The sequence below is a fragment of the Bos javanicus genome, chromosome 8 (genome assembly GCF_032452875.1).
Source record: "Bos javanicus breed banteng chromosome 8, ARS-OSU_banteng_1.0, whole genome shotgun sequence".
In the NCBI taxonomy this organism is placed as follows: Eukaryota; Metazoa; Chordata; class Mammalia; order Artiodactyla; family Bovidae; genus Bos; species Bos javanicus.
In genome coordinates, this window is record NC_083875.1 from 43241066 (window position 1) to 43313154 (window position 72089).

Genomic DNA, 72089 nt, shown 5'->3' on the forward strand with positions numbered 1-72089 from the left:
TCAGCATTACTCATTCTGGACGTGGGCTCAGCTCTTCCCACAAGCTCTGAATCCCTTCTCTATCACCCACTGTCTTCTCTATCACCCACTGTCCCTCCTTTTAACACTTTCAGTCTCTCTCTATCAGCTCTTTCTTTCCAGTCTTTAAAAACATGCAAGTCTTGCCAACAAAATGAAATCCAAAACATGCTCCTTGGGACTTTCCTGGTGACCCAGTGGCTAAGACTCTGTACTCCCAATACAGGGGGCTCAGGTTTGGTCCCTAGTCAGGGAACTAGATCCCACATGCAGAAACTAAGAGTTTGCATGCTACAGCTACAGATTCCATGTGCTGCAACTAAGCCCCGGTGCAGACAAAAAAAGAGACATGCTTGATCAAGTATACCCTACACACCCCCACGTGGCTGAACCCTTCCTTTGGGAAGTTTTCTGAGACACATTCTCTGTCACCCAGAGACTCCCTCCCCTTCTCTCCCAGAGTCCCCCCAGGACCTTGCGCATCCTTCTATCGTAGCACTTTCACATGGTATCATCGCAGGCTGTCTTCTCTCCTCTCCCCCATGAGTGGTCCATATGTTAACTCAAGAACAGAGCTGTATCTTTCATCTTTGTATTCTTGTGCTTGTCCTTGTTTTAAGACTTAGATGATACTCAGTGTACTCAAAGTTTTGTTGCATGCTTGTTGTATTAGTCAGGATTCTTCAGAGAATGTGCTTATGAAGACCAAGAAGTTTTGAGATCTATATAGTCAGCAAGCTGGAGACTCAGAAGTGCTAACAGGATAGTTCCAGTCCAAGTCAAGGGGCCTGAGAACCAGGAGAGCAGTGGTGTAAGTTCCATTTGGAGTTTGAACCCAAAGGCAGGAGAGGTCCGGTGTCCTAGCTTGAAGACAGTTAAGCAGAGAGAATTCTCTTACTCAGTCTTTTTGTTCTATTCAGGCCTTCTAAGGATTGCATGAGGCCTGCCCACATTGGGGAGGGCAATCTGCTTTACTAAGTCTACTGATTCAAATACTGAGTCAGCAGAACCCAGCTCACAGACACACCCAGAACAGCTTAACCAGGGGGCACAGCCAAGGTGATATCACATGTGTCCAACATATTTTTCAGTTCTCAGTGCAGGTTCTATTAGTATCTTCTTTGGAAAAACATTAACATCACAGGCTTTAGAGTTTCCTCCCTTTCCCATTTTCCTTCAAAGCCTCTTATCCATACTGTATGCTGTAATACCTGATGATGGCTCTCTTCTGTTCTGTGTTTCATGAGGAAGCAGAGTTCCATATAAAGTTGTAAGCTCCTTGAGGGGAATCAATTACTATGTGACATACTTCTATGACACTCTTCATAGAGCTTGATTTGGAACTGGAACAGAGGAGGCAATCCAAAAATATTTATTCAACTATATAAAGCTGAAATGTAACATAGAGGATGAATGAGATAGTATGCATTTTTTATATTACATCTGGACTGCTGGTTATCAATCCAAAATTCATTCTCTTTCTTTAGTGAACAACAGAAATTCTACAGTTTGGGGGTGTGGCAATACGTTCTAGCCTTATCTCAGGAACTGTAAAGAGTGCAGTAAAAGGGATGTGGAAGTTATCCCAAGGTGCTTGCAATTCTAGTGAAGAACCCTGCTTGCTCCTGGAAGCAGAACAATAGAAGAAAGCTATATTTGGGTATTAGATCAGGTAGAGTAGAAGAAACATTGGAGGAGCTCAGAGAAGGGAAGGGTCTCCCTATATGCTGTGGTGGTCTTTGAAGCTACAGGTGGTCATGTGATTACATTCTGGCCATTGAGATGGAAGCAGTCCATTGTACGGAATTTCCAGGGATGCCTGTTAAAGGGAGGTGACTCAGATGGGTGCCCTATGGATTTTCCATTCTGTTTTCCTTCTTTGATTTCCAGGATCCCAGATAAGATGCCAGGCACACCAGCAGTCAGCTTGAGGATGGAAACTATGTGCTAAGAATGATAAAGCAGAGAGGGAAGAAGTCTTGAGTCCTGGTGTCTTTGCAGTGCTGTCCTCCCAGCCCTGGACTGCTCAGTTCTGGCTGCCTTTTACATGAAAGAAGAGGACTTTGTGGTTTCTGACCTCTTTTATTTTGGTTTTCTATTTTATGCAGTCTAACATAATCCTAAGTGAAAGAGATACAAATTAACACAGAAGAATGGAAGTGCTGTCTGAAATAAATTCTTTCAGTTAAAAAAAGGCATTTTTACTAATATGCAAGGCGTAAGTGAACTATTAGCATCAAATATATTTGGCATTACTAATATGAAATATTATTCTGTTTATTCTTTTCTCCCCCATCACAATGAATCCCTTACTGATGTGGGCTTTAGCCTGTCATCCATGCAAGGACGATTTTCTTGTAAATTAGAGCAAAAGGAAAAAAAGCCTTGTAAATCATCTCCCTCACTTAACTTGCCCATTGTCCTCTCTCTGCAGGAAACCCACAGGTTGCAGAAGAAAATGGCTGGTAGAAATGCCGCAGGAAGAATAACTTGGTTTTGAAATGAGGTGAAAAGAAGTGAAATTAATGTAACAGCGGTCCTTAGTTTTTTTTTTTTTTTGATCCTACTTTACAAAGTGAAAATTGGGGAAATTGATGAGAGAAGTCTCTGTTTTAAATAAGAGCAAGACAAGGACATGGCTTTCTGAGGATTACATTAAAAAAGGTGGAAAGAAAAGGGGACGTGAATGATAAATTAAAAAAACCCCATCCCTCTTCTATCTCCCCCAATAGAACACATCAGGTCAACTTAAGGGGTCATCTTCCAGTCCTACAGTGTGGTACCTTTAGAGAAAAGCACAACTCTGAAGGTCTCTGATAATTTTTTAAAAGTTGTTTGCAATATAGGTATTAAAGTAATGTGTTTCTCAAGTTCTGCAATTTTCTCTCAAGAAGGGCCAGGATTAACTAACCAAACTGAATGTTTGGTGATGAGACTAATTCTAAAGCAAAAACCAGAAGGATTTAGAAGGCAAAGAATCCAATGTTATAATAAAACAAAAAAGCTCAGACGGAAGGTGGAGCTTATTGTGAGCAACCGGGATGGAGCAAACCACAGTGTGTCTGCCTCGTCAAGAAACAGTGAGGCCATAACCTGGAGGACACACACTCAGGATTCCTCACTCATATGGCTGGCTAATTGGTGCTGGCCATTGTCTGCAAGCTCCACGGGACTCGGAGCTGGGAGCCTTCGTTCTCTCCACAGTCTGCTTGGGCTTCTTCAGAACCGGGTGGCTGGGTGCCAAGAGAACTGGGCAGAAGCGCATAGTAACTTGGTGCTCTAACCTCAGAAGTCACATAGCTCCACTTCATTATTTAAGCCAATCACAAAAAGGTTCACCCAGACTCAAGGGGAGGGGTCAGGGACCCCATCACTCCATTGGAGGAATGTCTGCTGCTGCTGCTAAGTCGCTTCAGTCGTGTCCGACTCTGTGCGACCCCATAGACGGCAGCCCACCAGGCTCCGCTGTCCCTGGGATTCTCCTGGCAAGAACACTGGAGTGGGTTGCCATTTCCTTCTCCAATGCAGGAAAGTGAAAAGTGAAAGTGAAGTCTCTCAGTTGTGTCCAACTCCTAGCGACCCCATGGACTGCAGCCTACCAGGCTCCTCTGTCCATGAGATTTCCCAGGCAAGAGTACTGGAGTGGGTTGCCATTGCCTTCTCCTGGAGGAATGTCTAGTTGTACTGTAAAAAGAGAGTGCTGGATGGGAGATGTTGTTTTCACCCCCTTGGGAAAATACAGACTGCCACAGTAGGAAATGTGAGTTCACAGTGGGAAAGGGGAGACTGTTTTAATCACCCAATCAGCCTGAGAGCAATCTACCAAGTATTAGTTTTTATAATACCTGGGGAGGCCCCAGGAAGTGAAATTCCACCCTTCAGCCCATTAGCATTATGAGCTAACCAGAAATGACTGGGTTCATAAAACTTTACGATATCAAGAGTCAAGTAGTGATTTCCAGGCACCACCACTTTCAATAAACACCCCACAGTCACTTCGCTTTTACTAAGATGAGGTGGCTTTGGGAAAATTGTTTTTTCTGGTACCCTGTTTACTGAGAGGAAGAACAATGCCAAATTCAGGCTGCATGGCAGCAGGCTTCCACGTCAATACCTTCCTGTTCATGGCTTCCCTCAGGTCTGGGGAGGCAGACAGTGCATGCCTGGAGCTTGCCTTTGGACAGATACTACTCTCCTACTGTCTGGGAGACGTGTGTTATTACTGTGGTAAACAACCAAAATCTGAGTTTTCCCAGCCTATGGGTACCAATAAGGTCACATGAATAGCAATAAATAAGATTTGGTTAATACCCTCAGTTCAGTTCATTTCAGTTGCTCAGTCGTGGAGAAGCCCATGGACAGAAGAGCCTGGTGGGTTACAGTCCATAAGGTCACAAAGAGTCGAACATGACTGAAGCAACTAGCACACACATATACACATAAAGGGAAAAAGTACATAGAATACAATGGATCCCTGACTGCCTCGCAAATACCAAATACAATGGCAATGAAACTGTTAGAATCTCATAGCATGACCCAAAAGATCCTTCAGTTCAGTTCAGTCACGCAGTCGTGTCCGACTCTTTGCGACCCCATGAACTGCAGCACACCAGGCCTCCCTGTCCATCACCATCTCCCGGAGTTCACTCAAACTCATGTCCATCGAGTTGGTGATGCCATCCAGACATCTCATCCTCTGTCGTCCCCTTCTGCTCCTGCCCCCAATCCCTCCCAGCATCAGAGTCTTTTCCAATGAGTCAACTCCTCGCATGAGGTGGCCAAAGTACTGGAGTTTCAGTTTTAGCATCATTCCTTCCAAAGAACACCCAGAACTGATCTCCTTTAGGATGGACTGGTTGGACCTCCTTGCAGTCCAATGGACTCTCAAGAGTCTTCTCCAACACCACAGTTCAAAAGCATCAATTCTTCGGCACTCAGCTCTCTTCACAGTCCAACTCTCACATCCATACATGACCACTGGAAAAACCATAGCCTTGACTAGATGGACCTTTGTTGGCAAAGTAATGTCTCTGCTTTTCAATATGCTATCTAGGTTGGTCACAACTTTCCTTCCAAGGAGTAAGCGTCCTTTAATTTCATGGCTGCAGTCACCATCTGCAGTGATTTTGGAGCCCAAAAAATAAAGTCTGCCACTGTTTCCACTGTTTCCCCTGTTTCCCCATCTATTTCCCATGAAGTGATGGGACCAGGTGCCATGATCTTAGTCTTCTGAATGTTGAGCTTTAAGCCAACTTTTTCACTCTCCTCTTTCACTTTCATCAAGAGGCTTTTGAGTTCCTCTTCACTTTCTGTCATAAGGGTGGTGTCATCTGCGTATCTGAGGTTATTGATATTTCTCCCGGCAATCTTGATTCCAGCTTGTGCTTCTTCCAGCCCAGCGTTTCTCATGATGTACTCTGCATAGAAGTTAAATAAGCAGGGTGACAACATACAGCCTTGACGTACTCCTTTTCCTATTTGGAACCAGTCTGTTGTTCCATGTCCAGTTCTAACTGTTGCCTCCTGACCTGCATATAGGTTTCTCAAGAGGCAGGTCAGGTGGTCTGGTATTCCCATCTCTTGAAGAATTTTCCACAGTTTATTGTGATCCACACAGTCAAAGGCTTTGGCATAGTCAATAAAGCAGAAATAGATGTTTTTCTGGAACTCTCTCGCTTTTCCAATGATCCAACAGATGTTGGCCATTTAATCTCTGGTTCCTCTGGCTTTTCTAAAACCAGCTTGAATATCTGGAAGTTCATGGTTCACATATTGCTTAAGCCTGGCTTGGAGAATTTTGAGCATTACTTTACTAGCGTTTGAGTTGAGTGCACCTTAATACCCTCATTTGGTGCAAATGTCAGTGAATATGTTGAAGGTGTGTGGGGGTGACCTCATCTGTGTCTACCAGTCAGTTCCCTTGTCATCTTTTGCCCCAGGCCGGCTGGTTGATGTCTCCTGTCTGTGAAACCATTCAAAAGCAGGCATCTCCTTACTGTTACTGGTGCCAGTGAGGGTCTTGGCATCCATAGTCAGGCCAAGGCAGAACTGGGGACTCAGCAGTCCTCATGGAGCAAGGATGTGCTGTGTCTTGGGCAGAGATGGACTGAGGGTTTCCTCCCCACCTTCCCACCCCTAGCTCCAGGCCTCACTCTTTTTGGGGGTGGGGAGGGGGTCGCACAGCATGTGGGATATTAGTTCCAGGTTTCAACCAGGTGTTGAACCGTGACTCCTGTACTGGAAGATGGAATCTTAACCACTAGACTGCTAGGAAAGTCCCTTTCACTTTGTTATCTGGTTACCTGGGTAGCATCGCTTGAGCCCTATGTCTCTCAGACCCCTTATGACAACAGTCTCTTCAATCTCTGCAAACAACTCCTCTCTTCACAGGGCTTAGATGGAAATTCAAGGTAACCAACTTCTTAAAAATAGATGCCAGTAGGCTGCCTGCCTTACCAAGTCACTGGACATTTCCAGACATGCCTGATTCCCAGCCAAGAAGACAAACTGCGCTCAGACTCGAAGCCCTGCTATAAGACTAACATGCACAGTGCACCACAGGGCTTCCTTCTGATTCAACTCTGCAAGGTGGGCAGGACAGACCTTAGTATGATTTCCATTTTTCATAGGAAGAAATTAATTCTTCAAGGAAATAAATAAGGAGCCTGAAATGAAATAATACTTAAGATTCGGATGGAGTCTAGGAATGGGGGTCTTGGAACAGCAGATCTGGACTCTCCTTGGAGTCCCTTCCTGGTGACAGGTCACAAAACTTGGCCTGGATGCTCGAGGCAGTTAGACGCATTTTCCTCTCTGTGCTCATAGCACTTGGTCTGTTGTTGCATTTCTCTCATTTTATGGCACGGCTTTAAATGTCATTCTTCCCCAATGAACGCCTGTCTGCCAGCAGAGTGCCTGGCATGGACTTCTCATGCACTTGATAAACATATATTGGTGGAATGAATATGGATTGCTTAGTGTTTCTGAAGTAGAGGCAGCACCCTCCCACCCCAGGGAGGGTTTGGAAGTATAGGACATTTTTGGTTGTCACAACACTGGGGAGCAAAACTCCTAGTCTTGAGTGACCAGGGCCAAGGATATGGCACATCTTGCCATCTGTCTAACAGTGCTACACAGGCAGTGCTTTGCCCCGCAAGCCATTAACTTCTCCTCTGAAAATAAAGACAAGGAGGTTCAAATGCAGGGAACATCCTGAGGCCTCTGATAGCTTCAGGCTTTGCCGAGGAACACCTTTGACCTTCTGTTTGAGCTCTAGGGTTGAACAGGGGCTGTGCGATCCACCCATCTCACCTTATGATTTACCGAGATAATACATGTGAAGGGCCTAATCGAGGGTTTGGTCTGTGGCAGGCAGACAAGTGATTTGAGCTCCTTTCCAGCATCTTTGGGTAATGAGAACACCTCCTTGTAAGTACTTCAGTGTACCAGTCTGGCCGATGGTTTGACTCACAGAAAGATTTTGCAGACAGGCCTTGTGTCCCAGAATCTGGTCTCATGACATACAGAAAACATGATAGGAAGCACATCACTGAATTATAATGGAGAGTCACTGAATTAAATATGTGACGTTTCAAAGGATCAGCGCCTGGCACTTAGTGGTGTCTTGAGAAATGGTTGACTTGACAAGCAAACAGAGGTCCAAGAAACCAGCGCTCTGGCTTAAATACTAAGGCAGCATTGATCAAATCGTACTCTCTCTTCTTAGCAAAATCAAGGGAGATTTCCTCTGTAAGTTTCTCCTCATCTCCTATTTCCTGCAAATTGAAAAGATTTCCTACAGAGGCCACACTTCCTGACTTCACTTTCCATTTCCATCTCTGCAGGTAAGGGATGCTAGGTGCAAAAACACCCATGATTCACCTGCCTCACCAAGTCCCTTTGAATTCTTCCAATTCCCACTGGTGAGTATATTTACTTTCCACCTGCTTCTTATTAGAAAAAATATGTCATAGCAACATTGCAAAAGGTGGATAAAAATAGAAAAACCATAATCCTATCCTATCACAACTCATAAAAATTGCCTTCTGATGCCTTTCTATAAGAATGCTTTTATAAAGTTGCTATTCGAATGCACATACTTTTTTGATTTCTACTATATCCAATTTGTGTTATATATTTTCCATGTGTATGTGTAAGATGCATAATTACAATGTTTAATGACAGCAAAATGTTCCATAGCTTTAGCATGCCATCCCAGCCTGTTGGATACTGAGGCTGTTCTCACTAGGCAGTGTTGCACTAAGTATTAATACTTAAAGTTTGTCAGTATTGCTAAACTATTCCATAGAATAAATTCCTGGTATTTTAGGTAGAATCAAGAGTGTAAACATTATAACTTGTTCTGCTTTTGCTTATTACATTCCAAAAACATTGTACCAATTTACAATGCCTTCAGAAGTATATAAGAATCTAATTCCATTGCAGTCTTGGATTGTATCATTTTTAAAAACTTTCGTAGGTGTAAAATGATACTACCATAATTTGATTTGCTTTATTTACTATCAAGTATGACTAATTTTCCAAACATTTTAGTTTCTCTTTATATGCCCTCTTTTGTGAATATTGATATAATCAACCTTCCCCTAAATACAGTTTCAAGTATAACAGAATAAAAAGAATACTGGTTTAGTTGTGGGACCACTAACTCCATTTTTTTTGCCTGACACATCTCATCTTTCTCTGAAGGGCGTTGGCCAATCTCTGATTCTTTTCAGCTCCAAATTTAATTGACTCTAAGCACTCAAAATGAAACACATCAACCTCAACTCCATGTAGCATCAGAAAGTACTGTACCTGTAATTCAGTCAGTTCAATCGCTCAGTCGTGTCCGACTCTTTGCGACCCCATGAATTGCAGCACACCAGGCCTCCCTGTCCATCACCAGCTCCCGGAGTTCACTCAAACTCATGTCCATCGAGTTGGTGATGCCATCCAGCCATCTCATCCTCTGTCGTCCCCTTCTCCTCCTGCCCCCAATCCCTCCCAGCATCACAGCCTTTTCCAATGAGTCAACTCTTCACATGAGGTGGCCAAAGTACTGGAGTTTCAGTTTTAGCATCATTCCTTCCAAAGAACACCCAGAACTGATCTCCTTCAGAATGGACTGGTTGGATCTCCTTGCAGTCCAAGAGACTCTCAAGAGTCTTCTCCAACACCACAGTTCAAAAGCATCAATTCTTCGGTGCTCAGCTTTCTTCACAGTCCAACTCTCACATCCATGCATGACCGCTGGAAAAACCATAGCCTTGACTAGATGGACCTTTGTTGGCAAAGTAATGTCTCTGCTTTTGAATATGCTATCTAGGTTGGTCATAACTTTCCTTCCAAGGAGTAAGTGTCTTTTAATTTCATGGCTGCAGTCACCATCTGCAGTGATTTTGGAGCCCAGAAAAATAAAGTCTGACACTCTTTCCACTGTTTCCCCATCTATTTCCCATGAAGTGATGGGACCAGATGCCATGATCTTCGTTTTCTGAATGTTGAGCTTTAAGCCAACTTTTTCACTCTCCTCTTTCACTTTCATCAAGAGGCTTTTGAGTTCCTCTTCACTTCCTGCCATAAGGGTGGTGTCATCTGCATATCTGAGGTTATTGATATTTCTCCCGGCAATCTTGATTCCAGCTTGTGCTTCTTCCAGCCCAGCGTTTCTCATGATGTACTCTGCATAGAAGTTAAATAAGCAGGGTGACAATATACAGCCTTGACATACTCCTTTTCCTATTTGGAACCAGTCTGTTGTTCCATGTCCAGTTCTAACTGTTGCCTCCTGACCTGCATATAGGTTTCTCAAGAGGCAGGTCAGGTGGTCTGGTATTCCCATCTCTTTCAGAATTTCCCACAGTTTATTGTGATCCACACAGTCAAAGGCTTTGGCATAGTCAATAAAGCAGAAACAGATGTTTTTCTGGAACTCTCTTGCTTTTTCGATGATCCAGCGGATGTTGGCAATTTGATCTCTGGTTCCTCTGTAATTAGCAATAGGTAATTACCTGGAAGGCTTCCCTGGTAGCTCAGACAGTAAAGAATCTGCCTGCCAATGCAGGAGACCTGGGTTCGATCCCTGGGTCAGGACAACATCCTGGAGAAGGAAATAGCAACCCACTCCAGTATGCTTGCCTAGAGAATCCCATGGACAGAGAAGCCTGGCAGTCTACAGTTTGTGGGGTCTCAAAGAGTTGGACATGATTAAGCATGCATGCAAATACCTGGAGTTTAACACTAGGTGTCTGGAATTCATAAAAAATTCCAGAGAATCTCCTGATTTCTGAGTAGCAAGTGAAGGTAAATAAGGAATTCTTCATTTATTTATTTTCTCATTTATTCAACAGGTATTTAGAGAGGACGTAGAATGCATTAGGCTTCATAATAGATGCTTAATGTATAAAGAGGAAGACGACACAGTCCCAGGGGAGCTATGATCAAGCAGAGAAAGGAATTCCAACAGCAGATGCAGTAAGAACTGCAGAGGGCAGTGTGGGGAGTGTCCATTTAGGACGCCTTCACAGAAGGAGGCATTTGAGCCTGGATTTGAAAGGTGAACAGGATCTTACCAAAAGAGGGATGGAGAAATTGGAGTGGAGAGGAACTATAGGCATAGAGGGGTAGGATGTAAAAGGTTTGGAGTTTGACCATGCCAACTTAATACTACTGAAAAGTTAAGCTTCTGGAATATGTGGTGTGTTGGGCAGAAACAGAGCTGGGCAGATAAATTGGGGTCAGATTTTATGCCAAGCCAAGGAGTCTGGTTTTTATCTTCTGGGAAGCTTGCATACAGAAGGGAGACAGGGGAGGTTTATAAGCAAGGGAGTAACATGACCAGAACTGTTCTCTTTAATTTTTAAGATCACTTCTAGGAAATACCCAAGTTCTGTTAATGTTTACTCATCTCAAAGCTAGGGTTAATGGTATGAATTTGGGGAGTCTATATTCTGAGGTCTTCACTATTTTGCAGTTAACACCCCATCGAACACTCTCCTTCTATTTGCCTAAGATGATGGGAAGCATGAGACAAACTTCTTTTTAGACAGTATGTTAGTTGTCTAATTAAGGACTATGCATAATATTTTCCTTCAAACTCCAGATATCTTTTTAGGTGGAGCACCTCTCCATTTAAAGCAATGGGGTTCAACTGTGAATTTGAAAAAAAAAAGCATAATTAATAGTGTCCCAACTTGGATAATAAATGACATGGCCCATTATCTAATCTGGGGAATCACAGGTCTGTGGCAGAGGGGAAGAAAGCTGGATGGTTCTTGAAGCTTTGGGGCAGATGCAGCGTGGATTACTTCTGCTCATATTTAATGAGCCAAAGCCAGCCACATGCTTGTAGAGTCCTGAGTTCAATGTGCTGCGTCCCAAGGAAGGTGCTGAACAATCACAGGGACAGCAACCGACATACAGGCTATGTCCTTATGCCATATATATGCCAGAATCGAGTTCCAGATACAGATCTCAGTTATTAAGAAAGGTCTTAATTTGTTTTTGAACAATGAAATCAGGGTCAGTCATTTTCCATTGGTTCAGGCCTATACTGCATCAACTTGCCAGCCCTGCTCTGTACTTCAGAGTGCTGATCCTTGTGAAATGCATCTTTTGGGCTTCTTGATTATATTTAGGCTTGTTCAGTAGAAGGGCCTGGCTGGAGACATGGCTGGAGGATATGAGGAGGTGAGAAGTAAGGGTATTTCTTCCTTCTTTTTCTGTGCTTCTGGTAGCATCTTTGGCCACTGCTGTGCACTCTCTGGAGCTCCAGCAGTCACCAGGCCACCCTTCCTGTGGGTCCCAGTTGCCTGAGAGCAGCCACCACTGTGGGTTCCTGTCTTTGTCTACCTAGCTGCAGGATGAGAGTGCCTTCTTAAAGTTTCCAATTTCCAGTTGCCTGTTTGCTCCTTTGTCTTTTTAAAGAGATATATATTTTTTGTCTTTTGTCATATTAAATCCCCTTTAACAAATGAACCCAGGAGTTCTACTTGCCCAATTGGACTCTATGTAATACGGGCTCCCATTGGTTCTGCAAACTAGTTATGCTATTCAAACTTATCTAATAGGTATAAACTTAATGTTAACTTTGAAAAAGTGAAAGTGTTTACTGCTCAGTTGTGTCCGACTCTTTGTGACCCCATGGACTGTAGCCTGCCAGGCTCCTCTGTTGATGGAATTCTCCTTGCAAGAAATAGTAGAGTGGGTTGCCATTTCCTTCTCCAAGGGATCTTCCCCACCCAGGGATCAAACCTGGATCTTCCACATTTCAGGCAGATGCTTTACCATCTGAGCCACCAGGGAAGACCTGTTTACTTTAAAGGTAAACCTACCAGGATTGGCTGTGGATATGGTTAAGCTCCTCTAAACCTCATATCCCAAGATTAGATCCCTCGTTTTTGTTGTTGTAGTTCTAGGCTCAACATCTATAACAACATAGGTATAAGGCACAAATGAACATCTTAATATTTAAAAAGTAAATATTTAAAAATACTTGTAGGTTATCACCCTCTTTAAAACATAGTAAGGGAGAACAAGGGCTGGGAATTCATCTGAGAGCAAATAAGTGAATGGCCCAGGTTCCATCCCTCAAAAAAAACAAGACAGGGATTTCCCTGGTGGTCCAGTGGCTAAGACTTTTCATCCCAATGTAGGGGGCCTGGGTTTGATCCCTGGTCAGGGAACTAGATCCACCAGACCGCAAATAAAGATCCCATGTCCCACGACTAAGACCTGGCACAGCCAAATAAATAAATAAATATTTTTTAAAACCCAATAAGATAGGACTTTCCATGTCAGTATATGGCAAAAACCATCACAATATTATACGGTAATCATCATCCAATTAAGATAAATTAATTTAAAAGAAAAAAGAAAAAAACCTGCTAAATACAAAAAAAAAAAAAACAACCCAATAAGATAAACCCTGTGTGTGTGTGTGTGTGTGTGTGTGTGTGCTATTAAGCTATATATCTGCTTGTAGATATTGGCACTTAATTTACCATGCAGGTATACACATATATACACATGATATTTATGAATTCATATACCTACATATATGTAGATGATTAAAATATTTTTAAATGACTATGGTCATTAGTAGTCTTTTAAGAGTTTGTTTAACTGTAAAGAGCAAAGGATGGTTCATTTAAAAACTCCTATGTTTTGTATCGAATTTCTATTGATTGTTTTGATACAATAACGGAAGCAAATTTTAAATCTGGAATGGAGTAGATAGAGACACTGAAGGGAAAAAGACTCGATGGCATCCAGACAGAAGGATTTTTTGCCAGTAAGTAGTGAGTGAATGGGCAAGTGACAGCCTTGGAGACAGTGGAGTCACATGACGCTTTCCCTGAATTAACTAAGGGATTTGGCTTCCAGGTCTCTGGGAAAAGGAGCGGGAAGGGTTGGTTTCTAGGGAACGGTTTGCTCCTTCTGCCTCAGTCTGCTACTGGTCGAAGACACCAGCAGGCACGGCTGCTGCTGGGGAGGCAGTGGTGGTTGGTGGGTGACCATCCAAGGGGTCCCCTGTGGGGCTTCTCTCCAGGGACTGTCAGCATTGGGCAGGCCAGTCATGCACGCAGCAGAGGGGCAGTCAGTAGGGCTTTCTGAGTCAAAATGATGGCAGGTTCCTCTGAGGTGACATCTGCTAAGGAGGAATCTAGTGACATCGGGTCCCTGAGGTACCTTCCTATGGGCTTCAGAGTCAGACTGGTCTGAATTCAAATCCCAGATCAGCCACTCATCAGCTGAGTGAGCTTGAACACATTATGCAATTTCTTGAACCGGCATCTCTGCCTTCATAAAAGCAGACAGCCATATGTATATTAAATGTCTGGTTCATAAGAAGCACTCACTGTTGCATTCTTTTTATTACTGATAACAATAACTGTTATTCATATTGTCATGTTTGTAAAATGCTTGCAATCACTTAGTAATATAATTATACACCCCTGCTTTTTTCTGCAAGGTTACAGGAAGTTTTTAATCCCACTTTCTCACAATGACCCACTAAGAAATGGAAGCCCAAAGAAGGCAAATAACTTGCCCTGATTTACTCCTTACTTGCTTAACTAGTGAGAAGTAGACACAGAAAGATAGCCCATTCCATGGCCTTTTATTCTAAACCAAGAAGATCAACAGATATTCCAACTGGGTGGACACACTCTCCCTGCCTTTACAGTAACTTTACCAACCTTGGTTGCAAAATCCACAGGGAAGCCATCACATCAGCCTCAAATCTTTTTCCTTTCCTTCAATAGAGTCTAGCTCCCTGCCTCTTTTCATCTCTTGTTTTCATACGAGTGTTTATTCTGTTTCTCACCCTGAATCTTACTCTCCATTCACCCTTCATTAAGTTCTCTGATGTGCTGTGCCTACTAGTTTATTTTTTAAGTCATTCAGCAAACATGTACTGAGCGTATCTGAACGTAACTGCTTAAGAAGACACCAAAGGTTTGTGAAGGAAATGAATTTATAAACAGAAATTGCAGTACCTGCGCCGGAGAGGGGAACAGACCATGGCGGGTGCCCCATAAGAACCTTCCACCAGCAGGGGGCGGTATAGCAAGGTGGTTGACGGCTTGGGCTCTGGAGTCAGATGCACTGGATTTGAACCTGAGCTCCTGCTCCATCAGTGCCCTTGGGGTAACTGTACAGACTCAGAGGAGGAAGTGTACTTTTCTCCTTTGTAAGGTAGGAATAATCATAGTACCTGCGGAATGCTGTTGTTCAGTTGCTAAGTCATGTCCAACACTTTTGCCGCACCATGGACTGTAGTCCCCCAGGCTCTTCTGTCCATGGGATTTTCCAGGCAAGAATACTGGTGTGGGTTGCCATTTCCTTCTCCAGATGGAGTGTGGGGAGTAACAAAAACTTAAGAATTAAATATTTTAAAATGTCTACAAGTTGTCTTCTCCCTTTAAATATAGAGCTGATCAGAATAAGGACAGGGAATCCATCTGAGAACACATAGTAAGCATTCAATCCAAGCAACTTCTTATTTCCTTAAGAGGGAGAGTAAACAGAGATTTGAACTGTCATTGAATAGCCAGGGTTTAGGTTATTTATGAGAAGGGATCAGGGTCTCTCCTCTTTCTTCAGCCAAAGCAAAAATTTCATAGTTCTTCTCCAAACCCAAATGAGTACCGTGATCAAGAGAGGCTGAAGAACTTGACCCTGGGGGCAGTTGCTGATTGACTCTATATGGAGGGTGGCCTGCCAGAGCTGATGGGCGAAGCTTGTGCAAATCCTGCATCTTACAACCTGTGTGGTCCAGCTGTGAGCTGAACAAAGAGCGGCATGTGTGATGTGAGAGCTCTGAATAGAGCCTTAGACTGCATGTTTCTGCGTGCGGGAAAATGGTTTACTTGGTGAATACTCCATTTCTTTCTACTCTCCTTTCCTACTAAGGAGCACAGGGCTGAAACCATGAGGATATTTCCCTGCCTTGCTGGCTCTGTTTCCTGGGCAAGATGAGCTTATCATTTTCTATTCGGCTCCTAGCTAATAGAGAAGTTCCCCAGGCAAGAGCAAAAACAGTGACCAAAAAAAAAAAAAAAAAAAAAAACCATGATAGAGAAAAACATGACTGTCCTCAGCCCTACTTCAGTGTTTGAAAAAACCAACTTTCTGTAAAAGGGACATTAGATCAATCCTTCCACAGGCTGGCACACTTTTGGGTTTCAGCTAAGGAGACTCTGTAAACTGTTAATCTGTATGTATCCTATGGTCGTGTGTGTGTGTGTGTGTGTGTGTGTGTCGGTGGGGGTGGGGGACTGGTTTGAAGGCAATCGCTATGCCTCAGACAGGGTGGGAACTCATTTTCGTTTGGAATCAAATGCATTCAGAGCTGGATAAAATGAAAAACTTTATTCAGCATTTTCTGAAAGAAGCCACACAAGGTCTCCTGGCTCAGCATCTAGGGCCACAAATGCCACTGAAGTCACACAGACTGTGTACATGCACACACAACATGTAATTTTTAATATCCCCTCCATGACCAGAATGGATTTGTTCCATTCAGTGGGAAGCCACAACATTTATTACATCTCTTTCCCAAATAAACCTCAAAGCCAGCATTTCATCTTTCCTCATGTAATCATCATAAGGTAGAAAATGAAATTTTCCAAACCTAAAAGCATGTTGCTAAGAGCTCCGGGGCACTGCATGTCACTCCTTACTTTGATGTGTTCATGGAGGGGGGTAGGGGATGACAAAAAAAATGAGAAAGGAAAGAAAGATGCCCTGCATCTTCCCAAGATTCTCAGAAAGCTTCTTCTTCTTTTTTGTTTAACTCTTTATGTAGTGACAAGATGGAGCTGATTAAAAGAAGACAAGCAAAGTCTCAGTGCCAGACCACTTCAGAGATGAAGCATTCCAGAAAGGCATGTAAGAACTCCTGTCAGAAACAGGGAGGATTTCACAGCCCCTCTTGCATATTAATGAACTACAAGGAACCTCAGTGTAGTGGTGCAGATGCAACATTTCAGGAGCCGTGCCAGGATTCCGCGATAAATACCAGCTCCAGGGGAAATACATTTCATGATAGAATTAGGGGATCAGCCATCTGAGACGTCCACAGAAACCACCCCCCGCCCCATCTTTCAAAACTCAAGGCGGGTTCGGGGGGAGCTGGTGGTGCGGTGGATGTGGGGTGGATGGGGCTATTTACTGGAGTCCAGTTCCTGTACATTCGCTCCATCTTCAACTCTTCTGATGCTGCATATGTCCTCAAGCAACAAATCCACCAGCCTAAAGGTCGAGTTCAGGTGAATTAATTTTGCTGCCTGTTTTTCTGGTGTGTGTGTGTGTGTTTTGGAAAAACTGCTGAAACCTCGAATCCTCTTGCTTTAGATGCAAAACCTCTCTTTTCATAAAGCTCATCCCCCCGTCACTGCCTATTGGGGTTTTTTTCTTTCCCAACTTTTTACAACCTGTGGTTTGCGGGCAGAAGACATGCTCCCAGCAATTCTCTCCCCCCTCCACAAGCCTTCCTCCAGAATTTGCTGGATTCTCACCCCCTTGCTCACTCGTTCCCCTTTGCCCCGTATGCAGAGTACAACCGTCACTGTCGTCTGTGCTCACCATCTGTTCCTAAAATTCCTCTGATACAGAAATCACATGACAGTTTGAGGTGCAGCCATCTCAATATTGCAAGGTTTCACTTGGCAGGGTTTGGAAGTGATGGCTGCTGTGTGGTTCCGCCTTATGAAGCTGACCAGCTAACGTGGTGTGATAGCTAGCTAGCTCTCTAGAAGGACCTTCAAAAGCTGCTGCCGACTCTCTCAGATGTTTTTGTGAGGCTGCAAATAGAGAATAAAGCCGCAGCCTTCATTTTCAGCTGAGACCCAGGCTCGACTGCAGCCAGGAAGAGGGAAAAAAAATGGATGGAGCCATGCTCTATGCTGTCACGTAAGGAAAGAGCATCGCCAGAGTGGACTCAGTAACCAGATTGATCACTCCTTGTCACCATAATGCTGCATACAAAAATACTCTGAGATTCAGCAGCTTGACACAATTGTTCTTTTTGCTCATAGGCCTAGACCAGCTAGGTATCAGCTGACTTAGGCTGGGCCTCCTCTCTGGGTTGGCCTCCAAGCTATGGATTATGTCCAGGTCTGGTCCGTATGTCTGTTTTCTTCTTGGACCTCTACCAGGTTTATGTTCATAGGTGATGGTGGAGTGCAAGAGGATAGGTCCAACTGTGCTCAGGTCATATCTGCTAACATTCCATTGGCCAAAGCAAGTCACGTGACAGAACTTGAAGTCAAGGGCAAGGAAGGTTAAGTCACATCCTTAAGCCCAGGTTCAGTGGAGACCAGAAGGTAGACTTCTCCCATGGAGAGACAGAAGGGGTGGAAATTAGTAAGTGATAACGTAAGATCTACTTCACTTACTATGGTGGACACATGATGCCCTTCCAAGTATCCATTCCTTCTTACACATGGGTGCCTGTCAAGTACCCATTCCTCCTTTCGGTAATGACTCTGATTTTCATACTGGTATATAATTTCTTAGAAGTTATACCTTTTGGTGAAACTTATGCTCCATCAGGTTCTACGTATTAGGTATGTAGATCAGGCTTATGTTACCACCCTAACCCTACCCCTGTCCACGATCATAGGTTTAACAATAAAATGTGATCTAATATGGACCAATTAGAAAGGAGGAGGATACATTTGCTAGGAGCTCCTGGAAAATAGGTTTTCTTCTTACACAGTGGGAACTACTAGGAGATATGCTTTCAGCTGTGTGGTTACAGCTGCGCCTTTTGCCACTGCTAAGGTGTGATGGTGAAGCCAGCACACAGAGGAAGATGTATGCAAGATAATTGTAGGAACATCAGTCCATCCCCTCATCAATCCTAATCAAAAGCTCACACAATTTCAGGGTTTTTAAGTCAGCTAATAGATTACCTGATTATTTATTGAGTTTTCAAATTACTTGCAATTACTTTAGTGAATTCACTTTCTGGGTGACTTTGGGATATTCGGGCGTGTATGTGTGTGTGCATGGGTATGTGTCTGGTCTGTATGGTATGGTATTTATTCCTCTGGGCCTCAGATTCCTGACCCACAATATGGGAATAACTGTAGTATATAATAATGTGATAATGCATGTCAAGGCCCTAGCACACAGCAGGTGGAGCCAGCTTGCACATTTCTGCAGGCTGTTCCCCACATGTGAGAATGAGGGGGCCCTGAAGACAGAACCAACTGAGCAAGCTGGTGCCCATGCAGCCACGTCCAGCAAGAGAAGATGTCTTTTTCTAACTTTCCCCAAATCCATGGATTAGCAGAAGCCCTGACAGAAGACATTTAATAAACTTCACCTCCTTCTTTTCCCACCTGTAGTCATTACTTCTTTTGATAGTCAGAAAATAACAACTGAATTTTCTGTTGTTCCGTAATAAGAACATTGTTTTTTACTGTTTCTGTCTTGAAACAGTCGATCTCACTCCTATTCTGTAGTCACTTCTCCCTATTCCCTTCCTGAAGCTCGCTTCTTTTCTCCCTGTATTCTTTACTTCTGGTCTTCTGCTTTCCCCCTTCTGGCCCCTTCCTGTCTGTCTTCTTCCCAGCCTCTGCCTGTTTTTTGCCTCCCTCTCTTACTCCAAGAAATGACTTCTGAGGATGTGGCCTTTTCAACCTCAGGGTCTTTTTATGCTGGAGCTGATAGGCATTCTCCAGAAGCAGAGCCTGGAGGAGATACACCTGCACTCTAGCCCTGGTTCTATCACCTTGGACATACTAAGCTCTCTGGGCCTCTCTTTTCTCCTCTGTAGAAATGATCTAATTCAGGGCCTGTGCGGAGGACTCAATGAAATAATGTGTGTCAAGCATCCGAGCCTACAGGATCAATCAAGAACTGTAGCTTCTTCTCCTTCTAGCTTTGCCAGTTCAGGTCATAGCTGTGCATGCTAAGCCTGGAGTAGGCACCAAACACTTGGCGTACAGCATCCGCCTCTGACTTAAACAGAACAGCCGCTGACACTATCATTTTCTTGTCTTAGCCGTCTTCCCCATAAACAAGTCTTCACCTAATTGTTTGAAGAGTTGAAACATCTCTTGTCTAAACAAGGACAGAGAACACAGGGGTGAGCACTCCAGTGCAGGGCTACTGAGAGAATTCTGGGAATGCTTCCCACATGCCCTCAGGCAGATGGTCGGCTCACATATATTTCAACAACACAAATTAATGTAAAACATATTCATGTATGTATTAATTAATGCTAATGTATTCACAAGAGATTTAGATAATGGGCAGTCCATTCTGACACTTCCCTCCTAATCCATTCACCCTAAAAAGACTAAATCTTGCTCAATTTTAGGTTCAAACAAGTAGATCTCCTCTGATTTGGGGCTCTCCTTTTTTTCCCCATACTCCCTATGGCGACTTGCTGGCTATCTAAGAATTCCTCTCACTAGGAAAAATAAAAAAAGCCTTCTATACTGTAATTAGAGGAGGGGAGATACAGGATCTGTGCAAATACTAGAGTAAATTAATACTTGAGTATGAAAGAGTATCTGTCTTAGAGAAATACGATAAAAAACAGATATATGAGTAAGTAGCAGTATTTGAAGAAGAGGCTGAAAATAAAGGAGTAGTCACCTGGGGTGGGAGGAACACCCAGAAAGAGAAGGGGGATCCAAAGGTGAAAAGGGCAAACATGAAGGTGTTAGAAAATTGTCCCTCCTTTGAATCCTGAAGAAAGGCTCTGCTCTGAGGAATTTTTTCATGGAGCAGCACGACACAATTTAGGCAAGGTTGAGTTTTAAGGTTGACTTTGTAATTTCTTTTTTTAAAATGGAGTTGCCTTCAGTAGAGGAGGATTTTCTTTAGAAAATTATTTAATGGTGAATCTTGAATATAAGGATTTCTAAGTGGCACAGTGGTAAAGTATCTGCCTGCCAGTGCAGAGACACAGGGGACTGGCGTTCAATCCCTGAGATGGGAAGACCCACTGGAGTAGGAAATGGCTACCCATGTCAGTATTCTTGCCTGGACAATCCCAACAACCAGGAGCCTGGCAAGCTACAGTCCACAGGGCTGCAAAGAGTCAGACACGATTGAGCACTCACACACACATAGGCTGAATATAGGGGGCTTCCCAGGTGGCTCAGTGATAAAGACTCCATCTGCCAATCAGGAGACACAGGTTTGATCCCTGGGACAGGAAGATCCTCTGGAGAAGGACATGGCAACCCACTCCTGGATTCTTGCCTGGGAAGTCCCATGAGCAGAGAAACCTGGTGGGCTACTGTCCAAGGAGTCACAAAAGAGTCGGACATGACTTCACAACTAAACAACAACAACTTGAATACAGAGTTTAGAGACTAATCAAGTCTCTGCCTTCAAAAAGTTTACAATCAAACTTGGATAAATATGAAATAAGACAAATATCAAAGGCAAATGTATCTAACGTCCTGCTCTTCTTTGATCTTCCCCTTCTGCTGGCCCCATCTGTATGGGATACCCAGATCTTTGAAACTGGGCAGTCAGAGTTTCTGGTACTGGGAGGTATAAAGTTAAATAGAAAGCCCGTCCTGAACTTGGACGAGTTAACACTGGGTGTTCTTCCTCCCTACTGTCACTTCTCTGTTCAAACTGGAGGATTTTCACTCTAGGAAAAAAAAAAAAAAAGTACATAACCCACAATGAAAAACAAATCATTAATACAGCAGATGAAGAAGAATACAGGACAAATCTGGAGTGGCTACCCATTAGAAAAGCAAAATAAGCCCTTCCATTGTCCTGTGCTAGACACTTTTCAAAGCCTTTTCAGAAGCATCATCACAGCCACCCTGCAGAGGCCTCAAGGTGAGTGGTAGCGTCCAGACCGACATCCAGATGGGTTTCTGCTTCTATAAAATAAGGAGCTTGGAGACAGTGGCTACTGTAACAGCATCTCCTTGACGGTCTCCTTATCTCCTGCTTCCCAGTATTCATCCCCTTGGGTAACTTCTCCCCATGTGGGCTAGACTGAGTGACTCTTAAAGACTAGATCATGGCAGAAGTGATGGGATATAACTGTTGAGATGAGGTTATAGCAAGACTGTGGCTTCTGTCTTAGGAACGCTCTGTCACCCTCTCTCCTTCTTGGCTATTTTCACTCTGGGGAAAGAAAGTGACTCTTTTGGTGAAGAACTGATGTCTCTGGTCAAGAGCCAGGGAGGATGTGAGGCTAGGCAATATCCATGTGAGACAGCTCAGAGGCAGATCTCCCCCAGGTGAGCCTGATGTGACTGCACCTGCTGTCCACATGACTATGGTACCCTGTCGTGTGGGTACCCTGAGCCAGAGGTACCAGCCAAAGGCATTCATCCGAGGTGCTCTGGGATTCCCGACCCACAGAAACCGAGATAATAAACATCTGTGGTTTTCAGTTACTGAGTCTTGTGATAGTATGTTACACAGCTATATATATAACTGATATAATTGCCTTTTGTCTTTATAAACTGTGCTTTATCTTATTGTTTGTAAAACTAAGATTTGCTGATTATTAAAGTAGAGAAACAAAACCAAAAGTACTCTCCAGAGTAGCCAGAATGAACCATTTGAAAAATGTGAATATCAGACAATCCCCTGTCCAAAACCATCCAGTGGCATCCCATTGCAGTGGAATACAGTCTAAGGTTCCTACAGTGGCTTCCAGCACCATAAATATGACCCCCTGCTGTCCCTCTGATCACTTTATGTCACTCTTTCCCTGGTTCACTGAGCTCGAGCAAGCCTGCCCTCATGATACTTATTAAGTCTGCCCTGCATACTCTTGCTTTTTTTTACAATTACAAATTGTAATATATTTAAGGTATATGATGTGATTTTTTTGATATACATATATGCTATAAAATGTTTACCAGATCAAACTGATTAACGTATATATCACCTCTTTTAGTTACTGTGTGTGTGGTGAGAACACTTGAGATCTACTCTCTTAGCAAATTTCAAGTATACAATACATTATTATTAATTATAGTCACCATAGTCTATGTTGGTGGTGGTGGTTTAGCTGCTAAGGTGTGTCCAACTCTTGGGACCCCCTGGACTATAACTGCCAGGCTCCTCTGTCCATGGGATTTCCCAGGCAAGCATACTGGAGTGGGTTGCCATTTCTTTCTCCAGGGGATCTTCCCCACCCAAGGATTGAACCTGGGTCTTCTGCATTGCAGGCAGATTCTTTACCATCTGGCCATCAGGGAAGCCATACACTAGTAGGTCTCTAGAATTTATTTATCTTGTAAATAAAAGTTTATGCCCTCTGGTCAATCTCTCTCCTTTAACCCATTCCCCAAGCCTCTGAAAACTACCATTCTCCTCTCTGTTCCTATGAGTTTGCTTTAGATTTCACACGTAAGTAAGATCATGTGACATTTGTCTTTCTGTGGCTTATTTCACTTGGCATAATGACCTCCAGGTTCATCCATGCTGTTGTGAATATCTTATAAGGGGTTAATATCCTAAATATACAAGGAATTAATAGAAATCAATAGCAAAAACAAAACAACCAAATAACCAGATTAAAAAATGGGCAAAGGACTTGTGTAGACAGTTTTTCAAAGAGGACATACAAATGGCTAACAGAATTTGTTAGATGAAAAGACGCTCAACATCACTAATTATCAGGGAAATGCAAATCAAGACCATAATGAGACATCACCTCACACCTGTCAGGATGAATATTATCAAAAAGTCAAAGGATAATAATTGTTGCTGAGGATGTAGAGAGAAGGGAACCCTTGTGCACTGTCAGTGGGAATGTAAATTGGCACCGCCTCTATGAGAAACAGTATGGAAGTTCCTCAAAAAATTAAAAATAGAATTAACATATGATCCAGCAATCCCACTTCTAGGTACATATCCAAGGGAAATAAATCATTATCTCAAAGAGATATCTACACTGTCTTGTTTATTGCAGTGTTATCCACAGTAACCAAGATATGGAAGCAACCTAAGTGTCTATTAATAGTTAAATGAACAAACGAAATGCAATATATACTGGGTATGTTTATTATCGTTTGTGTTTTTTAGAAAAGTAAACAATAAGTGGCTGACATTTTGCAATAATAGCATTGATACTCTTAATATTACACACACACACACACGTATAAAAATTAAACCTTAAAAAAGAAGGAAATCCTTCCATTTGCCACATGTCTCAAGTGCTCTTGCTCCAGAGTCATGGGCTTGCTGTTTTCTTGGCTGAAGTGTTCTTCCCCCACATAGTAGCATGGCCTAACCTCCATCACATTGCTCTCTCACATGTGGCTGCCTTAGATCTCTGTTTAAATCTTACTTCGCCCTTTCCCTAGACACCCCATCTAAAACAGCCCCCTTCACTTACTCTCCATGCTTTACTCCTCCCAGTATTCTGTCCTGTTACTTCCTGTTACTTTTCATGTAACTTTTTGTGTTACTCTCACCCTCCCATTAGAGTACTGGTTCTCCAGATGGAGGGATTTTGTTTTGTTCACTGCGATTTCCTCAGTCCAAGAAATATTTGCTGAATGAAATCTATGAATGCTCTGATTATTGATTATACTCCCTTTCATTCTTTATTCTCTCTTTTTTTCCTCTCACTACAAAGGCTTTCAGATTTTTATATAGTTTAGTTTTATAAGCAGAGAATGGAACAATTTTAAAAGATAAAACTACAGGTTTCAGATTCTTAGAATTTTTAAAACACAATTACTATGTAATATTTCATCAGAGGGACAAAAGGTCCTGAACACATAGGGCTGGCATAAAAAACTCAACTAAGCTTTCAGTGCTTAAGTTTCCTCATCTTGAATATGGACATGCTTCAAACACATGAAATAAGACAGGGAACTCACTTTGCACAGGAGCACGTAGACAGCAATCAATAAGTTGGAAAGAAACAGGGATCTCAGGAGTTTCAGGGAGTATTATAAATGACAAAGATATTTATTGCAGGCTTCTTTGGAAGAGTGTTTACAAAAAGAAACACATATGGCAAAGTTCTTCTTTGCCCATTCATCTCCTCACATCTTCTGTCCTCCTTTTTTGGTCCCATATATTCCCCTCACTCGTATAATATTTTTTCTCCTTCCATTCTTTCAATGTAAATCAAGCTATTTCTTCCACAACTGTAGATGTGGGACCCCCATCCTCAATTCAGTAATTCATCCTGGTGAAAAATATTTGAGCATGAGGGAGGGAGAACAGGAAGAAAAGACTTGAGCAGTACTTTCCTGGGATTCGGGCAGGGTTCTTGAAGTCGAAGACAGAAAAAGACACCAAAAACTCACATGTTGGTATATTATTCCTATCATATATTTATTGCAATGTATTCAGCTCTTCCTAATTATTAGACATTCAGTTTCAGAGCTTTGAGTATTCTAAATATGGCTGTGCTGAACATCTTTGTATGTTCCTTATTTGCAAGGGTTATTTTTCTAGGATGGTGTATTAGTTGGGGCTCAGAAAGGAAAAAGAAGGCAAACTTAAATGGGGTAACTGAGGACTGTTTAGACAAGTGTGAGCAGCATTAAAGGGGTGTCTATAAAGAGCTGGTGAATAGCTGGGAGCTGTCAAGGCATCAGGTACAAAGGAGCAAGAGAGGGAGCAGTAATGGAACTCAGAGAGAGAAGTAGAGCTGAAGCTGTGGAGGTGTCTGGAGCTGCGAGAGATGGCTTCCCAACATGAGCTGTGGCCTGCACTAGAGAAATTCAGCCACTCCTAACATGTGGCCTTGTCAGGGAACTATATACTCCCACTTTTCTCTCCTTCTGTTCTCTGACCACCTGCTGAAGCTTCCCAGTGGCCAAATCTAAACAGAAGTCGGAATTCTAGGGAGCCCATGATGAAGCAAAGAATGGCAGACAATAAATCCAGAAAATCTAATGGATAATAACCATGAGAGAAGGACCTGTAGAAGTGCAATTTCTAGGTCAAAGCGTTCAGTTCAGTTCAGTTGCTCAGTTGTGTCTGACTGTTTGTGACCCCATGGACTGCAGCACGCCTGGCCTCCCTGTCCATCACCAACTCCTGGAGCTTACTCAAACTCATGTCCATTGAGTCGGTGATAGATGAACCATCTCATCTTCTGTTGTCCCCTTCTCCTTCTACCTTCAATCTTTCTCAGCATCAGGGTCTTTTCCAATGAGTCAGTTATCATCAGGTGGCCAAAGTATTGGAGTTTCAGCTTTAGCATCAGTCCCTCCAATGAACACCCAGGAATGATCTCCTTTAGGATGGACTGGTTGAATCTCCTTGCAGTCCAAGGGACTCTCAAGAGTCTTCTCCAACACCACAGTTCAAAAGCATCAATTCTTTGGCACTCAGCTTGCTTTATAGTCCAACTCTCACATCCATACATGACTACTGGAAAAGCCAGAGCTTTGACTAGATGGACCTTTGTTGGCAATGTAATGTCTCTGCTTTTTAATATGCTGTCTAGGTTGGTCATAACTTTTCTTCCAAGGAGCAAGCATCTTTTAATTCCATGGCTGCAGTCACCATCTGCAGTGATTTTGAAGCCTCCCCAAATCAAGTCTGTCACTGTTTCCATTGTTTCTCTATTTGCCATGAATTGATGGAACCAGATCCCATAATCTTTGTTTTCTGAATGTTGAGCTTTCAGCCAACTTTTTTACTCTCCTCTTTCACTTTCATCAAGAGGCTCTTTAGTTCTTCTTTACTTTCTGCCATAAGGGTGGTGTCATCTGCATATCTGAAGTTATTGATATTTCTCCTGGCAATCTTGATTCCAGCTTGTGCTTCTTCCAGTCCAGTATTTCTCATGATGTACTTTGTATATAAGTTAAATAAGCAGGGTGACAATATACACCACTGATGTACTCCTTTCCCGATTTGGAACCAGTCTGTTATTTCATGTCCACTTCTAACTGTCGCTTCCTGACCTGAATACAGATTTCTCAGGAGGCAGGTCAGGTAGTCTGGTATTCTCATCTCTTGAAGAATTTTCCAGTTTGTTGTGATCCACACAGTCAAATACTTTGGCATAGTCAATAAAGCAGATGTTTTCTGGAACTCTCTTGCTTTTCCGATGATCCAATGGATGTTGGCAATTTGATCTCTGGTTCCTCTGCCTTTTCTAAAAGCAGCTTAAACATCTAGAAGTTCACAGTCCATGTACTGTTGAAGCCTGGGTTGAAGAATTTTGAACATTACTTTGCTAGCATGTGAGATGAGTGCAATTGTGTGGTAGTTTGAGCATTCCTTGGCATTGCCTTTTTTTGGGATTGGAATGAAAACTGACCTTTTCCAGTTCTATGGCCACTGCTGAGTTTTCCAAATTTGCCGACATATTGAGTGCAGCACTTTCATATCATCATCTTTTAGGATTTGAAATAGCTCAACTGGAATTCCATCACCTCCACTAACTTTGTAGTGATGCTTCCTAAGGCCTACTTGACTTCACATTCCAGGATGTCTGGCTCTAGGTGAGTGTGAGTGATCACACCATTGTGGTTATCTGTGCCATGAAGATCTTTTTTGTACAGTTCTTCTGTGTATTCTTGCCACCTCTTCTTAATATCTTCTGCTTCTGTTAGGTCCATATCATTTCTGTCCTTTATTGTGCCCATCTTGGCATGAAATGTTCCCTTGGTATCTCTAATTTTCTTGAAGGCATCTCTAGTCTTTCCCATTCTATTATTTTTCTCTATTTCTTTGCTTTAATCACTGAGGAGGGCTTTCTTATCTCTCCTTGCTATTCTTTGGAACTCTGCATTCACATGAGTATATCTTTCCTTTTCTCCTTTGCTTTTATTCTTCTCTTCTTTTCTCAGCTATTTGTAAGGCCTCCTCAGACAACCATTTTTTTTTGCATTTTGCCTTTTTGCATTTCTTTTTCTTGGGGATGGTCTTGATCACTGCCTCCTGTACAATGTCAGGAACCTCTGTCCATAGTTCTTCAGGCACTCTGTCTATCAGATATAATCCCTTGAATCTATTTGTCACTTCCACTGTATAGCTGTAGGGATTTGATTTAGGTCATACCTGAATGGTCTAGCGGTTCTCCCTACTTTCTTCAATTTACGTCTGAATTTGGCAATACGGAGTTCATGATCTGAGACACAGTCAGCTCCCGGTCTTGTTTTCGCTGACTGTGTAGAGCTTCTCCATCTTTGGCTGCCAAGAGTATAATCAATCTGATTTTGGCATTGACCATCTGGTGATGTCCATGTGTAGAGTCTTCTCTTGTGTTGTTGGAAGAGGGTGTTTGCTATGACCAGTGCATTCTCTTGGGAAACTCTGTTAGCCTTTGCCCTGCTTCATTAGTAAATTAGGTAAATTAGTTTTAACATGTTTAATATATATTGCCTTAGATGAAAAATAAATTCAGTCTTACTTTCTATGATAGAGGCTTCTGTGGGTTTACTAAAACCATTTTCTAGTCCCTCTGGAACTGAAAACAGACTGTGCTTCCCAGGCTTCTTTGTAGGGAGGTGTAGCCGGGTGACTGACTTCTGTTCAGTGGGTTATAGATGGACATGATAGATGCTGCTTCCAGGTCTAGACCATAAAAACTTTCCATGGGAAAACTTCCAGGCTGCTTTCCTTCTTGTCCATGTTAAACAAAAAAAGCATCCATGGTGACCTTGGCAATCATGTGTTGAAAATGGCAGAGCTACAATATGGCAGATGCCTGGGTCCTGCTGTTTGGAGGACAGCTAATGGTGACACATGAATTTGGCTGAGATGTTTGTGAGCTTAGACTCGTATACTTCTGCTACCATGTGTCACATTCTTGCATCTCCTAGGCCCACCTGTGATCTCTGCTGCCCCTGAGGTGAAGAGTTCTATAAACACTTGGACAGACTTGACTATATCACTTCAAATATATACTGAGCATCTTTCTACATTTTGTCCAGGAGATTTCTCTGCCCTGCAGGAATCTACTTGGTTTGCATGTCAGCAAATGCATCATGGAAAAGCAAGAGTATTAATATCGCAACCCTCAACCAATGGGGACAGGAGAGGGTCAATAAACGCTCTGGTCTCCATCTTTCAGAAAGACAGTTATAGGAGGCATTCTGTATACAATTCTTGTAGAATGGAGCCCACGGCAGTGGCTTGATAACACATTTCATATTGTATTTTCATTCTTGCCTGTCTCTATCTCTTAATTCTTTCATTTTTGCTTCCTGGGATCACTTTCCAAATAAACTGCCAGCACTCAGGTCCTTGATGGCTTCTGCTTTTGGAGGAACCCGAATTAAGACAGATGCCAATAGTTCAGGGTTTATCTATTAGAATTATTGTAAGAAATGATATAAGTAGTATCATTAAGTGGGATGCTATCATAATGACATTTAAAACATGGTCACTGATGTAGCGGTCATGGAGGAGCAGTGAGGTAACTGATACTGCAGGCTGAGAAAGAACAGATATTATGCAGCAATAGAACACTTGGGAAAACTGTTGTCTGTGATGACTTGCAGGAACAAACTATGAGCTACTAAGAGGTTAGCAGCAATCTGTGTAATGGGGTATGTTGGCTTTTATTTTCTACTTTTAGCAAATTATTGCAAAAAGAGGTAACCATGGGTGAACGGACAAAAAGTGGTATATATACACAGTGGAATATTATACAGCCGTAGAAAGAATGAAATTCTGATACATGTTAGAACATGGATGGACTTTGAAGACATTATGCTAAGTGAAAGAAACTAGTTACCAAAAGACCACATATATAAAAAAGAATTCCACACAGCCTAAAGTTGCCCAATTCATAGAGACAGAAGGTGAATGGTGGTTGTCAGGGACTGGCGCAGCTGGCAAAGAACTGCCTGCCAGTGCAAGAGACGTAAGAGACACAGGTTTGATCCTGGGTTGGAAAGATCCCTTGGAGGAGAGCATGGCAACCCACTCCAGTATTCTTGCCTGAAGTATCCCCATGGACAGAGGAGCCTGGCAGGCTACAGTCCATAGCGTCACAAAGAGTTGGACATGTCTGAAGCAACTTAGTGTGCATGCATGGGGAAAGGAGGAATGGGGGGTTAGTTTTTAATAGGTGCAGGGTTTCAGTAGGGAAAGATTAAAAGAGTTCTGTGGATAGATGATGATGATGTTCCTATAACAATAAATGAAGTTAATGCCACTGAATGATACATTTATAAATGGACAAGATCGTAAATTTTGTTATGAATATCTTACTACAATTTAAAAATATGAGATAACTTCAGAATGAAACTGAGCACTTTTCACACAGGATAAAAGGGATTAGAGAGTCCAGAAACTAATGATACTAAAGGTTGGAAAAGCTGCTGCTTCTAGATCCCAAGCAGTAAGAGATAAGCATGGAAAAGGATTTATGTAACAAAGGCCCAATAAAACTCAGCCCTGTGGCAAAGGTCAGCTTGAGGATGTGGACTTCTCACCCGTACCATAATTTAGACAGCTTCAAGAAAGTCATCACTAAAATCAGAGAGGAAGAGGGGGTGGTGGTGATAAAACCAATAAATAAATCAGGTCTGAAAATCATGATTAGGAGAGAATTTGGGGTGTGGTTACCAATACATGAAATTGAATGGAAGAAATATATCAGAAGCTGACTGTCTTCTAGGGCATGGTGATTGCCAACAAAACCACAAACCTGGACTGAAAAAATCCCTCTATCTGAGGCTTTAAAAAGCCTTCAGGCATTGACATTTATACCAGTTTGAAGTGTGCAGTGAAAACTGTATAGCCCTGAAGGAGCATTTTTTTTTTTCCCCATCAGTAGCAACTTTAAAAACAAATAATAAGGAATTCTCAGAAGGCAGAACCAGAAGTCAGGAGCAATGGGTAAGACAGTTGCTCCCAGAAAGCAAAATCAGTGGCATTTGTCCCCATGCCTTCATTGTGTCCATGGGAGTGCTGACTGTTTTAATCCACTCCCTGTCCCACCACTGAGTGGGTGTGTTGGGATGAGATGTAGGAGGAGATGACTTGTCCTTTTAAGTCAAAGACTGCTGGACCACAGGAGTCACATCTAGCCAGATGGCATGGACTGTGCCTATTTCAGAGACGCAGAGCTGTGAGATGGGCACAGTGGCTGGTTGGGACTTTGAGTTGTCTCTCAAAGTTGCTGCTATAGGAACAAGTGTGTTCTACGCGTGAGAGTGAGAGTCAAATGGAAGAGCTGACTGTGGCTAAGACTTGGGTGTGTTCACTAGCACATCTTTTCCTTCACACTGGGTACACAACTAGACTATACTCCCCAGTTTCCTTTGCAACTAGGTATGGCTAAGTGACTGAGATCTGGCCAATGGGGATGTAGGAAGAACTGAAATGTGTGACTTCAAGGCATGACCTGTACAATCCTCCCAGGGAGTCATCGTTTCCCTTTCTGGAATGTGAGAATGGGCACATCTCCTAGGATAAACCTCACATTGAAGATAGCAGAGACACAAAATGGAGAGGATCTGGGCCTCTGAATCACTAAATAATCTATATTCTACTACATAATAATCACTAAATGATCTATATTTGAAAAAAAAAGTACCTCTTCAGGAGGAACCTTAGCAGACCATGTTAAGAGCAAGAAATAACTTTTCTTGTGACAGTCACCAATTTTACTTTTTCCTGTACCAGGGACTAGATTTACCTTTACTGACATACTACTATAAAGATAATATATGCTTGAATATAGATTATTTAGTGAATTCAGAAAGTAAAAATGAATAAAAACCTTGTTTTTTCCCACTCCCAGAGCTAACCACTTTTAATATTTTAATATGTTTCCTTACTGATATTTTTTATATGCATTTATTTTTGCATAAAAACATGCATAGGTCTTAGGTAGAAATATTATGAAGAGAGTTTTGGTGATAGAAACTATTTCCCAATCCAAATCTCTAATTGCTCAGGTTATTCAATATATGTTTTTAAAATGTAAGCTCTAATATATATGTGTGCTCAGCCACTCAGCTGTGTCCAACTCTTTGTGATCCCATGGACTGTAACCTGCCAGGCTCCTCTGTCCATGGAATTCTCTAGGTAAGAATATTGGAGTGGGTTGCCATTTCCTGGTCTAAGTATGTATACCTATGGCTGACTCATGTTGATGTATAGCAGAAACCAACACAATATTGTAAAGAAATTATCCTTCAATTAAAAATAAATATATTAAAAAGTAAACTCTATAGCTGACTAAATCATTAGCAATAAAAATGAACTTTAAGATTCTTATCTTACTCATATTCATACATGCTATAAAGCAAAGACGGAGAAGGAAATGACAACCCACTCCAGTATTCTTGCCTAGAGAATCCCATGGACAGAGAAGCCTGGTGGGCTGCTGTCCACAGGGTTGCACAGAGTTGGACACGGCTGAAGCGCCTTAGCATGCATGCATGCAATGGAGAAGGAAATGGCAACCCACTCTAGTATTCTTGCCTGGAGAATCCCAGGGACAGAGGAGCCTGGTGGCCTGCCATCTGTGGGGTCATACAGAGTCAGACACAACTGAAGCAACTTAGCAGCAGCAGCAGCATAAAGCAAAGAATTGTCTGTTATTTTTAACCATTTCACTCTTGGTGAGTAACACAGTCACAGGTAAATAGAGGCACTAAATAACTATCTGTTGAGTAAACTGATACATGAATAAATGGATGAATGACTGAATGAGCACAATTCTGCTTTAGTACAACAGGGAAAAAATTGTTCATTAATCATCTTGGCAGTGTCTAAACCATATAAATGACTTAACCACTTTGGATGGGCTGTACCAGTTGTTTTATGTTAAGATATCCCCTCTGAATGTTGGCAGGAAGAATATGGCTAAAGAAAACATTTCTTCTTCCTTAGAAAAGAGTGGAAGTAGAAATAAATAACAGCAAAATACAGCCTACATCCTTGCTCCAGACTCTAGTATCCACCTGACAAAGTATCAATATCATTCAAATGGATCTTGAGTTTATGGGCTAAATAGAAAGGTATGACCTTCACGTTTTTTTATAACTTGAATTCTCCATTCTAGATTTCCTACTATGATTTCATTTCCCATTAAGTAGCATGCATAATAAAGTAATTTTTTAAAAGAAAGGCCCTTTTAAATCTGAGAACTTTTTAAAGACAGACAATTTGGGAAAAATTCTTAGATTGCAACTTTCCAAAACTTATAGATGGCACTCCCATGAATTCTGTATATAACACTTCAGAGAAATTTTAGGCCAATCTGGTATTTTTCTCCTTTGATGATTCTTTTTGTTAATTTTCCTCATACTTAAAAGAAAAATTCCATTTTATCGTTAAAATTCAGAATTTTTGCCAGAGTTTGTCTAAGGGTGAGTCTGCCAGTTTTCATCAAATGTGACCCAATGAGCACTCTCTGCTCATTTGTCTTTTTCAATTCAGGTAGGTTCCTTTAATTATCTTAATCACAGATTGCTTACGTGTGGCTGCCTCACTCCAGGGGCATCCTAAAACCAGAGACTATGTCTTAGCCATATGTATATCTTCAGCTTTAGCACTTAGTATAGACAGTAATGGGTGATTGAAGTAGTGAAGATTAGAGTTGTCTGAAAAAGTCTCTAGTAAAGGAAGTATCCACATATTGATAGAATGATGCTTGTCTGCATTTGACTTCAACATGATTCTGTAGATCTACATGGACCACAATGATTGTATGAAGTGAAACTCTCACCAAGTGATGTGCTTTAGGTGATGGGACATTAGTAAGTATGATGCCAGCAGAAACCCGAAGAGCATTTGTACATTGATGCCTGCTCTCTCTCAATGCCTAGGGAACCCCAAGACCCCAGGACTGCCCTGGGAAGATGGCAAGCTGGAAGCCCACTAGAAGATGCCATGTCACATGGAGCAATGATGCGCTAATTCAACTTGGGTGCTGTCCCTCCCTATCTAGGTCAACTAGTTTACCAACTAGTTGGTAGACATCTGAGTGAGATCATTTCTGACCATTCAGGTTCAGACTCAACCAGGCCAGAAGCACTTCTCACTGACCCACAAAACTGCAAGAGAAATCCAAATATTTGTTGTTTCAGGCCACTGAGTTCTGGAGTAATTTGTTATGCTAATCAAAAACTAATTGATAGAGGAAACCATTGAACTATTCTAATTAGAAGGATGACATAAACTGGTTTCTAGTTTAAAAGGATAACTTTGGCTGTTCTGTGGATAATATATTCTTAGGAAGTGGATTCAAGAGTGGAAATTGCAGTTAGGAGGCTATTGCAATAATCCAGTTGAGAGATTTAGTCCCAGGGTGATGGCAGATCTCTCTTGAGAATACACTTAAAACATAATTCGAGGAAGAATTGGTTTTGAGGAAGAATTGGTTTTGAGAAATTGTTTTTTTCAGGGTGAAAAAATGGTAAAAAACCCTGCAATGAAGACTAATATACTTCTTAAGAGGGGTACATGATTCTAGAAGACAGTGGAGTGATGTCTCCCAATTTTAAATGAAAACAATTTCGAACATAGAATTTTGTACCTAACCAGACTACCAATCAAATACGAAAACAGAATACAAGCATTTTCCAACTCACAGAGACTCAGAATGTTTACTTTCTAAAGAATTTACTGAGAAATTAGAAGCTTTTACACCAAAACATGGAGGATGTAAGCCACAAACTAATCCAAAGTCTGTTCCAGATTTTGTTTGCTGGCTCTCAGCTACACTCTGACCTTCTGACTCTCCTCTGTGCTCCTGGGCCTGACCCTGAAAACTACCTTTCTGAGACTCCACTGTTAGCTGTGTTCTAATCTGTTTCATCCAATGAGATAACTGTGAACGCCCTTAGAAGACAGGAGAAAGGCAGAAGGCCTTGTATTTTGGCAGTGACTTCAGTAGCTTTAACACGACTGCACCAGCCACGTTGGTAGAATTTTCAACAACATCTGTAGAGTATATATTCCTAGAGCACCAAGGTATTGGAGGCTACGGGCTTCTCAGTGGCAGAGGAGAGTGTGGGCTTGGGTGTTCCTGCAATACTGGTGGTGGCTTAATGGCAGTTACTATCTCTGGGTAATACCACCTTTTTCCTTTTACTCTTTCTCTCTTTCCAACTCTTTAGTAATGAATTACCTCAAGAGGAAATTCATTTCTCTCTGATTTAATTATCTAGAGTGGTTTCTGGTTGCTTTTTTTTTTGGCCTGGGAACTGGATGATTGAGTCCAATGAAATGATATCATAGTCTGAAAGACATTTCAATAAGCCTTGAAAGCAACTGATCTGTTATATATAAGAAGTCAACAAGCTCTAAGAGAACCTTCAAGAAAAAGAATGGAGTCATTTCCAAGCATTAGAAAGAAAAGTCTAAGGAATATGACAGAGAAAGCATGTATTTCTTCAGTGAAAAAGAAAATGTGATTACTAACTCCAGAAAAAACAGTAGTCTAATAGGAAAACCATGGTGAAAATACAAAGCAGACCTTGAAGCAGTATAAGAGGTTTTATTTGACCTAGATTCCAGGATCATCCTTCTTTGTGTGGTATAGTGGGCATTTCCTTAGATTCACACAGAAAGGAAATGTAATCCCAGAACATACTTGGCTCTACATGAGCCAAATAATAAACATTGTTTGCATATTTCATCTCTAAAACTTCACTGAAAATATGAAAGACATCTATAATTATGGTTATAGAACAGAATAAGGATCTGAGGACAGCAATTAGGGTTTGGAAGGATAGAAATTTGGGCAGGCACATTCTCATTTTACATGTCAAGGGTCAAGAAAAGCTAGAATATTGATGAAATAAGACATGAAATGCCCCAATGTATCATTTAGTGCTATAAAATACTACTAGAGTAATAGTAAAATACTATAAAATTTTGAAGTATAAAAAGGGTAGCTGAAGTGAGCTAATCCCATATCTTTCCTAAGGAAAAGTCAATGAATAATTTCTAAAGTCAAGGAATCAAGGAATCCAGTTACTAGTATGTTATTTAGAGTTAAGTATTTAGGAAAATAATTTTTTATGTGGCAGAATTGGGGTTGGGCTGGAACAAAATAGGGGTTATATTGTTTTTTATTAGTAACTTTTCTATACTATTTTAATGATCAGGCATCACTTTGATACAAGACATTATTTTAAAGAACACTGCATTGGAGAAAACGGGTAGCCTCATGATATTCCTACTTATATGTATCTTAACTGGGCTTCATCTTCATTTGTAGAAATAAGAAGTTGGATTAGATAATTTACAGTGTTTCAATCTATAAAATACTAGGTATCTTTGAAGAATAGAATGCATCCCTCCCAGAAGGCAGAGAAGGCAATGGCACCCCACTCCAGTACTCTTGCCTGGAAAATCCCATGGACAGAGGAGCCTGGGAGGCTTCAGTCCATGGGGTCACTAAGGGTCGGACACGACTGAGCAGCTTTACTTTCACTTTTATACATTGGAGAAGGCAATGGCAACCCACTCCAGTGTTCTTGCCTGGAGAATCCCAGGGACGGGGGAGCCTGGTGGGCTGCCGTCTATGGGGTCGCACAGAGTCGGACACGACTGAAGCGACTTAGCAGCAGCAGCAGCTCCCAGAAGGAAACTTCTGAAAGTGTCTTTACATTCACACTTCTTTTTTTCCTAGCTGAGGATCACACTTAGAGACAGCCATCCAAAATATGGAGTTTTCATCAAGGTAAAAAGAGTATAGTCAATGCAGGAGATATTTATGATAGACCTTTGAGAGTACTAAGTTCCAGAGCTGTCATTTATTAAGTTAGAAAAAATTTAAATAAGGATCATAATAGTTCATATCATGTAATTAGAGATAGGCAAAGTCCAAATATGTACTTTACAAACAGCAAGCCTATGCATTGACATATGGCCATATTAAAATAGTTATCATTGTTGTTTAGTAGCTCAGACATGTCCGATTCTTTTGTGACCCCCATGGGATATTCTGAACAAGATTACTGGAGTGGGTTGCCACTTCCTCCTCCAGGGGATCTTAACCCTCTTCTCCTGCACTGCAGGCAGATTCTTAACCACTGAGCTACCAGGAAAGCCTATATTGGGGGAGGGATAAACTAGAACATTGAGATTAACAGACACACACTACTATTTTACTATACATAAAACAGATAACCAACAAGGACCTCTTCCTGCAATGCAGGAGACATGGAGACATGGGTTTGATCCCTAGGTCGGGAAGATCCCCTGGAGGAGGAAATGGCAACCTACTCCAGTATTCTTGCCTGGGAAATCCCACGGACAGAGGAGCCTGGTGGGCTACAGTCTGTTGGGTCGAAAAAGAGTCAGACATGACTGAGCATGCACACTTGAGCTTAAATACATACATACGTATTTTTTCATATTCATATTCCTGTGCAGTATGTCTGAATCACTGTGATATACACCTGAAACTAACATGATATTGTAAATCAACTATATGCCAATTAATAAAATAAAAAGTAAACAAAACCCCCCAAAACTGAAGTTTCCAGAGTGGGACTTTCCTTCCTGAAGTTCAGGATGACAGAAGGAAACATTTTTTCCCTTAAAATGTCTGCATAGGAAGCACTGATAATGTTTCATTGTATATTTTTTTAAAAAGTAATGCATACAAAAGGGCTAATATTCACCGCCTAATCAATTATTTTTTTCAGATTCATTAGATATAAAATTTTCCCCCCAAATTAAAATCTGTACTATTTTTTTTTTTTCACTCACTCTTAGTGATTATTCTGACAGAGGCCTGCCAAGTTATCTGGGGTCATTCAGTTTGTTGGCAAGGCAGCTCTGTCCATTCATCGGACCCCTGCAGGCAAGGAACCTATTCCCCTTTCTTCCATCTGCCACATCCACTTAGAATCTGATGGGTAGTAACCACCCCTTCCAAAATGAAAGCCACCCCACTTCAATCTGTAAGGCTGTCATTATATCCCATTCCATATTATTACTATGCTCTTATCATCATGGGCCCTTATTCAATATAACATGAAACAGTAGAAAAATCTGTAAAAGGACTTGCCATCGGCTTAGGTGCAGTCAGCTTGGACCAGAAAGCAACCACTGACCAGATGGCCCACTGAATGTGTGCTTGCATCATCCCAGAAAACTCCAACCTCCAGTCCTCTTAATCATTTTTTATTTAAAATATGGTAGTTAGTTGTACTTATTGTCTGATCCTTATAAGAATAAGTGTAGCAGCTTCATGTCTGCAAGGGACTCTCACCATCGTGGTATTTGTTTCATGTAGAGAAATTATTTCTCTCCATGCAGGGGAATAGATTTTTCTTTAAGCACGTGTTATCCTCTTCATATACATGCACATATGTTTGTGTATCTATACATGTGATGTTCTTCTGCAAATTCAGGGCAGCATTTGTCTCAGTCAAGTCCAATGTACTTCAGGGTCATGGGTGTCTCATGCAAAGCCTCCTTTTCAATGCCTTCTTTTATTTTCTATGTGCTGAGAAGGAAATGAATTCCTAATGTATAGCTTTGCTGAAAGACTGATTCCTGGACTTGCCTTAATTTTTCATTTGCTCAGGTAGAGCAGGAAAAGTTAGTAAATGGTAGGTATTTCTCTGCGCACAAAGCCTCTCAGATGTCAGATCTGCTGTTTGGTGCTGGTGTGTATCCTGCAACATGATTGCAACAGAAAATGTTGCTATTAACTTTGCTGGTGAACCCTGCAGGCATGACTTGGGGAGTAGGTACTTAACTCCATAGGTTCTGCCCTGAGGTATCTCTTCTCAAGATCCCTGTTGAAGCTTCTTGGTCCATCCTAACCTCCCACGTTCACTGTGTGTCTCAGTTTGCTTTCCCTTTCCCAGCACTTCTGCTGTTGCCTCAGGTCTTTGCCCAGCTGCCACTGGCATCCATAGATCTGCACCGTTTAGTGACCATGCAGTCACTTGAAGTCTCTGCATCCTTAGTGAGTGACGAGCATAAATAGCAACATCTGAGAATGACAACACTGAAGACAACTTCAGGTGAGATTTTCTCAACTTAAGGCAAATATCAGGTGACAGTATGTACCATCTGCAAATGACACAAATTAGCCAATGCCTTCCTTCCCACAGATATAAGTGGAAATTTTACTTTGGCATTAAGGAATGGCTGGGATACGAATTAGAGAAGTCTGATCCAATCAGATGCTCAACCATCTCAGGACTCACTTGCAAACATCCTGGTGAATTTAAGGAGTTATGTTGCAGAAGGGTCCGAAGTCAAATGCTCTCTCTAGGCAGTATTTTCCTCCCTTGCTAGCCCCAGAGGGGATTTTCAATCTCACATAGTTTTATGCTCTGCTACTATGTTGAGTTTGCCACTGTCTTCAGCCTCTCAGGTTTTTGACAAAGGAGAAGAGCAATGTGAAGAGAGAGGACGGAAGTCGTGCCTTAATGGAGTCATGCCCTGCTCAAGATCAGGCACTCAAACTCCTACACTACAGTCCTATCTCTGTGCCGCCTTTCATGGCCTTTTCTCATCCCTCAGCGCACACAGCACTGAGGAACCCATTCTCAAATGCTGACCAGTCCTACACTGCTTTTGATAAAGGTAGAGTAGTTGGCTACAGCAGAAGCCCCTCAAGCTGCTGTCTTTTGTACTTTCAAAGAACTTTTCTGATATGGCCACTTGGAACTGAAATGGAAAAAAATGACATCTTTCTTCAGGGAATTCTTGATGGACATCTTCCTTTTCGGTGGGTATTGGGTGAAAACATATTGATTGCTTAACTGAAATAAGAGGATGAAACAGATGTTCATTTCAAGCTCTAGGCTGATCCTAATGTCTGTAAATGTGTCATTCTGATATATGAATGTGAGTCCTGCAAGACTTGATCATGAGAAAATAGGAGCCCCAGGATTCACCTCCATGAACTTGGTTCACCCTCATCCAATTCTGTTGAAGACAGACCTAAAAAACAACTAACAAGGGGTGGGCACAGCCACCTGAAGATGCCGTCCACGACGATGTCACCGTGTTGAGTTTGCCACAGTCTTCAGCCTCTCATGTCTATCAACTGGGTTTTCTTCCACTGAAAGTAGGTGTATTTTCAGGAGGAAGACTCGCCCTCACCATGCTAAGCAGATACTGATATACTAACTCATAAAATTAGAATCCTTCTTTATTAACTTATATTTGGAAATATTCCTGTCTTGTGGACTATAGTATTTACATTGGCACATTTTCCTCATGTTTGAAGATCTCCACGGGCAGTCATATTATCACGAAGCTGGCGTTTGAGGGCTCACAGACATAAAGAACAAATGTGTGGCTGCCAAGGGGGAGGGAGGAGGGAGAGGGATGGAGTGGGAGTTTGGGATTAGCAGATGCAAACTAGTATATATAGAATGCATAAACAGCAAGGTACGACTGTATAGCACAAAGAACTATATTCAATATCTGGTGATAAACCATAATGAAAAGGATATAAAACAGAATGTGTATATTTATATAACTCAATCACTTCGCTATATGGTAGAAATTAACACAACATTGTAAGCCAACTATATTTCAATTGAAAGAAAAAGAAATTGGCTGCTGAGGATCAAATCAGAAAAAGAAGGTAGTGAACATAAATGGCACAGGGTAAATTATCTTGATGTCTTCACCTCTTTTCACACATTTGCTAGTGAAATCCTAATATCGAAGACCCATTGGATAAGACTCCTCCTCCTGGTCAAATCTGGTTAGACAATTCTATACTTGTCAGTGTTATTCTTTGGGTCTATGCTTCCATTTCAATTCATCCCCTCTCTTGATAGACATTTCTAAGGATTTGATAAAATCTTTATCCCCCTAATAGTTTAGTCATACTGGCTTGGAACCATTCCCTTTTAAAGGTACATTTGCATATATTGACCCTAATTCATAGTGTAGACTTTTGAGGCATAACTTGTTGCCAACTCCTCTCCCAGTGTAGGCACCAACAAGTGTCCACATGTAGAAATTTGTTCTTTGTGATGTACTGAATAGTTGCAGCTTAGTAACCATTGTTTCATTAGAAAAAATATCCCAAAGCAGTAATCCAAATCTTAATGCCTGCATTATCAGAGCTATTAATGATTTCCATCACTTTTGCTGTGGCAATTAAGTAGCATAAAGTTTTTGCCAACACTTTGGGGACCAAGTTAAGAGACAACAGAATGCAGCTTTGTTGAGGCCACTGAATGGGATCTTAATTAGAAAAAACATATATATATGGTCTATGTAGAAAGGGATGATGCTTTTTCTCTCATTAACAAAGCTGAGCATTCCAGATATATCCTTTTAGTGATTAGATTTTTTTTTTTTTTTTTTACCAAGTGCCATTTCTTGGTCATCTTTCTCAGCAGATTATTTTCCATGAACACACTCTCCAGAATAGTGTAAGCTTGCTTGTGGGATGATGGCTATTCGTAATATAAAAGGAAAAGAAAAGAACAGGGGTCTGAGCACATACATAGCATCTAGCCATCATCAGCAGTTAGAATTTCCTCCAAATACCTGAGAAGCACTTAATGGAAACAGCTGTTTCACAGGGTTCTCATCCAAGAATGTCAGTATTGCTTCATGACAGGAAAGAGAAATGAAAGTGATATATAACTTGCGGTTGTGGGAGATGCTCTTGGCTAAGTGGAAGGCAGATTGAGATAAAACTAAGTCTGGTGAATTGAAAGCCAAGGGGGGAATAACACCATCGAAGTTATAGAGCTGGGAATTGGGAGAAGTCTGTATTTACCAGTTTCGATCAAAAAAAAAAAAATATGTGTGTGCATATTAGTTCTTTACCCAAGGCTAGTCTCTCTCAGATATAGAACCATGGACACATCACTTCCCTTCATTGAGCCTCAGTCTGTGCTAAGTTGCTTCAATCGTGTCCCCCTCTTTGTGACCCTATGGACTGTAGCCTGCCAGACTCCTCTGTCTGTGGGATTCTCCTGGCCAGAATACTGGAGTGGATTGCTATTTCCTTCCCCAGAGCCTCATTTTACCTATGTATAAGTAGTTGAGACACTGAACTCTGTATTTAATGATTCGAATATATAAATCTTTTCTCGTCTACAAGTGGAGCTCCAAAATGCAATCCTCAGATCCTTTTATATGCACTTCACTGGAAAATCCAGCTCATCTCTCTATATATCAGTAATGATTTTGACCACAGTAACAGAAACCATAAGAGTGACTTAAATATATAAATGCTTATTTTTCTTGCATAATGTGAGTTGTGGGGGCAGGTAGCTGCTGTCTCTAGTTCAGTGGCTCAGTTATATATGTGTGTATATACACACAGACTTCAGAAGATGTTAATTCCAAAGGGAAGGTAGGACGGCAGACTAGAGAGCAGCAGATCGGTAAATACAAGTAATTGACTGTATCACTTTGCCACAGCTGCTTCATCAAGTACCACAAATGAGGTGGCTTAAGAAACAGAAATCTATTGTCTCACAGTTCTAGAGGCAGGAAATCCAAAATCAATGTTAGTGCTTATGAGCACTGTGAGAAAAGGACTGTCCAGTCTTCTTCCCTTCTCTGCTAGATGGGTGTCTTCTCTCTATGTATACCTGACTCTGAGCCCAGATTTCCCCTTTTTAAATGGACCCTAGTCATTTTGGATTAGAGCCCACCCTAATGACCTCATCTTAACTAATTATATCTGGAATGATCCTATTTACAAGTAAGATCACAGGCTGAGGAACCGAGGGTCAGGTCTTCGACATGTGAGTTGTAGGAGGACACAATTCAACGCGCAACACCGACATTACATTATAATTCTCGCTTGGGGTGAAGAACTGTGAGTATTCAATTATACTATTAAAATAATTGAAAGAGGATTACGCTTGAACTAACAGTTGTCATGAACCAACGACCATGCTTAATCCAATTTTGTGGACCTGAGTTCACATAAAGAAAAAACAAGAAAGAAAACTAACTCAAACTGATTAGACACTCAGTCATCTCATTCATACTGATACGTCCTGGTCTTCAGGCATGACTGGATCCAGAGCTTCAAATTCTGTTGGAGCCAGCCCTTGGCCATCTCTGATCTCTGTTCTCTGCCTCGATTCTCAGATACCACGTGGCTAGCCCCTCATAGTGCTCCTCAAGAGACAGTCTCACTCCCCAGGGTTACATCACTGAAGGACCACTCAGCGTTCTCAGCACTGCTGGTTTACTTCCATTCGTTTTCCCAAAGTAGGAGTTTGCCCCTTGGATGGCAGAGAACAGGTAACATGCAGGGCTGCCAGCTCATAGCCCTGTGCAGAGGTCCATGTGGCAAGCCATGGAGGCCTCCTGTCAACAGCTGGCAAGAAAATGGGACACCTTGCCCACAATCATGTGAGTGAGCCCTCCTGGAACTCCAACCCCAGCAATCCTTTTATGATGCAGCCCTAACTGTAGAGACTCAGCCTGAATTGTCAGCTAAGTTTTTCTTACATACCTGACACTCAAGAAACTGTGAGATGTTAAATGTTTGATGCTTTAAGCTGCTAAGTTTTAGGGTAATCTGTTATGCAGCAGTGGATCACTAATACAAATCCTAAAACTGAACAGGAGATCTGTACAGGAGTAAACACACAAATTAGAGTTACATTCTGGACTAGACATTGGTAAAGTTAGCTTAACCTTTGCTCTGGTTCAGCTGGAGAATTGTCTAAATTCAGCAAAGGTGGTCTTCCAATTGTGATACCCTGTAGTAAAGTATTTGTGCCTCATTCATCTCTCTCCTGCTTGCTCTATCACAGGACTTGAACTGACAAAGGGACTTGATGAATTCTGGTTGAATGATCAACTGAAGAAATAATGAATGCTTCTGTTTCCTCACTTAGAAAAAGATGAGGTCTCATTGCTGTTTCATACCCTTCTTCATGACTTGGTCAAAGAAAGTTAAAGGATATAAAACAAAGAGGGTTAGAGCATTTTGACCTAGAAGACAAGAATTCTCAGAGATGCCTTCGTCTTCAGGAAGACCTGGAATGGTGGATTATCAGCATCATTATGCTTCAATAATAGCACTTTGTTAAAATTAAATCATGTAATATCATATCATGCAACCATGTGAACTATTGCAGAACTATATTTTTTCACTTGGAGAGATACTTATGATATTGTGATTACAATGGAGCATGATGCATTAAGTAAGGTCTTGATATTTGTTGAATAAGTGGGTGAACAAAGGTTCAAAAGAACATGTCCTGTTTTTAATATAAAATATTAATATATCCATATATGTAATGAGGTGGTGAGAAACATATTTGGTATAATATTTCTGATTTGAATACTCTATTTTGGGAATCTACTGGAGTGGTGGGTAATGTAAGGGTTGGAGGTGAGGTCCCTAATGGTATGCAGAGTGAAAATTTATGATCAGTAAGTTGTTATCTAAAGAGACTGGTTAAATGGACTCTTTGGTTTTTTTGTTTGCCTGAGCCATGAGGTAACGGGCGTAAGCAAACTTCAGAAAGAGCTAAATTGTTCCGTGAAACTGAGTTGGCTTTGTATGTAAATAGGTAAAATATATTTAAGTTATTTTGATGTTCCCCGCTGTGAGGGATTGTACATGAGGAAACCCCTGGAGCAGGAGTTGAACCCTTGCACTATGGACCACCCATGGTCACTAATTAATGGAGGGACTTTAGCTAAGATTTATCTTCTTGCTGGGCCCTCATTTCCTCTTTTGCAGAATAAGAGCACATAATTTTCAAGATTCTCAAATACACTGTTCAAAGTGCATATTGATATTGTGGAAAAGACCAACAGAATGACTGGTTAGCATAAAATATACTGGATATAATTTTTAAAGTTGTTATTATACTTCACTTCAAATTTTAGAACATTTTGGAGGTTTTTGGTGAATTATCTCTGTAAAAAACTTTTTGGCAAAGATAATAAACTGTCATCTGGAGTCTCCAATTCAAGCTATTTTCCATTTTAGAAGGAGACTATAAAGTTGCTTGTATACTTTTTGAGATAGAAGAAGTTTCTTTTATTTCTATCATCATTCTTAAGTGAGAAAAATGTCAGCATTTTTAGGATTGTCATAGCTTCCTGATATGTCCTAGAATAAGAGGGAAGATAACAAAGAAAGAAACTTAGCACTTATCTTGCTGTCTCCTCCGAAGTAGTGCTTCTCACATTAAGAAGAGGTGAGTCTTAGAAAATATAAGTAAATGCTACTTTCTAAAATGCACAAAAAGAGAGATTTCTCTGGTGGTTCAGTGGTTAAGAGTCCACCTGCCAATGCAGAGGACATGGGTTGGGTCCTGGTCTGGGAGGATCCCACATGCTGAGGAGCAATTAAGCCCACACACTGCAACAGCTGAGCCTATGTGCTGCAACTGCTGAAGCCCTCGTGCCTGGAGCCCACACTCTGCAACCAGGGACGTGTCCACAGTGAGAAGCCCACACTGCATTAGAGAGTAGAGCCTGGTCATGGCAGCTGGAGGAAACCCATGCAAAGCAATGAACACCCAGTACAACCCAAAATAAAATAGAGAAAATGCACATACTCCTTTAATAATTTTTACATTTTCTATACGAGTCTTATTTCCAAATCCTACAAGGAACCCATCTTTTTCTTTTTTTCTTTTTTTTTGTATTGGCATCTCTGTTTTGACTAATACCTTACAGTTCCTGTTGACTTTCCACCATTTCTTTTTTTTTTAATTTACTTTGCGCAGCAGGCGGTGCACTCGCCCTACGGGGAACTGAAGGCCAGCGCGGGATGAGCGCGACTTGGCCTTGGCCCGAGCTTTGCCTCCCTGCTTTCCGCGGCCTGACATTACTGCTAAAACTGGAGTTACGGCTTCTTTTTCAAGGAGAAGGATATCCCACCATTTCTTGATCTGAATATTTTTGCTCCTGACAATTCACAAGAAGTCAAATGGAACTACAAAAAGAAAGAGTTTAAATGGTTAAAAATACTAAAAGAATTCAATGCTGACCTTTAAGGTAATTTTGGAAGTCTCACAAATATTTTTTCTGATGGCATCATCCTTGAACAAGGACTTTCAACAAATACAAATGAATGAATGATGAACCTAGAGATTATCATACTAAAATGAAGTCATTCAGTTACAGAAAGACAAATATCATGCAATATCACTTATATGTCTTATCTAAAAAGATGATACAAATGAACTTATTTACAAAACAGAAACAGACTAACAGACATAGAAAATAAATTCATGGTTACCGAAGGGGAAAGAGGGGGGATTAATTAGGGGTTTGGGATTAGCAGATACAAACTACGAAACATAAAGTAAACAACAAAGTCCTACTGTATAGCACATGGACCTGTTGTCAATATCTTGTAATAACCTATCATGGAAAATAATTTGAAAAAGAAAATATATATGTTGCACACATACATATGTGACTGAATCCCTTTTTTGTAAACCTGAAACTAACACATTATATATCAACTATACTCTAATAAAAATTAAAAACAAAACCCAAGTGAATGAATAAATAAACAGCAACTTTGATAAAGACAATGTTAGTTTAGATTTAGAAAGTAGTATATGGCTCCTCTGTCCATGGTATTTTCCAGGCAAGAATACTGGAGTGGGTTGCCATTTCCTTTTCCAGGGGATCTTCCCGACCCAAGAATTGAACCTGCTTTTCCTTTGCAGGTGGATTCTTTACCATTGAGCTGACTGGGAAGCCCATTATGTACTACATTTATATTTTGGGGTTCATTCTAAATACGTCATTTTATATAGTCATATTATTTATATGTCATTTATGAATATTATATATTGTATGTGCTTATAATATATAAAAATACATATAAAACCATCTTCATATGTTAAAACTCGGTTCCTTTTAGCATACCCTCATGCATTACTATGCTGGGCATCTTCAGCAACCCCTCAGGTGGTCTTGGCCTCATCTGTTTCAGGTTCCAGATATCTCTGAGGTGACCAGCTCCGTGGGTTCCAACTAACTCCACAAAGCGGTCACCTGAGAGCCTCTTGGCTCCAGCACCAGGGTTTTTCCACAAAAGTCCAGATGTGGACCCTGGTGCTTGGCTCCAGGTGTGCACAGCTGGAACTGTGGAGGACTTACACCCCATGGGGTGAGTTTTGGTCAATGGGAAGTGGTGAGTGCTTTTCCTCTTCTCTCCCCTCCAAGATGGAAGATGCTGAGACGGAGTTCATCTAGCCTCTTCAGGGATGACCTGGTGAGACCGAGTCCACTCAGGTGGGCAGCTCAACAGTGGCTCCTTACGGGCCCTCCTGCTGCCCTACGCCCTCTCCTTGCCCCTCACTCAAGCTTCCCTGGAGTGCCCTTCTTAGTGGTCATCTGCACAAGCCTTTGCTTGGGCTCTGCTTTCTGGAAAACCCAGGCTAAGACAATTTCTAACATTACATTTAGGAGGCAGGTTCTATATCCAGTTTTTCTTCTCCACTTCCATATGTCCACAGCTCAGCCACCCACTCTAGTTTTTCCTTTAAGGAATCAAATGTTCTAGATAAAATAAAACAATCAACCTGGGCAGGGTGATATTCTGAGATGTTGATTTCTATTCTTCTTCCCCTATTCTCAACCCAACCTGCATATGGAATTTTCTACTGAGTAAAGGACTCTGGCAGGACTTTGTCCTTTTCTGTCATTTATTTATTTATTTAAGTAAAACGTGTTGGGGAGATACTAAATACTCTTAGAGAAGCTAGAGGAGAGAGGCAGTCTTTGAGGATAATTGGAAGGAGAAAGGTCAAACTTTGCTGAGGTCAGAGGTCAGACTGAGTCAGAAGAAGCAGTAAGAGTTACATGGGAGGAATCCAGGACTCATGTCCTCTTTGTGGCCAATCCCAGAGCAAGCTACAAGGCCTCTGAGGAGGCAGCCACATGTACCATGAAAGGCTAGAACCCAGGCACTGGGGTTCCAGCCCTTGGCAAAGACTCTAAGGCATCACATATGTGAGGCAGCTGAGATCAAGAGTTTCAGCAGGATGTAGGCTGGGAAAGGAGGCATTCAGGTGGTACCCAGCATGGACCGATTCTGATATCTTGGCCTTTTGTGAGTCCTTAAGACCTCAGCCTAATCCTGAGATGAATTCCATTAATGACTGGACTCAATTTCTTGCCATGCTATGTGGGTTTAAGAAAATAAAGAAATGGATATTCATCATATGTCCTCTTTCTGCAAACTGGAAATCATACCTGCAAGAAGCTCTTTTCTCCCCTATAGTTGATTAATTTTTCCATAGACTAGATGTCCAGATATATACAAAGGCCTTGGTCCAACTTTCTCTTCGAGCTTTACCTGAAAAGGTGAGGGTGTTTGGTGAAGTATTACCCAGCTTATCACCACAGCCTCAAAGAAAGCTACTTGAACTGTTGAACTGTTTACATTTTGATTACAAGTATTAAAGGTCAGCCTCAGAAAATAAAGGCGTAAAAAGGATTAGCCAAGGCGAGTGACAGCCAGAGAGGCAATAAGCATTGTTGGAGTTGATGTTGTGTTACTGCCTCCCTGAATGCTGCAGGTGAGTCTTTGGGGGCTCACTTGTTGAAGGTCATTGAGGGCAGAAGAACTGGCATTTGGATGATTTTGTTTGTAATGAATTATTTCTCAGAGAATGGCTTTATGCCACTACTTTCTATTATTTTGATGAACAAAAGCCTGAGCTGATGAAGGGCAGTGTGTACTGCATAGTATGCACGTGTGCATGCATTCTGGCTCATCAAAAACAAAAGCCAGTTATTTCTCAAGGGACACGGGGTATGCTAAGTGCACTGCTGAAACAGGCTTATATTGGTATTTCTAAAGATAGGAGGTCCCATGAAGAAACAATGGAACTAGATTTGCTGGTGTTTATGGTTCTAGTTGTTTATCAGGGAACCTAAGAAATTATATTGCTGTGACTTGTGTTACAATTCTAAATGATGAAAGCAACTGACAAATCACCTTGGATACCCACCCCTTTCATTTGGCAGGGATGACTTTTTTGACAAAAATCTTACTACTCTTAGAACTGATGCTAGCAAGGAAAAGTTGACCATCAACTCTGGAGGGGGCCAAGGATAAGTTAATCAATATCCTTGGGGCCTGTGTCAGGACTGTACATTATTTCACTTCAATTTCATTACAACTCAGTAAGAGGGGACATATTCAATCCTCTATGGGCAAAGAAAACATGGCTACAAAACCACACAACTAACAGGTCAGGATTGTATCAGTCAGTTATTTCTGCATAACAAGCAAGTATAAAATCACACTGGCTTACAACAATAAGCATATCTCTTACTTGCCTATGAGGAGGCTAGGGTGGCTTTGCCACATGTATCTTATTCTGACTCCCAGGCTTGGGGTCATGGTGCGTGCATGCTAAGTTGCTTTAGTCGTTTCAGATTGTGCAGCCCATGGACTGTAACTCACCAGGCTCCTCTGTCCATGGGATTCTTGGAGAAAGAATACGGAGTGGTTTGCCATGCCCTTCTCCAGCAGGTTCATGGTACCCAAAGTATTTCTTCTCATGCCAATGGCAGAGCAATTCCAACCACACAAGCACAATACAAGCCTCTGCATATATCACAACCACTAAAACTCACTGGAAAAAGCAGGGCACAAGGCCAAGCCCAAGAGAGTAGAGGACATATATCACACCGTAGGGCCATGGTAAAGGGGTGGATATATAATACTAATACAGGCAAGTGAAGAATTAGAACCAATAACTTAATAACCATAGTGAATGTCAGAGACTGTATTCCACCATTGGTATATCCCATTCTCAAGCCCAAGTTCTTATAGCCATGCTGGATATGGTGGAAGATGCATTTCCATCCAAATGCAGGTTCTCATGGTACACAGTGAGAATGAGGCAGGAAGCTATGCATCATAATGCCATTTGTGTGATGCCCCAGGACCCCGTCTTTAAAATCATCCTCTTCTCTGCTCTCTACACTCATTTTTTTTCTGATAGCATCTAGTCCCATGGTTTTAAAGATCATCTGTGTGCTGATGGCTCTCATCATTCTTATTTCTAGTCTGGGACTTTTCCCCAGCATATCATATATATTCAACATGTCCATTTGGATGTCCAACAGGCATCTCTAAACTTAAAATGGCCAACACTGAACTAACCATCTTCCCCCAAAGTTGTTGCCCTCACTGAGATTCTTTTGCTCATCTCAGTAAATGGAGACCCTATTCTTTTAGTTGTTAAGACTCAAATCCTTGATTCCTCTCATAACCTGTGTCCCATCCAGCTCTCCCTTCAATGTATTTCCAGAATCTAACCACTTCTCAACATCTCTATTGTTATTGCCTTGGCCCAAGTCCCCGCTCTTTGGCATTTGGAACATGTTAATAGCTTCTTAACTGGCTTCCCGCACCTTCTCTTTCCCCATATATTAATACTTATTTCCAACAAGAATCACAGTGCTCCTTTAAAATGTAAGTCATATCTTCTTACCCGTATACTCAAAATTTTCATGGCCTCACAACTCATGGACAGTATAGGACAAAGTCATTACAATGACCTATGACCTGCCCCTCCCCCCATTTCTCTCTGACCTCACTTCCCACTGGGATCTAACTCTGCGCTTTCCCAGGAACATTAGCTTTCTGGTTATTTTCTCACATTCAGGCTTGCTCTTACTCCAGGGCCTTTGCACTTGTTACCCTCTCTACCTGCATAGCTTTTCCTCCAATATCTAAATGACTTCACTCACTCATCACCTTCTTAGTGAGACCTTACCTGACTACTCTATTTACTATTAAAATACTCATCCTCCCCCAAATCTTGGCACTCCCTATTTTCTATTTCTGCTTTACTTTTTCCATAGTATTTATGACACTCTGCTCCACTTTTTACTTTTCTAATTGTCTCTCTCTAGAATGAAAGCTCAAAGAAAACAGGGTCTTTTTGTCTGTTTTATGTTCTGATGAATGCTCTATACTTTGAATAATCCCTGGCATGTAGTAGACACTCTACAAACACTCATTGAATGGATAAATGAATGTGATTGGTAGTGGTACTGGTGCTCACTCCACCAGCAGTTGAGCAGTGGAGGTTGTAATTAGATGGGTTTCAGGGCAGAGGGACACTTTCAGAGTTTAGGCAGTTGAGGCATCCATGCCTTGTGCTGCAGGTGAAAGGGAAATGCAGCAGACACTGCAGACCATGGTTTAAATTCCTATCCAAGACCAGCTGCTTGGAGAGCTAGATGCTGAGGACTCACAACTTAATCCTTTTGTAGGAATTGCCCTTATCCAAAGGGGTGAATCACCCAAGGTGACACTTCTTCCTTGGAGGCAGCTGGCTTTTGATAATTAGGTACAAAAATCTGGTCCTTCTGCTTTTAGTAGGGAAAATGCTGAAGGATTGTTTCAGCTTCAGAACTTCTTATGGGATCCATATTACATTACATTTTGATGTCTCCCACTGGAAAGCCCTACTACAGCTACTACCAATAAACCTTCTGCTTGAAAATCTTTGCCTCAGAATATGTTTCCAAGGAACCCAACTCAAGACAAGTCATGATTCCCTTATGTTTTTAAGTTATGCACTCAAGCAATATTCATGAAATATGTACTACTTTCTGACACTGAGATAGGCTCTGAGGGATCAGTGATGAATATGGTAGAACTAGTTCACTTTTGCATGGTGCTTATTGTCTGGGAGGCGAATAACTTGGGAAAAGGCAATTAGAGTCCAAGGTAATAAAGACACGAACGGGGTGAACTCAGGATATAGAAGTTACCCACTTCTACAAATGATTAAGAAGCACTGAAGCAGAGAAGATGCTGGGAATGATGAGTGACACAATATGTGGCTAGAGAGGTAGGAGGTTCATTTTTCTACTAAAAAATGAACTTCTGAGTCATGTTAAGGCATCTGGACATAACCAGAGGACAAGGGGAAATCTCAAAAGCAGTTAAGACATTTTAAATGAGATATGATCATATTATTTTCTAGAAATTATCTTGGTGCTAGTCATTGTGGAGACAACATCAGAGAGATCAACTGATAATATAAAATTCTTAAGGGTTCTTAGATATCTTCCCTAGGCTATCAGTCAGATGGTTCATTCTTTCACAAACATAGTTCTTAGTCTTCTCTTTTAGTGCATTTTTTTCCTCAGGTCTGGACTTAAGTCCATTTTGATCTAATTTCATTTTCCTTTAAGATGATATCACTGGAGAAATATGTTTAGAAAATACAAAAAGAAAAAGAACAAGAAGACTCCATGTATATCTTAAGAACAGAAGTAGGAGTAGGCAGTAAGTATACTGTGTGATTGGTTTTAGTTAATCCTCCAGAAGATCCTGAATCTTAATCCACATTTTATGGGCCAGTCACTTAATATAATTTACTGTAGTGATTTTGGGTATGTTCTGTCATTCCTGTTTAATTCTAGGTTCTTTGAGAGCAGGACTTCTGTCATATATCTCTCACCTCGCTGTGCACTGTGCAAAATCAAGACTTTACTAGATGTTCAGTTGATCAAATGAATGAGTATATTTATTTGGTGGAAATCGAGGGAGATACTTTGAAGGCAAAATGGAACAGAGTAAAGCCAGGTGATTAAACAATAGCTAGTGGGTCTCCCAGCACTGGTTGGCTTTCTGTTCACAATTCACCTGGAACTTCTGCGATGAGAACAAAATATTAAATGCTGCATATTGTTTACAGATTTCTCCTTTCTGCCATCCACCATGGGTGGGGATTTTTTTGGGAGGAAGGGAGAAAAAATATTTGGAAGGAGGTAAGCTGCAACAGCAAAAAGTAGGACTTTGAGGAGAAAGACAGGTGAAGATCTTTAGGATCTTTTCATGCCATAAGATTTCATATACTTCTTTGGTGCTTTTGATGGATTTCAGTAAATATTTAAATTACTCTTCAATACTTATTTGAATGCCAGTTTTTGTAGGATACTATGTTGAGATGGGCATTAAGAAGGTTCAGTTTAAGTTATGTGTTATGCCAAGAAACAGAGGATTCTCTGAAGCTCTTAGGAAAGCTCTCTTTAATGCAAAGAAGGGAACACAGATCTTATTTCTTGGGATTATTAAGGTACAACAGATGGCATCAAAGCTCATCTCTCAAATCCTTTGAAGACACACCAGGTCTGATCACCCAAACTTCCAGCGAACCAGAATTGTATTCTTTTGGAACGTTTCTCTCTTCCTAGAAAGGAACCTTTCACCTCTGTCTACTTTTCTCATCCTTTGGTAAATTCAGGTCCATGGAGGTTCTAGGAGATATTGCTGTCAGTGTGTGAGGAGATTCTCCCCCAAATGTTGGAGCATTGACTCATTCAGGCCACTTATTTGCTTCAGATTTTTTTTATCTTAACTCTCACCATAAAGTTCTTTCTTGTCCCTAGATTCTTTCTATTCCCTGTTGTGGAGGGAACTCTACCTTGCCTTTGTCAGGGGATGTGTGTCTGAGATCCTGCCTTAGTAATCTGTCCAGGGACACACTTGTTTTTTACCTGATCCTTATCCAACTCTGGAGTCTGGTCTTGACCCGAGACTAGTGCCTTGATCGCACAGTACCAACTGACCAATATCCCAAATGCCAGTGTCTGTTTCTAAAAGGCTGCCTGCTCCTGGACTGCTCAACACTGAAGTAGAGCATACAAGGACTTTGGAGAAAAGGAGTTGAATGTTCAAATTCAGGAACTACTGTTTGTTCACTAACTCTATGACCTTGAATAAGATACTTAAACTCTTATAGCAATAAGTCCTTTATTAGAAAAAGTGGGAATATCAATACCACTTGGAAGAGTTGTGATGATAAAATGAATAACTAACAAAGTTCTCAAGGACTCAATGATTATGCTGCTGCTGATCATACCCTCGCATCTGTCCCTTTGAACACAGGTGGACTTCAAATATTACTGATAAACACCTGGACTTTTTTTTTTTCCAGGGCTTGACCCTTGCCAGGCCATCTGCATCATCACTGTAGCTCACGAGGTCCTGCCAAAAATATTTTTAAAATGATAGGTGGAGTTTGAGTTTATGGAAATCCTGAGTAAATGTGCTTAAGCATAGCTATATCTTGTGTCATGGCAGAAAGTGTAGACAAATTCATCACTACCTTATTGGCACATCTTAGTCCCTTTGGTCTGTATTTGCATTAGGTTCTTACCAGAGTGGTATCTCCAGGCTGGTTTCACAAACTGTAAATTGTTAACTGCACATCAACCAAACGAGGCACCAAGGGGATTACCAGGGTTAACAAGAAAAGAACTAACACTTACTCAGCCTCTGCTGTGCATCAGCCATCGTCTCATTTACAGCCTTTATTTAATTTCATCAGTGGAAAACCTAGTGAGACAAATACATCCCCATTTCATAGATGAGTAATCACGAGTTTCCTCAGAACATGAGACTTCAGTACATATAAGTTAACTGAGATATCTGACCAAAAATGTACAACAGTAATTAAGCTTATCTCTGTTAATTATTTGGATCAGTTCCTGTTTTGTCAACATATATTTGCAGAAGAAAATATCCTAGTGAGATCTCAGAGCACAAGCTTTCCAGTTCCTTTACGCTAAGGATCAGAAACCACGCTCACAGAGGGTACATGACCTGTTCATTGACATAGCAATAGAGCAGGAAAATTGAAACCCAGGTCTCCTGTTTTTTCGAGCAAGGATTTAAAGAAAAGAAGAGAAAAAAGCTTATAATATTAAGACACCAAATTAAAGTAAAACCCTTTCCTAGCAGTACATATTCATACTTTCCCAATTCTGTTTCTGAAACTGCTTTGCTTATATTTCTGCTTCTGTTCATGACAAAGTACTCTCGTGTCTATCAGGTTGTGCGAAGGGTCAGGGAGAGTGAAGCAGATTCATGCAACCTGTAAAGGGTGTAGGTTGATGCTCACGACCCTTTGAAAAATGTCTTGGGAGATCTGGGGCTTTCCTCCATTGCTGCCTGGTTTTAACGGCTTTGCTAGAAGCTCTCATTCTAGAGTTTCTGTTTTCAGATCTCACACTCAGCATCATAGGTTGCCCTTAAGGTGGCAGGGGCCCAGATGCAAATGTAGAGAGTATAGGAGGAACATGAGATCCTTGACCTCCTGGGGCCACTGCTTTCCATCCTGTCTATCTAGCCATGAGCTGGCTGGCACCAAAGATTGATGGGCGGTGCAACCAATGGCAGAGTCATCCATGTTCACCTTTAGCTTTCTGCCTTCTCTTTATGAAAACAGGGAAGGACATTCACATGCTGCCGGGGATTCCTGCTCACCCCGAAGGCTCACTTTCCCAATTTTTAAATTTTGATTTTTAAAAAACATTTAAAAAATTGAAGTATTTTAAAAAGATTCATAATATTGTGTTAGTTTCAAGTGTACAGCAACATGATTCGGTTATATATGTGTGTGTGTGTGTGTGTGTGTGTGTGTGTGTGTACACACACATATATATGTTGGAGAAGATCATGGCAACCCACTAAAATATTCTTGCCTGGAGAATTCCATGGACAGAGGAGCCTGGTGGGCTGCAGTCCATGGGGTTGCAAAGACTCAGACACAACGGAGTGACTAACACACACACATACATACATGTGTATGTTTTAAGATTACTTTCTATTATAGATTATTATAAGATATTGAATATATTCCCAGTGCTGTACAGTAAAGCCATGCTAATTATCTATTTTATGTATAGCAGTTTGTATCCATCAAATTAACATTCGCTGGATCATGGAAAAAGCAAGAGAATTCCAGAAAAACATCTATTTTTGCTTTATTGACTATGCCAAAACCATTGACTGTGTGGATCACAATAAACTGTGGAAAATTCTTCAAGAGATGGGAATACCAGACCACCTGACCTGTCTCTTGAGAAATCTGTATGCAGGTCAGGAAGCAACAGTTAGAACTGGACATGGAACAACAGACTGGTTCCAAATAGGAAAAGGAGTATGTCAAGGCTGTATATTGTCACCCTGCTTATTTAACTTCTATGCAGAGTACATCATGAGAAACGCTGGACTGGAAGAAACACAAGCTGGAATCAAGATTGCTTGGAGAAATATCAATAACCTCAGATACACAGATGACACCACTCTTATGACAGAAAGTGAAGAGGAACTAAAGAGCCTCTTGATGAAAGTGAAAGAGGAGAGTGAAAAAGTTGGCTTAAAGCTCAACATTCAGAAAACGAAGATCATGGCATCTGGTCCCATCACTTCATGGGAAATAGATGGGGAAACAGTGGAAACAGTGGCAGACTTTATTTTTTTGGGCTCCAAAATCACTGCAGATGGTGACTGCAGCCATGAAATTAAAAGACGTTTACTCCTTGGAAGGAAAGTTATGACCAACCTAGATAGCATATTCAAAAGCAAAGACATTACTTTGCCAACAAAGGTCCATCTAGTCAAGGCAATGGTTTTTCCAGTGGTCATGTATGGATGTGAGAGTTGGACTGTGAAGAAGGCTGAGCGCCGAAGAATTGATGCTTTTGAACTGTGGTGTTGGAGAAGACTCTTGAGAGTCCTTTGGACTGCAAGGAGATCCAACTAGTCCATTCTAAAGGAGATCAGCCCTGGGTGTTCTTTGGAAGGAATGATGCTAAAGCTGAAACTCCAGTACTTTGGCCAGGTCATGCGAAGAGTTGACTCATTGGAAAAGACTCTGATGCTGGGAGGGATTGGGGGCAGGAGGAGAAGGGGACGACAGAGGATGAGATGGCTGGATGGCATCACTGACTCGATGGACATGAGTCTGGGTGAACTCTGGGAGTTGGTGATGGACAGGGAGGCCTGGCGTGCTGCAATTCATGGGGTCACAAAGAGTCGGATATGACTGAGCGACTGAACTGAACTGAACCCTATACTCCTAATTTATCCCTCCCTCCTAACCTTTCCCCTTTGGTGACTATAAATTTGTTTTCTGTGTCTGTGAGTCTGTTTGTTTTCTATATAGACTCACTTGTATTATTTTTGAGGTCATTTAAGACTTTCATTCTTGCTTGTGGAAAGGGAGATTTTCTGAAAGGTGAATTAGGCTCTAGTCACCAACTGGGGGCATGGCTTTTGTGGTAGAGGAGTCTTACAAAAGAAGCTCTGGGAATTGCCAGACCTGAAGGAAAGACTGAATTCCTGGTTCTTGTCATTTTTTAACTCTTGTTATCTGGAAAGTTATTTTTCCCTCACAATTTCCCTTCAGTTATTGCTGAACTGTGTTCTCACCTCTAATTCCCAATTTGTATACTGATGTCCTAATCCCAGGTACCTCAGAATGTACCAGTGTTTGGGCGGGGGGGAGGGAAGGTATTTATCAATAAAACATTAAGTTAAAATGAGGTCTCTAGAACAGGCCCTCAATCAATCTGACTGATGTCCTTGCAAGACAAGGAATTTCCACAAAGAGAAGGGGGTGCCATGTGCAAGCTAAGAGGGGCCTCAGAAGGGACCAGACCTGCCGACACCTTGACCTTTGACTTCCAGCCTCCAGCACCGTGAGAAAATACATTTCTGTTGTTTAAACCAGCTAGTCTGTGATATTTTGTTTTGGCAGCCCAAGCAAACTCACACTTGCCCTGATACTCCCAGAATCTCAGAGGATCTGGGTTCATTGTCATGTAGTGTCGTCCCTGCTGGCTTTTCTATCCTTTCCAAAAAGTTCCGATGGTCTAAACTTTTGTGGTTTCTTCTGGTCCTTAGGCCTTCTACCACCCAACACAGCAGATGAAGGAGCCAAGAGCAGCTGTTATATGAATAGCTCCTTGATGATGGAAAGGAAAGCAGTAATACAGCAGTCTCAGGACTGACGAACTTATATGCAGAGTACACAGAGGGCATCATGCAAAATGCCAGGCTGGATGAAGCACAAGCTGGAATCAAGATTGCAGGGAGAAATATCAACAATCTCAGATATGCAGATGCTGCTGCTGCTAAGTCGCTTCAGTTGTGTCCAACTCTGTGCTACCCCATAGACGGCAGCCCACCAGGCTCCACCATCCCTGGGATTCTCCAGGCAAGAATACTGGAGTGGGTTGCCATTTCCTGCTCCAATGCATGAAAGTGAAAGTGAAGTTGCTCAGTCATGTCCGACTCTTTGAGACGCCATGGACTGCAGCCTACCAGGCTTCTCCGTCCATGGGATTTTCCAGGCAAGAGTACCGGAGTGGGTTGCCATTGCCTTCTCTGGATATGCAGATGATATCACCCTAATGGCAGAAAGCGAAGAGAAACTAAAGAGCTTCTTGATGAAAGTGAAAGAGAGTGAAAAAGCTGGCTTAAAACTCAACATTCAAAAAACTAAGATCATGGCATCCAGTCCCATCACTTTATGGCAAAAAGATGGGGAAAAAAATGGAAACAGTGACAGACTTTATTTCTTGCCTCCGAAATCACTGTGGATGGTGACTGCAGCCATGAAATTAAGAGACACTTGCTCCTTGGAAGAAAAGCTATGATGAACTTAGAAAGCATATTAAAAAGAAGAGACATCATTTTGTTGACAAAGATCTATCTAGTCAAAGTTATGGCTTTTCCAGTAGTCATGTATGGATGTGAGAGTTGGACCCTAAAGAAGGTTGAATACCAAAGAATTGATACTTTCTAACTGTGGTGCTGAAGAAGACTCTTGAGAGTCCCTTGATCTGCAAGGAAATCAAACCCATCAATCCTATAGGAAATCAACCCTGAATATTCACTGGAAGGACGGATGCTGAAGCTGAAGCTACAATCCTTTGGCCACCTGATGCAAAGAGCCAATTCATTGGAAAAGATTCTGATGCTAGGAAAGGTTGAGGGCAGGAGGAGAAGAGGGTGACAGAGGACGAGATGGTTGGATGGCATCACCAACCTAATGGACATGAGTTTGAACAAACTCTGGGAGATAGTGAAGGACAGGGAAGCCTGGTGTGCTGCAGTCCATGGGGTCGCAAAGAGTTGAACATGACTGAGTGACTGAACAACAACAACTCCAGACATAATAAACCACCCTGATAGTTTAAAGTGTCAATATCACCGTATGGGTGTGTGAGAGAAAAGGACATGGGTTCTCGTTGAATGACACATAGTGTAGAAGAATAGAGGACCCTGATGCTAATTACAGAATAGCAAAGCAAGAAGTGAGAAACACCAAAAACTTGGGTTGGCTTGTGTATAAGAAAATGCTAATTGCAGTCATTTTTGTGAACTGCTTACCATTGATAGCTAATTATCATGCAGCACAATAACAATTATGTATATCATTAAATATGTATCAGATTCGCCTTATTTGATTACAACAATAAACTGCAGAAACGTAGACTGTCAGGCTGAGAAGCCTCTTTAGAGTTCAACATCTAGATCTACCCCTCGTTTTACAGATGAGGATACTGAGGCTGGTCCATGGCAGCTGCTTATGGCAAGACTGGGACTGGAACATAGGTCAGTGGCTTTCTAACTATGCTCCCCACAAGGAATCTGCCTGAGGGCAGAGCCAGCATCAGTGAAGACCACGCCCTTCCTGACTGTTCTGTGTAAGAAGTACGTGGTCCAGGCACTGTCATGTCACCCTGTGGTGTTTCCTTCACATCATCCATCAGTGGTTGAATGTATTGTGTTTACTTGTTTGCTTTATTTTTTACCACTGCAGCGCTAGCACAGAGTAGGTGCTCAATAAATATTTGTCAAATGGAATTAATGAGGGAGTGATTCATCAACAGACTCTGGCAGGTGGAAGACATGGGATCCAGGGAAGAGGATGTGACCAGACTTGAAGCCTGGTACTGAGGCTTCCCAACACCAGGTTTTCTGTCTTTAGGCTTTCCATGCTTGATCATAAGTACTTGTGAACTAGACAGATTTCTAGGTTGTTTTTCTGGAATTTCAGATTTGGTGGGTCTAGATATAGTTCCAGGAACTTATATATGTATTTTTAACAAGCGCTCCAGTAATTTGCTATGCTTATTGTATTCAGAAAGCACTGCTTAATAGGTCTGTCTCATATTAAGAGCCTGGCTATCAAATCACAACCCAAAGGAAATAGACAAAACTTTAACTCTATGTATTTCTATGGAGAAAATGCCATGTTTAGAGACTCCGGATTGTTTAAGGAATCTATCGGTGGTAATACGACAGGTAGCATCTGAGAAGAAACAGCAGGACACAATCTTTGAGCAAATTACACCACAGCAGAGGCAACGCTAGATGCTGGGAGACAGAAAACAGCATGGGAGATACAAAACCCTTGCATGTAGAGAGCTCACTCTCTAAAGAATGGACAGGGGAAGAGTAGGAGACTTTTTTGTAGCCTTTTATTAAGGTATACTTTACACAGAGTAAAACTTACCAGTAAGTGCATAGTTATGGGAGTTTTAAAAACTGCAGTTCCTCCTCCCAACTTCCCCGCTGCCCCAACACCGCCCTGCAATTTCCCTTTTATCTCTTTGTCAAGATCCAGGGTGACCAACTGTTCTGATTTGCCTGGGACTGAGTGGTTACCAGGGATGAAGGCTTTCTGGGCTGTAAGTAGGACAGTCCCAAGCAAACTGGGAAGGTGAGTCAACCCATTAGGTCAGCATCTCCCTCTATTCCTAGTTCTGGAAACTCGACCAGATTTTGGTCCCTAGAGTTTTCTGGTATGAGCTTTTTGCATCTAAATTCCTTGGCTTAGAATAATGAATTTGATTCTTTAATGTTACTGTGTCTATCAGTGGTTTAGTCCTTTATATCACTGAGTAGTGTTCCACTGTATAGATACACCAAAGACGTGCACACATTCCCCAGGCAAATAATTTCTCGTGAAACAGGTGTTAGGAGCTGAGCAGCCCTCCCCCACTGTAGGGATGCAATGCCTCCGTCAGTCTCCTCTATCTTCTAAGACTTCACCCTCTGGTCCTTGTCCATATTTTTTTTTTACTGCCATCTCTCAACATGCATCTCAGCATGCAAGTTCATCATAAAGGAGGAAGAGGGTGGGTGAAGGGAGACTGGAGATGACAGATGTTGGCAGATCCTTGCTCAGAAGGATCCCAAAGTACTGCGTGCACTAGTGCAGGGTTCCTTTCAGCCTGGAAGCACAGCCCTGAAACAGCACACCAGCATCAGAAAGAGGACGTTGGTTGGCACCTGGCAGGAGCTGAGCAAGTCAAAGAGGAGGAGAGGAAATTTAGATCCAGACCATCTGAGAAATGCCTTCTCTCATAAAAAAGGGCCTATCTTAAGAGGATCAGATCTGGGTTTTATAAAACATCCAGGGAAGGCACCACTTGCCATCGACTCTATAAAGCTCATTTCATCTCCTTGAGAAGGTAAGAGCCAGAGTCACTCCCAGTTAATGAAAAACTTAAGGTGGGCAAAGCAAAACGGTCTCACTTTGACTCAGGAGGATAGCTTTAAACAGAGACAGCAAATTCAAACTCTTTCCCCCTTTCTTTGCCTTTTCCAAGAATAGACTGCAAAACCCAGCCACGTTTCAAAAGAATATGCACCTACAGCTCTCTCTGTAGGCTCTCAATCTTCTGACATTTTCTCCAGGTCAGAGACCCTGCATGCAAATACCTGTCTGTCTATTCATGGCCTGCCACTCAGGCAGCGAGGCAAAAAATCTGGACTCAATCCCTGCCTTGGGATAATTGCTTAGCAAACAGGATGCATATAATCCATTTTCATTATAAATACTCCAGTTAGAAGCCAGGCTCTGTGCTTGGTTTCTCATAATGAGAGGCGCCTTACAATGAAGGTTACGAAATCTGCCATTCAGTGCACAGCATTGTGAGGAGAAAAGAAACCCCTTCTGTGGCAGGTTCAGATTCCAGACTTTTTTGCTCCTCATAGTGCAGTGGGCTAGATGGGTCCTCTATCAAAGGACAGGACATACTGAGTCTCCTTCCTGTTGGTGTGGTGTGTGCGTGCTCATTCGTGTCCAATTCTTTGCCACCCTACAGAGTAGCCCGCCAAGCTCCTCTGTCCATGCATTACGCATTCTTAATCTGGGTCTGAGAACTCCTTGGAAGGCATCTGCCCCATGCAATTGCACACCCAGGGAACAGATCCACTGGCATGAGGTGGAAAAGAGTTTGAAAGTGATTGTCACGCAGGGCGAATTCAGATGTAACCAGCACAACCCTGGTGGCTGGTTTAGTCACACAGCAGAAACCTGGTGAGTTTTTGAGGGCTTTTTCTTTTCTTTTTTTTTTATAAATACTTGAACTAGAGGTGTTTCCTAAAGAGTGTTAAAGGACTTCTTGGAGAAATCTGTTCTCATTCTCCAGCAACTTTCATTCCATCTCAGCGGAAGGTGGTTTGCTATTAAAAGAAAAGATAATCCATTATCCCTATGAGTCTTGAACTGCCAGGGGGGAGCCTGCAGCTGACTGGAAGGAAAGGCTGATAACTTGCATTTAGAGAAAAAAAAATCAATTGCCAGTTGGTGCCTTGCCATCAGTCAGAAATGCACCATAGGTTTGTCCACGGGCAGAGTGGGGCGGGTCCCTGGGAGGGTTTGCAGTGGGATTTGAAGGCTTCCTGTTTACCTCGAGGTGATTAGCTTAAGCCCAGTTTACATCCACAGTGACTAAGTTGGTTATTTTTTGTCAAGCTCTTTGGTGACAGGTGTCTGTGTTACAAAAAACAAATTGGCACTAATGGGGCACTCTTATTGGCATCTAGGCAGGAGCAAGCAACAACTGGCTTGATTTTGGAAACAGCACATTGTCAGGGAGGGGACACCTGTGTTGGATGAACCCAACCTGTCTTGTTGTTGTTGATTTGGGTTTGTTGGTTTTAGGAATTTCAGACAGTGATTTTGAATGTGGCAGTTTTCACCAGCATTCCCTCTCCCACCTACCCCAACACACACAGACCCACACATGAGGGAATCTTCAAAGGATAGTATGCTGATGACAGATCCATCACTCTGTTTATCCATGATCGTTAGTAAGAAATGTTGGCCAGTGAACCCACTACAATCAAGACATAAATTATCAGTGGGCAAGGGAGCTGCATTTTTTGTTTACCTGCATACCTGGCATCCAGTCAGGCATGCAGTAGATGCTGAATTAAATATTTGTTAAACAAATGTATATTTGCGGGATGAATGGATAAATCTCTCTCTCTCTCTCTGAACTGTTAATTCATGAGAGTCCTTTCAAGTAGGACATTTAGATTTGGACAGCGACCTCAGCCATCATCTGAAGACACCACCATTCTTGTTCAGGAACCTTGGCTAGGTGAGTGACTGAGCTCACCTGAGCAGAATTTCTGTCTTCAGAGCCCTGGTACACCACTCTCTCAATGCTCCTTCTGAGAAAGAACTATTTCAGAACACAAAACAGAGCTGCAAATGAACAGCACAGCGGACCATGCATAGAGAAACCTGATCTTAATACTGGGATTCTCTTCTGAGTACGTGACCTCAAGAAAACCACTCAGCGCTATCGGGTTTCTACTGTTTACAGTCTATTTGGGGAAACAGACAAGTAACCAGGCAATTACAATAGAGAATGCCACGTCTGAATAATAGAATAAGTTGGAATACAAAGGCAAAAAGTGCTAGCACCATTTGGGGGCAAATTATGTTTCAGCTCTAAATAATCAGTACACTGAATGAGAGTGTGGAAGGCTTGTGAGAGGCAGTCTTTGTTCTGTAAGTCTTTTGGGCCCATGTGGCGATTTCAAAAGGGAGGGACTCACCTAGCATACTCTGATGATCCACCAGGGGGTGGTAGAGGTCAATTTGTTCTGTACCAGAGGAGGTGGCGTGATTTGTGTTTTGTAATGAAAAGGAGGCAGGACAGAGAAGGATGGACTTAGGTTGATGCAAATTTGAGGTGTCCTGTTCTCACAGTTGGCTCCCTTTGGTGGCATCTACACAGAATGACCCAAGGTTTGGGACCTCACTGTCGACTTGAAGCAACTCCTTAGGCCTTTATGGTAATTTCCCAGAAACAAAAGTCCAGAGAGAAAAGAAGAAAAGGGAGGGATTCTTAGCCGAGTATAAATCAACTATTCAGTTATCTATGTAAGGGACACAGAAAAAGATGAAACTCTTATACCATCCAAAAACCATTTCATTCAGACATGCTATAGCAAGTAGCCAAAACATTGAAGTTGAGTGCATTTATCTTTTTTTCTAAGGCAGACGCTCACAAACTTCTATAAAATGGACAGAATGGGAAAAGACGTGGTCTAACTAGGAAAGTGTTTAATAATGACCTCACAGCACTCTCCTTGAGAAGCTTCAAAGAAAGGGTCTAGTTGGGGCTACCTGAAGCCACAGAGGAGACAGCTATGTTCAAAGACAGGTATTTCTGTCTATGGCAAGTATAGTCCTGTACCTGGCAAGCATCTACTTTCCAACTTAAGGTTAGAAAAGGCCAGGAAAGATTCTGCTATTGGGGAAGAATGGATCCATGTATATGGATGGCTGAGGCCCTTTGCTATTCACCTGACACCATCACAACATTGTTTGTTAATTGGTTATACCCTGATACAAAAGAAAAAGTTAAAAAAAAAAAAAAGACTCTGCTAGACTTGGCCAAATTCATACATGTTAAAGAAGGAAGAGGGAACCCTAGCAACTCACTCCAGCCTAGGTAATGCCCTAGCCCTTAGAAAGATCTTATTACTATGTACACAGTGTACTGATTTTTGTTGCAGATGTGGCTACTGAATAGTTGTAGCTTTACAGAGTGGCTCTGTTGTGGAAGGTCACTTTATTATGATAATTCCCTATATGTAAACTCTAGTCTAATAATAATAACAATAATAACCAACATTTATACGGTGCTTTTATGTGCTAGTCATTGTCTCTATATTAAGTCATTAAATTCTCACAAGCCTATGGACTGGACTCTCATTATCTCTGCTTTATAGATGAAGAAACTGAGGTTTGCAATTAAGCAAACTCACCCAAGGTCACACAACAGGTCAACAGCCAGGATTCAAGCTCAGGGGGTTGAGCACTGGAGATCATGGTGTTAATGACTTACACTTTTATAAACTGTTGCAGGGAAAACTATGCACAACTTATTCTCTGACTAGAAAACCACAGAAGGAAGAAGGCTGCTATGGTCCTTTTGACCTTGAAAATAAAGCTGCCAAGAACCTGATAGAACATTCCCAGGTGGCAGGAGGAAGGTGCATCCACAGTAGGGGACAGACTCTGGTGCTTAGAGGGCAGTAGGCAGTTTGGCAAGGCTCTGTACAAATGTGCCATCCATGGAGACAGTGTGCAGTTGCTGGGGATCAGCAAAAGTATTTCAAGACCTTGTCTGGTGTGTTTCCTTATATTATCTGCTTTTCTTTCCTTTCTTTCTTATTAAATCTTCCCTGGTTTTAAATCTTCTTTACCAGCTCAACTGGTAAAGATCCTCCTGCATTGCAGGAGACCCTGATTCAATCCCTGGGTCGGGACGATCCCCTGGAGAGGGGATAGGCTACCCATTCCAGTATTCTTGGGCTTTCCTGGGGGCTCAGATGGTAAAGAATCTGCCTGCAATGCAGGAGACCTGGGTTCGATCCCTGGGTTGGGAAAATCCCTTAGAGGAGGGCATGACAATCCACTTCAGTATTCTTTCCTGGAGAATACTCATGGACAGAGGAGCCTGGTGGACTACAGTTGCAAAGAATTGGACACGACTGAGCGACTAAGCACAAAGCACAGAACATTTGGGAGGGTTAGGTTTTTAAATAGTAGTCCTTTTCATCTGGGCTAATGAAAAGCTAAAAAGGGTTGTTCCCCCTACACTTGGGCTGTTGAGGTGTTAGAGCAGATGGCTTGGATGCTCCCCCTGTATCTGCTAGACCAGATCCTGGAGCAGACAGTGTCTAGCATGCTGACAGCCTCCTGTGTCATCCTTCCTTGCTGCTGAGGCCTTTCTCTAAGTTAAGAGAGCTTGCTCCATTCAACTAGGTACAACCTGGATGGCCAGTGGACGTACCTCCTTGACAGGGTAGCCTGATATCCATGGAGGAGACGAAACAGTGGAGAAATGTCCCAGGCTCTTCAGACTGGTGGGTGAATTCAGAGGTGTGTTTCCTGACTCTCTAGAGGGTATTCTCTAGGCTTAAGTGCAAGGTGTCCTCAAAAGCAACTCACGCATTAACACTCTCTTTAATGGCTCTTCTCATCTCCCCCAGCCCTCATATACTCTCCCTGGGATCACCTCCCAAATGAATGAACTGCACCCAAGTCTTTGGTCCCAGCTCTACTTTCAGTTCAGTTCAGTCACTCAGTCATGTCCGACTCTTTGCGACCCCATGAATCATAGCACACCAGGCCTCCCTGTCCATCACCAACTCCTAGAGTTCACTCAGACTCATGTCCATCGAGTTGGTGATGCCATCCAGCCATCTCATCCTCTGTCATCCCCTTCTCCTCCTGCCCCTAATCCCTCCCAGCATCAGAGTCTTTTCCAATGAGTCAACTCTTCACATGAGGTGGCCAAAGTACTGGAGTTTCAGCTTTAGCATCATTCCTTCCAAAGAACACCCAGGGCTGATCTCCTTCAGAATGGACTAGTTGGATCTCCTTGCAGTCCAAGGGACTCTCAAGAGTCTTCTCCACACCACAGTTCAAAAGCATCAATTCTTCGGCGCTCAGCTTTCTTCACAGTCCAACTCTCACATCCATACATGACCACTGGAAAAACCACAGCCTCGACTAGACGGACCTTTGTTGTCAAAGTAATGTCTCTGCTTTTGAATATGCTATCTAGGTTGGTCATAACTTTCCTTCCAAGGAGCAAGGGTCTTTTAATTTCATGGCTGCATTCACCATCTGCAGTGATTTTGGAGTCCCCAAAAATAAAGTCTGACACTGTTTCCACTGTTTCCCCATCTATTTCCCATGAAGTGATGGGACCAGATGCCATGATCTTAGTTTTCTGAATGTTGAGTTGAAGCCAACTTTTTCACTCTCCTCTTTCACTTTCATCAAGAGGCTTTTTAGTTCCTCTTCATTTTCTGCCATAAGAGTGGTATCATCTGCATATCTGAGGTCATTGATATTTCTCCCAGCAATCTTGATTCCAGCTTGTGCTTCTTCCAACCCAACGTTTCTCATGATGTACTTTGCATATAAGTTAAATAAGCAGGGTGACAATATACAGCCTTGACATACTCCTTTTCCTATTTGGAACCAGTCTTTTGTTCCATGTCCAGTTCTAACTGTTGCTTCCTGACCTGTATATAGGATTCTCAAGAGGCAGGTCAGGTGGTGGTCTGGTATTCCCATCTCTTGAAGAATTTTCCACAGTTTATTGCGATCCACATAGTCAAAGGCTTTGGCATAGTCAATAAAGCAGAAATAGATGTTTTTCTGGAATTCTCTTGCTTTTTCAATGCTTTATGGGGAATCAACTATGTAAAGGGGCCCTTCTCTGGAGCTTATTGTGGCAGCAGCAGGGAGGCCCGATATGAACAACTTTCCAGGGGTAGAGACGATGGAGGCAGGAGTCTCTAAGTCAGGTGAGAGACTCCCCCCACTGCCCCCCACACCCCGCCTGTGAGGGTGCTCCAGCTACAGCTTGGGAGTTTTCCTTGATCACAGGGAGCCATTCCTTCCCTTTGACCTCATATACATTTTTGTTTGTTTGTTTGTTTTATTAAAGGGATCTACTTGGTGGAGGAGGTATTCCACAAAATACGTTTTCATCAAGTGAGTAACTGAAAAGATCAGCTTCCTGGATACAGATGACTGCCCTGGGTACAGTGAGCCCAGAAAATATCCCCAAAGTGCCAGTTCCCTGCAGTTTGAAAACTAAATGAAACTCCTTCCTCCAATCATCTGGAACTGGAAAGAACGGAGGTGAGACAATGTCAGGGTCTGCTCTTTCCCTTATGTGGTTTTCAGTAACAGATGATTTTATTCACAGCCTTCCTGTCTGGAGGTCTCTACAGTGCGGAATCGAAGTCCCTGCTGATGCCTGGCTTTCGTGATTGAAAAGGGGCCTATTTGAAAGTGCCATATGGGGTAGAGGGGAAGTTGGGGTAACTCCTTGGGTTTCTGGAGGGGCAATTTTCTCAGTTTTCTAACTCTGATCAGGTAAAATATGATGTCTGTATAAAGTACTCAGGCTCTGTGTAGTTAAGGTGTCTATGGCCCAAGTATTCAGCAAGCTTTAGTATCTAGGACACAAGGAACTTTCTATGCTGGGGATCCACACTTGATTATATTCTGTTCTGTTCTGGGAATCTTATTTTGATAGTTCAGTTCAGTTCAGTCACTCATTCGTGTCCAACTCTTTGCAACCCCATGGACTACAGCAGGCCAGGCCTCCCTGTCCATCACCAACTCCAGGAGTTTACTCAAACTCATGCCCATTGAGTCAGTGATGCCATCCAACCATCTCATTCTCTGTCATCCCCTTCTCCTCCTGCCTTCAATCTTTCCTAGCATCAGAGTCTTTTCAAATGAGTCAGCTCTTTGCATCAGATGGCCAAAGTATTGGAGTTTCAGCTTCAACATCAGTCCTTCCAATGAAAATTCAGGACTGATAAGACTGACAAACTGGAGAATGTTCAAAAGACTAAAAACCATGATTGATGCAGTATAAAGTAACATGCTGGATTTTTTCCTTCTGTAAGTGAATTGCATCCCCTCTCCTTTCTAATTTGGAAGCAGTTGAAAAATACAAACAGAGGAGCTTGAACTATCATTGTTATTGCTGGCAAAACTGTCTTCATGGAGATGGGTTGGAACTGCAGCATTGGATTTTGAGAGCTCTGCTTGCAAGGACTGAACTGATGTAGCAAACGCTGAACTAGCTCCCATCAAGGAGCATCTGTGGACCTTCCTGTGCCTGTACTTTATACAGATATCATATCTTACTTGACAGAGAGCAAGAATGGATAAGGTCCTTCAGCCTTGCCTCTGTAACGCAGCATGGGCTCTGATTCAGGTCTTATTGCATGGAAGGAGGAACAGGGGTGAATACCATCTGTCTAGCACGTTTACAGAAAAGATGGTCAACCAGGGGCTCAGCCTCCAAAGTTCAGGACTTGTATCAATCTCCCATATTAGATAAGGCTCTACTCAGTTCTTTGGGAAGAAGATAGAGGGCACAGGGAACAAGCAAAACAATTCTTAATACATCTAGAAGAGCAAAAATTCCCATTTTGTGGGTCAGGACAGAATCATGGCAGAGGGGGAAATGAACATGTTTATCTGGGAAAAAGAAGACTTATAAGAAGACCTATCTAAGAGTCCATTATTTTTAGACAAAGTGGGCAGAGTGGGTCCAATTATAGTACAAAAGCAAACAACACCCCAAATTTTGTTAGTTCTCATTATTAAGGCAATTTTGTTCCTAACTCCATAAGGCTATCTTATTTATTGAAAGTTTTGAAGCAAAGATTGGAGGTATTTGGAAAAGATACCTAGGCATTTATTTAGAATCTGGGAAATCTTATGATCTCTCTAAATTCTGAGATTTTTTGATTCTGTGTAGGGTCTGACTCTGTGACCCCATACACGGCAGCCCACCAGGCTCCTCTGTCCATGGATTTCCCAGGCAAGAGTCCTGGAGTGGGGTGCCATCGCCTCTGTGTAGGGTAGTGCAGGTCAACACGGGTCTGTCTTTTAAGTAGAATGGGTAAAGATTGTTTTAAGTACAGACAACTCTTGAACACACACACACACACACATATATATATATATGATGGAAACAGAAAAATAAAAATAGCTTAGATAATAGAAAATGGCTTCTTCTAGCTTCTTACCAAATCTTTATTTCTAAACTTACACTAGTCAATGAAATGATCATTTCAAACCCAACCATGTTTTTCTCTTAATACAAATGCTCTAAGTCAAGGAAAGGAGGACAGCTAAAAATCCTGGGTGATTTACATTCTGAAATCAGCCTAAAATTAGGTATAAAATAAATGTAAACAGTTATATCACTCCCAATTCACTCAACTACCCTCTCCAGAGAAACACAAAATGGTTTACTTAATTATTTAAGCATTTGCTGTCCTATGATAAAGGAATACATGGGGTACACTTAGGAATAAACTGGGAGACACCAGGAGAGATACCTGCCTGAAAGAAGCTCATCTTCTCTACTGTTTACAAATTTTTTTGTAAGAATTTGTTCCTATCAAACTAAAAACAACACTGGAAGAAAAAAACATTAGAACCTAAAGGAGATGTCTGTTTTCAGAGTTTATGGGACCCATAAGAGAATCAATGGCGTTTATATATTGATATGACTTACTAAAATTAAGCTTTAATAAGAAAGTAGGCCTTAAGAGACAAACGCCTCCAGAAGCGTTTGCCCAGGGACAAAATATAAGTGTTTCTGTTATCAACTATGCTTATCTTCTCTTGCAGTATCTAGTTTCTTTAACTTCTAGCAGGACTAAGTAATACCTATCACTTGTATATTTGTCTTTCTTCTTTTCCACTTTTTCCCAGATTGCATAGATTTTTGGCTATGAGCTCATAGAAGGAGGGACCAAGTCAGATATTTCTGTGCTTCTTAGAAGCTGAGTAGCCAAGTGGAAAGATCGTGAACGTTCAAGTTGGACCAAACTTGCTCTGAGTCCCACTTAGCAATTTTGAAGCTCCATTTCCTCCTCTGCAGGAGCTTCTGGAAGACTGCTTTATCTAGATATCTGACCCAGTGTTTAGTGCAGTGCCAGGAGTCCACTAGATTCTCCACAGGGGTTTGTTGAATGGTCATCAACTTACTTGACAGTGAACAGAATTGGTGAGATGTTGGGAGAGGGACAAGGAGAAGGAGTAAAAGCAGTGTGTGCAGCAGAGACAAAGATGTGCCACCCATTTGTCTTGTTTGCTGAATTATTTAATGTGGCCTCAAGTCCATTCTGAGTTCAGAAATTGTGTTTTATTTTCTACACTGAGACATTCAGGTAAAATAACTACAATGTGCATATATATGGGAAAAGACTTTTCTTGTCCTCCAACAACTCTCTGCTTTGTAGGATTAACAGTTCCAAATGTGTTTCCTGTCCATACAACTGGCTGGTATCAGTGCTTGACTTAAGTGTGACATTCATCCCAGAAAACACTTCTGTCTACCCCATACCTCACTTAATGAAATTCTGGACTCCTTGATGGCTACCTTACTTTGTCCCATGTTTAGCTCAATGTCTTTTCCTTTAAATAACAGGAAAAACACAACAAATGACTTATATGATGAGGGAAACTATGGTCTCATATAACAGGAGTCTTGTGAGTAAGGAAGGTGGGGTAGCAAGGAGGGCAATGTGGTGGCCATGGTCTGCCCCATAGCACTGGTGAGAGTTGCTGATGCTTTGTGATAAGTCAGTGTTATTGCTCTAAAATTCTTCAAAGACAATGTTCCCCTTAATTGCCTGTTCCTGCAGGCTGCTCCTAGACGCCCTCTTGGTTCACTATTGGGAAAGAGGTGTGTTTACCTCCTTCCCTACTTGCTAACCAGGAGAACAGGCTCCAAGGGAGTAGTAGAGGCTCAGGAAGGGTATCAGATCTACTTATCTATCTATTACTTGTATTTATTTCTTAGGGCTATTTAAATCTCACTTGCCTGTGACACTTTTGTGGGCTCACAGGACATTCCCATCAATGGGGCCATTCTTATATCATTTTCTTTGGTGACTGCATCTCTCTTATGGACGGTCGGTCATGAACCTCTCCTCAGCTCCAGTGGACTAAGGCTCACCTCTGGCCCCTCTGCGTGGCCCCGTGATCATGCAGTGTTGCCTCTCTTCTGCATGACCCATGGCTAGTCCATCTTTCACCCTGACAAACTCTGCGAGTGCAAGCCAGTCCTTCTCATGCCCTCTAAAGGCAAGAGGCAAAGCTGACTCCATGAGTTCTCCCAAACGCAGGGGTGGTGGGGGAAGCCCAGCCACTCCCACACAAGTGAAGCAGTTGAACCTCTCCCTGTTTCCTCTGGAGGGCGGGGGAATGCATTATGGAAACAATTCTCTCTAGATAAATATTGTCTCCACAACACTCCTTTTCCTTCAAACTCTCACCCCAATAGACATGGTTTTTATAAGGTCCTTTGGAAGTGCCGCATGACAGGTCTTCAGATCACCTTTAATGTATATGTGGGCTTTATCCTACTGCTGTCTCAGGTACAGATGAGGCAGGGGTCATCTTAACATCCATGTTACACAGACATGACAACACCCAACAGAATGCTGAGAGACTCTCCTCCTGTGTGTCTGTCTGGGAACTCCTTTCTAGTCAGTTATTCCCAGAAGACTGCCTCTCATGTCCCACTGCTCAGGACTGGGTGCCACATCCTCCCCCCAGACAAACAGCTGGCCAGGAGAATGGTAATAACAAGGGTGGTTCAGAGTGGTCAAAGTTTACTCTTGAGCTAGGGGTATGCTTATCTCTCAGAGCACACAGTCATGGTGGAGGTGATGATGGATGACCACATTGAGGGGACAGGTACCCAATGGCATCTGCCAATTTGGGCATGTGGTATCTGTCAAATGATAATGACTTTGGAAACCTCAGAGTCTAGGACGCCTGCCCCAAAATTCCATCTACCCTAAAAATCACTAGGCTTTTGGAGGTGAATGGCAGGACTAGGAAAATTATGGATGGGGTGCACAGGCACCTCAAATTAGAATGAAGATGGGCTGGTGCTGAAAGAATCTTTGGGGTGTCAGAAACTCACGGGTTCCTGCCTGTGAACAGGCAGCAGGTGAAGGTCCACCTTTCCATGGGCTTTTCCTCCCTGGGGGATCCCTCCTCTGCTTGAGTTTGCTCAGGTTGAAAGATTTCACTTTGACCTGCTGGCGTGTTCTCTCT